The following is a 72,089-nucleotide window of genomic DNA, read 5'->3' as shown; positions in this document are numbered from 1 at the left end:
TTCCACCATTTGACCAACTGAGGCCAAGCTTTTAGTGATCGAAGGCACATACAGCACATCTGACATAGACTTTGTCTGACCATTATGCATGACCAATGGTACACTTCCAACATGTGTAATGACATGCTGGGTATCATCACCTGTTTCCACATAGCCTTTGACATCCATTGGCTTCATGTGCTCAAACCATTCTCCATGGCATGTCATATGATTTGATGCTCCTGAGTCCATATACCATGTATCATCATTCTCAGCATTTGTTGTCATAGAACCCACAACATGCTTCATGGCAAACAAATGATTTGCAGTTCCATCATTGCTACTTGATGCATAGTTGCCACCATGTTGTGCATAGTTTCCACCATAATGACCACCACGTTGTGCTCTTCCCCCTCTCAAATCATTCTGTTTGCGAAAGCAATCTCTCGCCATATGACCATATTTGCCACAATAATGGCATTCCACATCTTGCATAGAATTTTGTTGGCCTTGCCAACGTCCTCTTCCACGGGGGTTACCTCTGCCTCGCTGAGGTGCATAACCACGACCACCTCGAGCACTATAAGAAGGCTGAAAATTCTGTTGTGGAGGTCTATCCTGCCATCCACGACCATTACCACCACGTCCACGTGATGCGAATCTCCCCCTGCCTCTAAAACCTCTCTGCGAGTAGAAAGCCTGATTTCTGCCATCATCATGGCTAGAAGATGCATCCAGAAATGAATCACTGAGCTTGATTTCCTCAACCAACAAGAGGGAAACCAACTCATCGAAGTCGGGTAAACCTGTACTCCTCACTGAGATAGATGTATCAAATGATTTGTATTCCTTGCCAAGACCACGCAAGGTAATATCCACCAAATCATCATCAGGCATGGGGGCATTTATTGTGGCCAATGCATCTGCAAACTTCTTGATTTCTTGCACATAATCATGTATGCTCCTTTTATTCCTTTTCACATTGTGTATCTGCTGTCGCAATTGAGACTTGCGAGCACTCGTATCTGTATCAAACATCTTGACCAAAGTATCCCATGCATCTTTGGGATTCTCAGCATCCTGAATGTGTATGAGCATAGCATCAGATATACATATAGACAAATAATGCAGCACTTTGAATGCTCTCTCTGACCACTGCTTATGAGCAATAAGCTGCTGCTGTGTAGGTTGCCGAGGTAGCTCAGGCTCTGGCTCAGCACCTGTAATGAGATTCCAAAATCCTTTCCCTTTCAAGAAACTCTTTATCCTGTACTTCCATGCCTGGAAGTTCTTCCTATCCAGCTTTTCACCAACAATCTGAACTGGATTATCCGACATGTTTGCTCAATGCATACACCTTCCGCACACTTCAAATCTGTAAATGAGCCTTCCTCAGCTCAACCACACTCCAATTAATGTTCCAGATACTCCAAGATAGCCAACAAACTCCAAATTTGATGTAGAAAATCAACCTGTAATGATCCAAGATGAACTGACTCACGCAGTGCGGGATACCCTGAACTGACACGCCTTCCAAGGCTCCAAATCGCAATGTAATGGTGCAATCAAGTATAGGAAACTTGCATTGACACCTAATGAACCTCAATGTTGAGTATCAACTCCATTTGACATGTGTAATTATCAATTTTTGAAAACCCCTTTCTCTGTTTTTGGAAAAACCAGAAAAACCAGAAAAACCAGTAATGATTTGGCTCTAATTCCTTCAATATTTCACCAAATTGAGCAACCAGGCATTCATTGGCTTAGCAATAGTGTCCATCAACTCCATGTAAGAGGAATTTGTCCAATTGTAAAACACCAAAGATTAATTGCTCGATTAAAATGCTCTGTTTCTCTGCAACCAGTGGACAGCCTGTTTTAATCAGCTCATTCCCAGCTCAATTAAGCATCATTGGCCAAACAAATCACATAGCCCTCTTCTCCAAGGTGTAAAGCATCCAATTGCTAAGAGAGTTGTGGAAGTAATCAAGCACATAAGTGAAATTTGACCTCCTCGTGGTGAAAAAACCAGAAAATACTCTGTTTTCTCCTGTCTGGCTGCGCCGCCTGCTGTAGGGCTCTTTGGGAGTGGTTGTAATGCTCAATGATGAGGTAATCAAGTCCCCAACACTCCTAGGTATGTGTGCAATCCACCAAAGCTTTGATTTTCACCAAAAATAGGCTCCAAATGCATCAATTTTTGACATTCTTCTCTCTGTTTTGTGAGAGCTCAAAAAACCAGTAATTTCTCTCAATTAAATGCATGTAAATTGCTCCAAAAACACAGTAGGGCTTGCATAAGAGTTGCCATTACATCTCTCATTGTCAGATACATGTTTGCTTTGCCAGAATCACACATATTTCCACCATACATCAATGTTCCCAAGCTTTAATGGAAAGCTTCAAAAACCAGAATTTTGCCTTGCTTTGATTTGCTCTAAAATGCTTTGCTTTTGCCTGTTTCACCTGCAATCCGCTCAAGGATGTTTAGAAGACCTTACCCGTTAGGCCTAGCTTTCAGATCTGATAAGATTCGGCGTGCTCCAAGCTTCACAGCTCCAATGGCAGCTTCACAGCTTCTTTTTCACAGCTTCTTCTTCTCCCTCTTCACTCACTCACTCATAAACCCTAATAAACAGCACAAGGCTCTGATACCATGTTGAAAGATCGGTAAAGGAGGAGGAGACACAGACACAGGAGCAAACCCTAATATATATTCCAAACCCTAACCATAGAGGGAAGCCATGTCCACTCTCACACAAAGCATAATGCACTAATCCATAATCCACACAACACACAATGAGTTGTGTCCACATTCTACTAACCCTAGCTAATGTCCACACACTATGACCAGCTGGACACGCGGTCATTTATGTCTCACACATGTTCCTACCTAATCTGCCAGCACATAGCATAGCTGGCTCACACTGACATCGAGCTTGAATATCTCAACAAGAGTAAGATAGCATTGAAAGAAAACAACTAAAAAGCCCTTAATCCTAAGTGAGAGTCCAATTTTGCACCGAGATTAAGATTTAATAGGCTTTTGATAGTTGGTATAAAATTACTAGTATTAAGTGCTTCTAGAGTTCAATGGGCCATTTAAATACTTGGAATCTAGCTACTCAAGTCATAAACTCAAATCCACAATCTAAGCACACTTTACACTCATTCAAGATCATGAATCACTCATCACAACCAACATACATTAGAATATGGAATGCACACACATAATGGAATATTTCACCTCCTTCTCAATACACTCAAGCATGCATAGAATGAGTCTCTCTCTCTCTCACACACACACACTTTTGCCAAGTAGATATGACTTGAAGTTTGAAAACTAATATCAGAGCACACTTTGGCTTAGAAATGCCCAGATCTTGACTCTTAAGTATATGGTTGTAACTTCAAGTGACTTGACTCTTTGATTAGAAATGAGATTAAGTTGAACTCTTGCTTGCTATTTAGTAGACCTCCATGGCTAGTTGACTTGTGTAATCAGCATTATTGCATTGTGTACATAGTGAAATGGATATAGATAAGAAAATGCTAATAAGATTTATTGTATTTGCAATGTCTACCATATTCATCATTTTTTCTATTTTGCCTTGCCCATGTGAGAAGTTTTTGTCAAGCTTTGGTTTATGTGTCGTACTAGGATTTGTGCTACCTTTTGAGTGGATTTTGGTGAAGGAGTAAGCCTATGCTACTCCATGTAAATCACCTCTAATCTCATGCCATAAAGCTCATCACATGAGCATCCATGTAACATGCATCCTACATGCACATACACCTATTACATGATGTCACACACCGATGATGCATGCCATGATGTAATCACCCTCAAGTACCTACATAAGGCCACTCCATCTCTCATTTTCAAAAATCAAGCTTGTATGCATTTCTAGTTATCAGTTCAAGTTTACTAGTCTTTTGTTAGTGTGTGTCATTCTCTCTCTACCATGAATGCAACTCTAGAAGATCCACCATAAATTTACCCCAACAACTAGTATCAAAGCTCTAGGTTAGTTGCATTTAGTCTAGGTGCATAGATTTTACCCCTTAGGGAATATCTCTCGTTAGTTGTTGGCACCTCCACTCAATAAGGGCCAAAGGTAGGTAGGTTTGACTTTTGGGGCAGGTGGGCAAGTGGGCAAGTGGAGTGTGTGGTTGTTGGAAGCAAGAGAGTAGAGAGAGAAGGAAAGTTGGCGTGCGCTTCATTTTGAGGCTTGTAGGTGTGTGTGTGTAGCACTTCATGCTCTCCTCATTGTATGCCCAACTCATGTGTACACTATCAGCTCATCTTCTTCCCCAATTCTAAGCTTCCCCCATAGCCAAAATCTTGAATCAAAACAGCCCACAAAATCAGCCCACTACCTTCACCATTCAAGCTTACATTGCACCTCAACTCATCTTTATTAAGCTCTATCTTCTTCTTCAGCCCTTCATCATCATTTCTACCATCATTAGGCTCAAATTTCAAGCTCAATCTAGCCCAAAAACATTCATAAAATCAGCCTCAAACTTGCCATTGCTAATCTCTTGAGCTCAAGCATTAATCTCCCTCTAATAATGTCCTAATCAAGCAACCAAAACAAGTCCAATTTCAACCCACAAACATTCGAGTTCTTGACAGCCTCAACCCGCATCATCAAGCGTTTTCATACAACGAAAGCATCATTCTCTTCACATTATCTTACTCCTCTTTGCATCTAAAATCATTCACATTATGGGTAAGGAGAGCTTAGATAAGTTCACGGGTACCAGGTTTCATACTTGGCAAACCAAAGTGAAGGGATACCTCATGAAGTAGAATCTTTGGGAACTAGTGAAATCATTGAGACAGGGAGAAGTCCTAGCTAGTAGAACCACTTCTTCCACACAAAACCAAGCCAAGTATGAGCAAGCCCTAGGTGTTATCATCAATGCATTAGATGATGAGCAAGCCCTAGGTGTTATCATCAATGCATTAGATGATGATCATATTCTTTACATAGATGATGCCGCTTCATCCTATCATGCATGGACTACTATTGAGAGACTCTTTGTGGTGCTAAAGCCAAGAACTCAAAGATCTCACTCAAGATGCAAGTTTATGGCTAAACTTTGCAAGAAAATGAAGAACTCTCAAGCCTCATCAATAGACTCAAGAGTTTATGTACACAATTAGTGTACATACAAGCTCCCATTGATGAAGAAGATAAGGTGGCCATTCTCTTCAAGCTCTTCCTGAAAGCTATGGACAAATCGTGACAGTACTCAAGGAGAAGGACCCAATACCATCTCTCAAAGACGTCATCAATTCTCTACAAGAAGAAGAAAGGAAGCTCAAGAACCATTCTACACCAACAAGGGATATGGCATTGGCAAGCACTTCAAACAGCATAGCATGCACTTCCTCAAAGCGATGGTGTATCCATTGTGGTAAGAATAATCATCTTTCCAAGGATTGCTACAATGCAAAGCCTTGTGCTTATTGTGGCCATACCAATCATCTTACTCACAATTGTTACAACAAGAACAAACCAAAGGAACCTCCTAATAATCATAACACTAATCATTCTTAATGCTATGAGTCAGACAATGACATCATTTAACACATGAAGTCACTCTCACCCTACCTACATGGAGACTTCACATATGTACTCCTATTCAAATGGGGGATCTTGTAATAAACTTTTGTGTCAAAACTACTCTACCTGGTATCAGCAAACACCAATCACTTGGCATTTTCATCACTAGGTTTCATTACCCTAGCATTATCATTGTCCTCCCAAGCATAGGCTTAAAGGGGGGTTGAGGGAGAAAGCCTATGCTACTCCATATGTAAATCACCTCTAATCTCATGTGCCATAAAGCTCATCACATGAGCATCCATGTAACATGCATCCTACATGCACATACACCTACCGCATGATGTCACACCGATGATGCAAGCCATGATGTAATCACCCTCAAGCGCCTACGTAAGGCCACTCCATCTTTAATTTTCAATAATCAAGCTTGTATGCATTTCTAGTTATTATCAATTCAAGTTTACTAGTCTTTTGTTAGTGTGTGTCATTCTCTCTACCATCATGAATGCAATTCTAGAAGATCCACTGTAAATTTACCCTAACATTTGGAAACCATTAGGTTGAATTTCATTTAGTATTGATCTTTGCTTGGTCTTGATAAAAGTTTTTCTATGCTTTGGTCTCCATACCTAGTGTGCACTAGGAGATGCTTACTTTCTTGGCAATTGGGTTAACCTTTTTTGTTGATATTTCTTCTTGGAGTTTATTGGTACTTGCTTGAATGTTGGAGGGTTTCTAGATTTTTGGATTGAGATTTGTTCAAGAGAATCCTTTGGCTTGTTTTCTTTCATTGTATCTTTTTGCCCTTGTAATCTCCCCAAGCATGAATGAAGCTTATGACATCTAGACGATCATGTGATTAAGTCCAAACAAGAAGCACATAAGAGCATTTAGTAGATTGTCATAATTTGCATTTAGAGATCCCACCTAAAGTTCTTTCATATCAAACTCATCGAGGTACTCTAGAAAGCAGAAGCAAGGAAAGTCATATAGGAATTTTGTACATTGATCATCCTTTGCATTTTTGAAAAGCCCATCGCAGGGGCATTTTGTGGATTGCAGTAATCATAATCTACATTTTTGTTGTAAATCCCATCATAGTGTGGTCATTAACTACATTTATGAAAATCCTATTATAGTGATCATCATCATTTGAAAGGCCCTCTAATGCATTGAACTCACCCTAAGAGGTGCAATGCAAGAAAGCAAATCAATCACCTAATGCCTCTTAAAGAAATTCTTTCATAGATATTTTTTTTTGCTATAGCACACAATTATAGCTTCCCAACAACTCAGAGAGGCTATGTACATTCTTGTAGAAAAATCATTGTGAATTATATATTTTTGTATGATGTCAATGTCTATGCTCTCTCTCTCTCTCTCTCTCTCTCTCTCTCTCTCTCTCTCTCTCTCTCTCTCTCTCTCTCTCACACACACACACACACACATGTTTTTGTATGGTGTCAATGGCTATGCTCTCTCTCTCTCTCTCTCTCTCTCTCTCTCTCTCTCTCTCTCTCTCTCTCTCTCTCTCTCACACACACACACACACACCTTGACTCTCCAATGGCTCTCTCTTTCTCTCTCACACACGCCCCTTAATTCCAAGGCTACCACAATATGCATATGAAGAGACAAAAACAAGTTTAAATGGTTCAAAAGAAGAGCATCAATTGACTTGAGTAGTGGAAGTATTTTTTTCGGTTATATAGTTATTTGAAACTTAAAATTGATATAAAGGGAAAAAAAAGGGACTAGTAGTCCTTTGAAATTATTTTTAAGGAAGGCACCCAAGGAAACCTTCCTCATTTATCTCAATTTTGGTGATTACACATGATTATTTAAGTTATTAATTCAATTCAATTGAAGTGGCACCAAATTAACACTCTTTTGATTTTCTCTCTCAATTGAACTATAGTGAAATAAAAATGAGTAGACAAAGGTGAGGGTGTATTTGTGCACTAGCCCCATTGCTCTGTTTTCTTTGCCTTCACTTTTTTACTTGTGTTCTCTCTCTCTCTCTCTCTCTCTCTCTCTCTCTCTCTCTCTCTCTCTCTCTCTCTCTCTCTCTCTCTCTCATAGCTTTCCTTTATATGGCTTTTTTTTTTGTGCATGCATGTAACATGCAAATCAAGAATGAGTCAACAAGGAGAAGCTCTAGTAGTAGGCACATAATGTAGTTGGAAGGGAAGGTCTTCTCTTTCATCACTACGATTGCACTCCAATGTGTTATGGAGTTCGTGTATGGCACATTTTAATTTGCAATGATTTTAAGTGTTGTGGACTTTGTGTATGGCACATTTTAATTTGCAATGATTTTAAGTGTTGTGGACTTTGTGTATGGCACATAAGTGGCAATTGTAACATTTTGGAATGCCATGTCATTGACACGTTTAGCTATATGAATACCCTTAAACAATTAAAATCCCATCACTTACATAAGTTTGCATTCAAATTCACATATTTATCCTAAGGATCCCCCATCATGTAATTATTTCCTTGTTAAATTAAACACTTTCAAATGGGCATGCACAATAATCAAGATCAAATTATGAGAAAGGTTTGCATGAAAACTAATATCCTAGGTAGGTCTCAAACTCAACCTCCTCTATTTGAATAGTGGCATCCATATTGCTATAGAACCCAACACACACCTAAGCTCCAAATATCTAGCTCCTATTGTCTAATATGATACATATGATCATGTAAACCAAATAAAATGTACCACTAGCAATTTCTTGGTTGCTTTGATGTTGCAAATTTTGAAGTAAATTAGGGCCAGTGCATTTGAAGTGCCAATTCAGGTTAAGGATAGCCTAGAGCCCCTAGAGGATAGCCTTACAACCATTCTTCCCATTCCTTTGGCCTTGTTTTTGTACCAAAGATGTCTAAAGGTACAAAAGCCAGCCTTTACCCATAGAGAATGTCCCTAAATCCATTCCCCCCATCCCTTTGGCCACTACAAAAGCTCATATTAATATTAGACATTTGAGAGAGTGTATCATGAGGGGAAGGAGAGTCTTTGACAAAAACCATATACACAAAAAGAGAAGATTTTATTGACTTTTGTATAGTATCACCCACACTAGATACTATACAAATAGTATTGACTTTTGTATAGTATCACTAGATACAATAGGTATGGTGCTTCCCTTCTTCCCAGTGCTAATACTGATAGCTTTACCTCTATGATGAAAAGTGATAACCCTATTAGGATAAGTGAGTTGTATAATGGCACCCCTAAGATAACATCTTGATGCAATAAAGGAGATACATAAAATTCCTCTTGATCAACATATTGGATGTGTAACCTAAACTTCCCAATCAATGGAGTGATAGGGACTTGTTGCCCTTTAAAGGCCATTTGCATTCAGTGTAGGTCCCATTTCTTCAATCTTGATGCCTTGTTTTTGCGCTAGCTCCACTGAAATCAAATTATGGGATGAGCCAGGATCAGAGTATAAAGGTATCTTGATCCCTAACTTTCCCCCATGCATAGCATAGTTGATTAGCATCTTTGGGCATGGTTGATGGGAAACTTACTTGTAAAGCTTGAGGAGGACCCCCTTGGTAGCCTTTGTTGACAAGCACGATAAGAATACCCTTGCTCTCCACACTTATACCCTTGAAAAACCGGTTCTCCTTCTTATACTTTTCAAGCTCCTCGGGTGAGAGCTTGTTTTTCCCCTTTTATACCCCTTTCTTTTTCTTCTTTATGTTGCTCTTGGAATCTTGAGGAGGCCACTCATTGTTGGGAGTCCTTTCACCCTTCTCATACAACTTGATAGTCATCTTGTTGAGACAAAAAATCTTCTTACCCACCAATGAGTGATGGATGACTTTGGAGATGGTTTTTGGATTTTGTGCATAAACTTATCCAGACACATCTTCATGGAGCCCAACCAAGTACTACTACTTTTTCTCAAAAAAGTTTATCTTCTCGAAGAAGTGGCTTTGAGATGCAAATCCCAAAACTTGTCTATATAATGTTGCATAGTCTCTCCCATTTCAAGCTTGAGAACATGTGATGGCATCAACACATCATCCTTGGCTTGATCGTTTAGGACTTGCTTCATGATAGCAACACTACATCTCACCAAGTGTTGGGCTTCAATCCTTGAGCGCGAAGACTTGCCCACCATTTTTTGTAGATGGTGGACCAAGTACATAGCTACATGGTGTAGCTTTGATTGTTAGGTGAAGTGCTCCCTACCAAATGCCACATCAAATTGTTGAATAAAGGTTAGCACTTTATCCGTATTGCCATATGTGCCATCAAATGTGATAAAATTTTTCCACCCTCTTTGAACTTTTGAAGCTTGTGAGCAAGCTCTCTTCCAAGCATAGTAACTCCTTTTGTGCCTTCGTGGTGTACAAGTAAAAGCACTTGACCTTCCTTGTGGAGAGCTTCCTTCATCATATTTTGAGGGTGAAGAGCTTGGTGAAGGTGAAGGAGACCTTCTACTTCATCGATGGAAATGGCTTTTTTCACTTCTTCCAATTTTGGATGAGGAGGACCCATCACTGGAAGGAGATCTTTGTCGTTTACTATGAGTGCAGTTATTAGGAGAGCAATGGGAATGTCATTCTTGAGGAGCACTTGATGGAGATTTCCCCTCCTATTCCAAAGGCATTCTAACATGCTCACTCCCTTATGAAGAATTAACTTCTCCAGGAGGAGACCTTTGTAAGAACCATGCCATGAGCAAACATCAAAGCTTGAATGTGGGCCTTAAAGATGGATTATGTTGTGCATCATGCAAGCTTTGTTCTAGATTTCTTAAAGCATGGGTTCCTTGTGTTGAAGCTTCATCTTCCTTAAAGTTTACTTGGTGCCAAATGTTTGTTGTGTAGAACAGAAGAGATGTGATTCCTTCACAAAAATCACTTCCTTTTATGTGAATGCTTAGATCGTAACTTAATTATCTTGATAGTAGTGCTATATATATATATATATATATATATATATATATATATATATATATATATGTATGTATGTATGTATGTATGTATGTATGTATGTATGTATATATATGTATGTATGTATATATATATATGTATATATGTATATATATATATATGTATATATGTATATATATATATGTGTGTGTGTGTGTGTGTGTGTGTGTGTGTGTGTGTGTGTGTATATGTATGTATGTATGTATGTATGTATGTATGTATGTATATCTAGCACTTAAGTACCACATGTAAAGATAAAAAACTTATTCAACTATTTGTCACTGTAGTTGCAAATTCTTAAGGAGAGATATGGAAGATATGCTTGACATGTTGATTTTCAAGAGAAATACTGTTATGAGTAGAAATGAGGTACGTTTCATTAGCATAAGATGGAAGAAACTTTAGACATTGTCGTATTATTATTAGTTTACAAAAAACAATGCAACATCATGATCTTTATGGGCAAGGTATTGCATACCTAGCTAGGTGTGGTTCTTGCCAACCCCAGGAGGGTGGTCGGCAACTCGTTTACCCCTGTGAGGTATAGGTGGGTGGTGGTGCATTATCAAACATAGATATTCACACACAAACTCTTACTCACACACAAGCTCTTGAACTTGCACACACATGCGCACACTCACGCATGTGCTTAAGGTAATGGGCATTAGTTAAGGGGCTCAAAATCCCACAGGTGACTTTTTTGACATTTCCTCTAGTTTCCCACAAGAAACTTTTTTGGCACTTCCTCATTGGTCAAACTTTGCACTAAAATTATTTCATTTCTCAACCAAGTACTTAAAGTGTAATTAATGGTGGATGTTTTCAAAATGAATCATAATTAAACAATCTCTAATATTTCGTTAAGGTGATATAAGTAGAATCTGAATGGAAATATGATTTCAATTATATATTTGTAAGTTAGATGTGTTGAAGGTTATCACCAACTAAAGGGTAAAAATATGGTTAAAACAGCTCCATTACACTATCATAGTGAATGCCTTCAAATAGTAGTCTATAGACTCCAATACTATTTGAATGCCTTCAAATAGTAGTCTATAGACTCCAATACTATAATGTAGGATCCTATGAATCAATTTCTTGAGAATCCCAACCTTGCTACACTCATCGATGGTGACCCCATTTCTCTTTGTTATGCCTATAAACCTCTGCAAATGTAGCTAATTGACTTTCCAATTGTTCAAGTTCTACTTGATTGTTGAAAGCTTGAGGAAGTCGACCTCTTGGAGCTTCTAAAAACCCAACCATCCTTTGGATAATTCCTATATAGCGAATTACCAAAGGGTCCACCCTCTATCAAATTACCATAAATTAAGTCAATTTTAGATGATTGAAAACATTATTCTAACTAGGTAAGCAAATCTCACAAGAAGTATTAAGCATTTTCCCTTCTAGGAAAAAAGAAGAAAATGAGAGTTTCTTTGAGATGCTTGTTTTGCCCATGGTATGGTAAAGTATTCAAGTGTTTCTGATAATGTTGTATGCTTCAAGTAATTCCTTGAAAAACCAAGGCAACCCTATAATCAAAACTTAGACAAATCAATTTTTGCCACATGTAATTTTTTTTCAACACTCTAGAGGTCCCACAAGGGAGGGTGTTTACCCTTACAATTATTATCCCATGAAGCATGGTCGTGCAAGGCCACACACCCTTGGGCAAGAGCCACACATAGGTGTTTCCCATGCCACCTATTGATGTACAACAACACATTGGGAACAACAGAGGGATCTTGGAGCAACAAGCTAGGATCCTCCTCCTTGGGTGATACACCTCAGGTGGAGGAGGATGCACTAACAAGAGCCCTAACAATGCGGGTACTAGATTAGCACAAGGTGTTCATTCTTGAGTGAATCCTATATGGCTTGAACCCATACCTTGGGGTTTATGAGACCAAAGCCTTTCTTCTTGATTAGCTCTCTAGGGACTAGCTTATGCATTATTGTTGATGCCCTTCAATGCTATAAAGCTCATGATTGGTGGTTTTCTTTGAAAAAAGAGCAACCCTATTTTTAAATTTTGAAAGGGCCGCAAGTGTGTTTTTATGTATTTTGTATAGGGCTTTGATTAAATATAAACATGATGGGTAAATGTGTCTTAACTTGGAAGAATTTTTTGCTTTCAAATCAAAATCACCTAAATACTCAATTGACAATATTAATACTAGTTTGGTAAAAGGACACTAAGTCTCCTTGAATACTTTTACATCCCCTTAACTCACTACCTTGCTAGATTTTTTTTAAGACATTGAGAAACTATTTTAGGTATCTTGATATCAATCTAGGCACCTTATGAGCCAAAAAAAAGAGGAGATTTTTCAGGGTTGTAAAATACTAGCTCAATTTTGACATTCATCAAAACTTTGGGAGTCAAATAAGTAACAAATTTTCATGCATTTTTCTAAATGTTTACATAAAATGGCCATAAATATTTCTCAAATTCACATTTCAAATCCTTGATTTTGAATTATATCATTAAAATCAAAATGAAATACTTCTGGAGTATAATATTTACAAAATATACAACCTAGAATGGAAAAAATAAAATTTGGCAATGCTGATTTACAAAGAGAAAATTTGGCCTAAAGTGATTTTCGGACATATAAATCAATTTTAAACCCCTATTGTATATTGTATATGTATTCTATAAGTTGTAATGATTCAATGGAGGTCTTTTGAGCACCTTATAATATGTATAATACAAAAATTTAGCCTCTTTTTCATTTTTGGCTTTGTAAAAAATTATGCACATTTCAAAATGATGGAATAAAGTGATATTACAAGCTAACCCAATGGCCTAGAATACATCTCTAATGTGGGGGTAGTTGTAAACAACTTATACCTATATTATTGAATGGCCTAGAATACATCTCTAATGTGGGGGTAGTTGTAAACAACTTATACCTATATCATTGAATGAAAACCTAAAAAATGTGCAAAAGAAACATAATGGAACGCAAATAAAAGGCTTGCATAGAGCGTAATGAATATAAACATTTTTTCTCAGTAAGCTTCAACCAACTTGTCCCCCCCAACCTTTGTAATGTGTGTTGAGATTCAAGCTCGTTGTTGTCAGTGTGTGCCAGCTATGCTATGTGCTGGCATGTTAGGTAGGAACATGTGTGAGACATAAATGACCACGTCCAGCTGGTCATAGCATGTGGACATTAGCTAGGGTTAGATGTGTGTGGACACAACTCATAGTGTGTTGTGTGTATTATGGATTATGGCTTTATGCATTGTGTGAGAAGGGAGATGGTTTCCTTCTATGGTTAGGGTTTGCAATATACATTAGGGTTTGCTCCTGTGTGTGTGTCTCCTCTCCTCTACCTATCTTTTAACATGGTATCAGAGCCTTGTGCTGTCTATTAGGGTTTATGAGTGAGTGAGAGAAGAGGGAGTTTGCAATATACATTAGGGTTTGCTCCTGTGTGTGTGTCTCCTCTCCTCTACCTATCTTTTAACATGGTATCAGAGCCTTGTGCTGTCTATTAGGGTTTATGAGTGAGTGAGAGAAGAAGCTGTGAAGAAAAGCTGTGAAGCTTGCCATTGGAGCTATGAAGCTTGGAGCACACCGATTACTATCAGATCTGAGAGCTTGGCCTATCGGGTAAGGTATTCTAAACATCCTTGAGAAGATTGCAGGTGATTCAGGCAAAAACAAAGCAAACTAGGGCAACTCAAAGCAAAGAGAAATTCTGGTTTTTGAAAGCTTTCCATTAAAGCTTGGAAGCACTGATGTATGGTGGAAATACATGTAAATCTGGCAAAAACATATGTATCTGATAAGGAGGAATGTATTGGCAACTCGTATGCAAGCCCTAATGTGATTTTGGAGCAATTTGGAAGCATTTGAATGAGTGAAAAATTCTGGTTTTTGAGCTCTCACAAAACAGAGTAAAGCAACTCAAAATTTGATGCATTTGGAGCATGTTTTTGGCAAAAATCAAGGCATTGACTGGTTACACACTTGCCTAGGTGTGTTGAGCACTTGATTACCTCATCAATTACCAACTCAAACACTCCCAAAGCCCTAAGGAGCAGGCGGTGCAGATTGCACAGAGAAACAGGGCAGAAATTTGATACTTTTGATATGAGGAGGTCGATTACAACTTCTGTGCTTGATATATTTCAAAATTGCTTTAGCAATTGGTTGCTACACATACTTGAGAAGGAGGCTACATGGTTGGTTTGATCAATTATGCCTAATTGAGCTGGGAATGAGCTGATTAAAAAGCCTATCTACTGGTTTGCAGAGAAACAGAGTGATTTTAATCGAACAATTACTCATTGGTCTTAAACAATTGGACTAATTCCTCTTACATGGAGTTAGTGGACATCATTGGTAAGGTAATGAATGCCTGGTTGCTCAATTTGGACAAGGATTGAAGAAATTAGTGCAAAATTACTACTGGTTTTTCTGGTTTTTTCCAAAACAGAGAAAGGGGTCTTACAAAATTGATCTGTACACATGTCAGATGGTGTTGATATTCAACATTGAGGTTGTTTAGGTGTCAATGCAAGTTACCCATACTTGATTGAACCACTACATTGTGATTTGGAGCCTTGGAAAGCGCATCAAAATAGGGTATCTCGGATTGCGTGAGCCAGTTCATTTTGGATGCATACAGGTTGATTTTCTACATCAAAATTGACGTTCATTGTATACTTTGGAGTATCTGGAATACTCATTGGAGTGTGGTTGAGCTGAGGAAGGCTCATTTACAGATTTGAATGTGTGCGGAAGGTGCACATTGAGCAAACATGTCGGATAATCCAGTACAGATTGTTGGTGAAAAGCTGGATAGGAAGAACTTCCAGGCATGGAAGTACAGGATAAAAAGTTTCTTGAAGGAAAAAGGTTTTTGGAATCTCATTACAGGTGCTGAGCCAGAGCCGGAGCTACCCCAACAACCTACACAGCAGCAGGTTATAGCTCATAAGCAATGGTCAGAAAGAGCATTCAAAGTGTTGCTGCATTATCTGTCTATATGTATTTCTGATGCTATGCTCATACACATACATGATGCTGAGAATCCCAAAGATGCATGGGATACTTTGGTAAAGATGTTTGATACAGACAGGAGTGCTCGTCTCGCAAGTCTCAGTTGTTGCAACAGCAGATTCATAATGTGAAAAGGAATAGAAGGAGTATCCATGACTATGTGCAAGAAATAAAGAAGTTTGCAGATGCATTGGCAACAATAAATGCCCCCATGCCTGATGATGATTTGGTGGACATTACCTTGCATGGTCTTGGCAAGGAATATAAAGCCTCAGTTGGTCAAATGGTGGAACAGGGATTACAGGTTCATTTCAACGAGTATGGTTGCTTCGTTGAGGATTTCAAACATGGATGCTGGAATTCCTGAGTTAAAATCAGCCATGTTCTCTAAAAGCAGAAATGTGGTATAGGACATGTTGAGATATCGAGCTCGTCTAGTGAGGCGGTGGACACTAATGACCCGCCTGGGGGATAGGCCCCACACTTACACCACTGGCATGGTTGGTGAGATCTTGGGTGATATGCGGCCAGTGGGATGACAGGCTGTGTGACAGCCATTCTAGAGACTGGCATAGTTATAGCGCCAGCTCATTTAGTCGGGTTCACACTATAGAGAACCCGTGTATGTATTGGTTGAGTACCTTTCATATTATGTGTACTCTTATCTTGTATATGGTGTGTTGAGTGTTGAGTAGAGAAGATGAAGATTTTCAGCCTCTCACCTTGTGTGTTCTCTATTAGGGTTTTGTGAGTGTGTGTGTGCTTGCAAGAGCTCAAGCTCTCTTCCTCCCTGCATCTTTTCATGGTATCAGAGCCTGGTTCGTGCTAAGGGCTGAGCTGCAAGCAAGGGAACCACAGAAAGCGGTACGAGGGTAAGAGCTGCAACTACTCTTCCCTATTTGTGTTGGTGACTACACCCTTGTCGGGAGCTCTACGGGAGGCACCAGCAACGATCTCTGATTGAGGAGCTTTCTTCGCGGGAGTAAAGCTATAGGGCAACTATTTTGTCCTATCGGACGTAATTTTTTGGGCCGAAAACGCGTTTCGGACGCGTCTGGACCTCTGTTTTTCAGAAAGCAGCAGGTGATTTCGAGCATTACAGGTAAGTCATCGATTCTCTGCAGAACTCTGTTTTAAGAACTGTAGGAAGACAGATTGATTGTGCAGACACTGTGGGTGCTGCAAAGAGGTCTACAGTTGCCATTGGGTGTATGTATGCACATTGAGGTCACTGGTTGTTGTGACATTTGAGAGTACTACAGTACCACTGCAAGAAATACAGCAGTTTGTGTAGGACAAACCAGAGTGCTGTTTCTGGTAAAATTGTGTGTTTACCAAGATGTCAAATTATGGGATAACTCAGATTCTGGCTGAGAAGCTAGATAAGAATAACTTCCATGCTTGGAGGTTCAGGTTGACGAATTCCCTGATGGGAAAGGGCTATTGGGACTACATAGAAGGTGAGCATGAAGAGGCACCAGAGATACCGGCGGACATAAATCCGACTGCTGCAGATGTGAAAGAGTTTAAAGACTGGAACCAGGGAGCCAGGAAAGTTATGTATGGGCTCTCCATTAGTATACAGGACACTATGATTGGGCACATTCAGGATGCCAAGTCCCCCAAGGAGGCGTGGGACACCTTGGTAAAGCTCTATGAAACAAATAACAAGGCACGTAAGATACAGTTGAAGAATGAACTTCATACTGTGGAGAAAAAGAGCATGTCTGTGAATGACTATGCGTTGAAGATAAAGGGTATTGTGGAATCCCTTGCATCTATTGGTGTGTCAGTAGATGATGATGACAAGGTGGAAGTCTATCTACGTGGTCTCGGGCCACAATACAAGGCGTTCAAGACATCTATTCAGACTCGGGAAAACATTCCCAACTTTACAGATTTGGTGTCTATGCTGATTATCGAAGAGAAGAGCTTGGGTGAAGACCAACAGTCTTCACAAAGCAAAAACAGTTCAAAGCAACAGGCCTTCTACACGAGTTCAAGAAGAGGACGAGGTAGAGGAGGCCGTGGACGCGGTCAAGGAGGTGGCCGAACAGGTAATCAGAATTATGGCCAGCAGCAGCAGCAACAACAGTCCCAGAATCAACAACAACAACAACAACACGCAGGTGGAAGAGGCAAATTCAGAGGTAGGGGGAGTCAAAGAGGACGTGGAAATTGGCAAAGGCAATATAATGATGCACGTGAATGCTATTATTGTGGTAAGCCTGGACATGTGCAGGGCAGAATGTTATAAGAAGCAGGCTGACATGCAAAATGGGAAAGTGCAGCAAAACAACTATGCATCCTCAAGCAGAAATAATGAGGATAATGAAAGGTTGTTTGTTATGCAGCATGTCGTGAATGCCATGTCTGAAAATGTTGACGCAGCACAAAAAGATGATGTATGGTATGTGGATTCAGGTGCTTCGAACCACATGACAAGTCATGGGGAGTGGTTCAAGGAGATGAAAAACCCGGAAAGACCAGGTTTTGTGGAAACAGGGGATGACACTGCTCATCCAATTGCCCATGTTGGAGATGTGCCATTGTCTATGCAGGATGGCAAAGTGAAGTACCTTGCAGATGTACTTCACATTCCGAACATAACAAAGAATCTGGTTTCAGTTGGCCAGATGATTGAGCAGGGTTTGTAGGTTCGGTTTAACCCTGATGGGTGTTATGTTGAAGATTTTAAAGACAAGTGCAGGCTGGTTGCAAAAGGCAACAGAGTGGGTAGAATGTTTACGTTGAATGTAGACATGCCTGAAATGAGTGCTGCGATGTTTGCAAATGGTTCAGGAATTGTTACAGACACAGACATTTGGCATAAAAGGATTGGACATGTGAATGTGCAGAGATTAAAGTCTATGCAGACTAAAGGAATTGTGACAGGGCTGCCAAAATTTAAAGTGGAAGGTATGCAGAAAATATGTGAAGCATGCCAATTTGGGAAGCAAACTAAGCATGTGTTTCCACGTAATAGATATGTGAGCAGAAATGCACTAGATGTTGTGCATTCAAATGTATGGGGTCCTACGAAGACCATATCTATGGGAGGTTGCAGGTACTATGTGACATTCATCGATGACCACACAAGGAAAGTGTGGGTATATTTCATGAAGGAGAAGAGTGAGGTGTTCACTCACTTTCAGAATTTTAGAGTTTTGGTTGAAAAGCAAACAGGGAAATATGTAAAGTGCCTAAGGTCAGATGGAGAGGGAGAGTACTTCTCCAATGAGTTCTCTGAATTTTTGAAGAAGAATGGTATTCGGAGACAGTTTACATGCAGATACACTCCGTATAGCAAAATGGAGTTGCTGAGCGGAAAAACAGGCACATTGCTGAGATTGCGCGAGCATTGATGGAAGAGAAGAATATGCCGCATAGCTATTGGGCTGAGGCTGTTTCTACAGCAGTATACATCATGAACGGGACTCCAACTGCAGCCATACATGATGTAACTCCAGAGGAGAGGTTTATTGGCAGAAAATCAGATTTGTCTCATCTGAAAGTCTTTGGATGCATTGCATATGTGCATGTGCCAGATGAGCTGAGAACTAAGCTGGATCCGAAAGCTGAAAAATGTGTGTTTATTGGATATTCCCTTGAGCAAAAGGGATACAGGTGTTATAACCCTGCTACACGTGAGTTGAGGGTAAGCAGGGATGTTGTCTTTGATGAGATGAGCAGCTGGTATGCTGCTGAAAAAGAAGCTGTTGGGGCTGATGTGAGTGGAAGTGTGGTTGCACAGAATGCAGGTCAGTAATCACAGTCTTTGAGTGGACCAGGAGAGTCCTCATCTAGTGTGTCTGTTGATAGACCATGCGGTGGCAGGCTGCGTCATAATACCAGTCCTGCAAATGTGATTAGTACATCACGTAAAGGAAAAGAGAAAGTGGTTGAGCCCCTTGGTATGCCTGACATTTCTGCAGGGCATTCTCATGTTGATGGAGAGTCTAGTGGCTCAGATATGAGCCTTGATGAGGAGCTTGGGATCCCAGCTATGAGAACACCTGGTGTAAAGAAGGCTATGGAAGCCATGAATGAAAAGCTGCGAAGATCTGGGAGAGTGAAAAATCCTGTGCAGAGATTTACCTATGATGGTTATGTGGCACATCACTATGCATATATGGCAAAGGTTGTGCACGTTGTTGAGCCCACATGCATTGATGAGGCTGTTGGAAATGTGTGTTGGGAGAAAGCTATGGATGAGGAGATGGATGCACTATATGGAAATGAAACTTGGGATTTAGTGCAATTGCCTGAAGGCAAGAAAGCCATTGGATGCAAGTGGGTGTACAAAGTTAAACATAACAGTATGGAAGCATAAATAGGTACAAGGCTAGATTGGTAGCCAAAGGATATGCGCAGACATATGGCATTGATTATGAGGAAACTTTCAGCCCAGTTGCCAAGATGGCAACGGTGAGAGTTGTGATAGCAGTGGCTACGTCAAAGCAATGGTCTTTACATCAAATGGATGTAAAGAATGCATTCTTGCATGGGGATTTACAAGAAGAGGTATATGTTGCAGCCACCTGGTTATGAGGATGTGAGTCACCCCGAGCATGTTTGCAGGTTGAAGAAAGCCTTGTATGGCTTAAAGCAAGCACCAAGAGCATAGTCTGACAAGATTTCTGAATATCTTGTCACTATTGGCTTTCATGTAGCCAATGCAGATTTCTCGCTGTATGTGAGACATGGTGATAGAGGAGTTATGCTTGTTGTCATCTATGTAGATGACTTGATCATTACGGGGGACCATGATGCAGAGATCTTTGATGTAAAGATCTTTCTTAGACAGAAGTTTGAGATGAAGGATCTGGGGGAGCTCAGATATTTCTTGGGCATTGAGGTGATTAGGTCGCCACATGGTATTGGATTACTGCAGAGACAGTATGGCTTGGACATGTTGTCCAAGTATGGTATGACAGGCTGTAAGCCTATTTCCGTACCATTGGATCAGAATGGCAAGTTGAGTGTAGATTCAAGAGAGATCTTGGAGGATCCTACTATGTATAGGCGCATAGTAGGAAGCTTGATCTACATGACGATCACCAGACCAGATTTGAGCTATGCTGTTGGGTTGGTGAGTCAGTTTATGCAGGTTCCACGGAAATCGCATTTGGATGCAGTGAGACGCATATTGAGGTATGTGAGGTCTACTTTGCATTGTGGACTATTCTATGAGACTGGGACAGAGATATGTGTACATGGGTACACAGATGCTGATTGGGCTGGTAGTATCTCAGATAGGAGATCTACTAGTGGATTCATGTTTTCTTTGGGGAGTGCTGCTGTGACTTGGAGCAGCAAGAAGCAGCCTACGGTTTCCCTATCCAGTACAGAGGCCGAGTACAGAGGAGCTGCTATGGCAGCATGTGAGGTAGCTTGGTTGAGAAAGCTACTTGCAGATTTGGGTCTATCAGTGGATAGACAAGTTGTCATTTTCTGTGACAACATTAGCAGTATACAGTTGGCCAGGAACCCAGTCTTTCATGCTCGCACGAAGCATATAGAGGTCCACTACCATTTCGTCAGAGAGAAGGTCTTGGCAGGAGACCTTGACCTTGTTTATGTCAGCACAGAGGATCAGGTAGCTGACATCTTCACCAAAGCATTGGGTACAGAGAAGCTCCGCAGATTCAGGGCTTCGCTTGGTGTACATGAGATGGAGTTGAGCTCGAGGGGGAGTGTTGAGATATTGAGCTCGTCTAGTGAGGCGGTGGACCGGCCCCACACTTACACCACTGGCATGGTTGGTGAGATCTTGGGTGATATACGGCCAGTGGGATGACAGGCTGTGTGACAGCCATTCTAGAGACTGGCATATTTATAGCGCCAGCTCATTTAGTCGGACTCACACTATAGAGAACCCGTGTATGTATTGGTTGAGTACCTTTCATATTATGTGTACTCTTATCTTGTATATGGTGTGTTGAGTGTTGAGTAGAGAAGATGAAGATTTTCAGCCTCTCACCTTGTGTGTTCTCTATTAGGGTTTTGTGAGTGTGTGTGTGCTTGCAAGAGCTCAAGCTCTCTTCCTCCCTGCATCTTTTCAGGACATTGATATGTGGCATAAGAGGATTGGACATGTCAATATACAAAGGTTAAAGAACATGCAGACAAGAGGCATTGTCAGTGGGCTGCCAAGATTCAAGTATGATGGGAATATGCATGTTTGTGAAGCCTGTCGGTTTGGAAAGCAGGCAAGGTTGCGGTTTCCTAGAGAAGGAAACATGAGTAGCAGGCCACTTGAGATAGTACATAGTGATGTATGGGGTCCTGCACAAAACCCATCTATCAAAGGCAGTTTATACTATGTGACATTCATTGATGATTTCAGTAGGATGACATGAATATGCTTTCTCAGAGAGAAAAGTGAAGTGTTGGAAAAGTTTATGGATTTCAAAGCCTTTGCAGAGAAGCAATATGGCTCATGGATTAAATGTTTGAGGACAGATGGAGGTGGTGAATACACCTCAAAAGCTTTTGAGCATTTCTTGAGAAAGCATGGAATAAGAAGACAATTGACTTGCAGGTATACACCTCACCAAAATGGTTTGGCTGAGAGAAAGAATAGAGTCATTTGTGAAGTGGCCAGGGCAATGCTCAATGAAAAGAGCATGCCATATTATTATTGGGCAGAAGCATGTGCTACTGTAGTGTATATACTGAATAAAACACCCACAGCAGCCATACATGGAAGTACGCCAAAGATGCGGTTTACAGGTTATAGGCCAGACATTGGACACCTCAAAGTTTTTGGATGCATAGCTTATGTACATGTGCCTGATGAAAGAAGGAGGAAGTTGGATCCTAAGGCAAAAAAATGTGTATTTGTTGGATATGCACAGGATCGCAAGGCATACAAATGTTACAATCCACAAACTAGACAAGTGGTCATCTCACGAGATGTGGTGTTTGATGAGCTTGCTAGTTGGTACAAAGCAAAGGATGAGGGTGTCATTGAGTCACTTGAAGCTGATGTGCTTGTGAACTTGCCACAAGCAAGTTCTAGTTCTACTTCTATGTCTGGGCCAGCAGAAGCTGAGAGTAGTACTGTACGTCCATGGTCAGGACGTTTGAGGCATGAGAGTGTGAGCACTGGGAGTAGTGCTAGGGAGTAGTGCTATGGATAAGGAAAGAAGAAAGTCGAAGGAATTAGAATTACAGGTTATGAGTCATCTAGTTCAGAGAGTTTGGATGAGGAGCTTGGCATACTTGTTTTACGCACACCTGGTGCAAGGCAGGCCTAGATATGTGCCACCACATGCTAGAGTGACAGGTGTTCAGAGTGATCCGCATGCATTGTGGAGATCCCAAAGGGTCAGATATCCCGTTGACAGGTTGACATATAGAGATTTTGCTATGCATTATGCATATATGACATCTTTGGTGAAGCATGTGGAACCTACATGCTATACAGAAGCTATTGGACAGCATGTATGGGAGAAAGCAATGGATGTTGAGATGGACACATTGGTTCATAATGACACATGGGACTTGGTTGCATTACCAAAGGACAAAAATGTCATTGGTTGTAAATGGGTTTACAAAGTGAAATGCAAGTCTGATGGTTCCATTGAGCGATATAAAGCAAGATTGGTAGCTAAGGGTTATGCACAAACCCAAGGATTGGACTATGATTGGACATTTAGTCCAGTGGCAAAGATGGGAACAGTGAGAGCAATCATTGCTATGGCTGCAGCAAATGGTTGGGAAATGCATCAAATGGATGTCAAAAATGCATTTCTACATGGTGATCTACAAGAGGAAGTATATATGGCACAGCCAGAAGGGTATGTACACCCAAGATATCCCACTCATGTATGCAGATTGAAAAAGGCATTATATGGTTTGAAGCAAGCACCTCGTGCTTGGAGTGATAAGATGAGCAGATATCTTATCTCCCTTGGATTTCAGGTTTCTACGGCAGATTCTTCACTCTATGTGAAGAAGACAGATCATGGGATTGTTTTACTTGTCATATGTGGATGACTTGATTATCACAGGTGATCATGGTACAGATGTGATGCATGTCAAGAAAGAATTGAGTGGGCAATTTGACATGAAAGACTTGGGTGAGTTGAGATACTTTCTTGGAATTGAAGTGATCAAAGACCATACAGGTACATGGTTAGTGCAATGCCAATATGCATTGGATATGTTGGCAAAATATGGCATGACAGGGTGTAAGCCTATGAGTACACCTTTGGAGCAAAATGTGAAGTTGCGGGCTGATTATGGTGAGGAGTTGGATGATCCATCTATGTACAGAAAGATGGTTGGTAGTCTCATTTACATGACTATCACACGCCCGGATTTGAGTTATGCTGTGGGGCTAGTAAGCCAATCTATGCAGAGCCCCAGAAAACCACATTTGGATGCAGTGGTGCATTATGCGATATGTAAAGACCACTGCACATTATGGTCTTCTTTATGAGAGTGGTAAAGGCTTGGATATACATGGCTACACAGATGCTGATTGGGCAGGTAGCTCATATGACAGGAGGTGTACTAATGGTTATGCCTTTACACTTGGAAGTGCCGTGGTGAGTTGGAGTAGCAAGAAGCAACCTACAGTTGCTTTATCTAGTACAGAGGCTGAATATAGAGGTGCAGCCATTGCTACTTGTGAGGCAGTATGGTTAAAGAATCTCTTGGCAGATTTGGGTGAGCCTATTGATGGCAAAGTTGTCATTCATTGTGACAACATGAGCAGTATACAGTTGGCCAAGAATCCAGTGTTTCATGCGCGGACTAAACACATAGAGGTCCATTCTCACTTTGTCAGAGAGAAGGTGCTGGATGGTACAGTTGATCTACAGTATGTGAAGACTGATGAGCAAGTGGCAGACATCTTTACAAAGCCACTTAGCAGGGAGAAGTTTGAGTAATTCCGTACTATGTTGGGAGTACATGGGATGAGCTTGAGGGGGAGTGTTGAGAGCCTTGATATCCCAAGCTCATCTACATCTTCATCTATGGCAGTACATCATGAGCTTGAGAGGGGCTGTTGAGATTCAAGCTCGTTGTCAATGTGTGCCAGCTATGCTATGTGCTGGCATGTTAGGTAGAAACATGTGTGACATAAATGGCCGCGTCCAGCTGGTCATAGCGTGTGGACATTAGCTAGGGTTAGATGTGTGTGGACACAACTCATAGTGTGTTGTGTGTATTATGGATTATGGCTTTATGCATTGTGTGAGAAGGGAGATGGTTTCCCTCTATGGTTAGGGTTTGCAATATACATTAAGGTTTGCTCCTGTGTGTGTGTCTCCTCTCCTCTACCTATCTTTTAACAATGTGCATGTCTCATGAATGTTATGAAAGCTTGTGAAAATAAGCCATGAATACTCAACCCAAAAATAATGTAAAATTACATAATCAAATAATAGTTCCTTTACTCTCTTGGTGTGCATGATCTTTGCTCTTAGATGTGTATTTTTCCTTTGTTGGCTCCAAACTTGATCATGTTTGTTGTGAGGCTCTGTCTCTGTGGTTGGCCACATGGCCTACTATTTTCTAATCCTAGATATGAGAGAAGTGAGATCTTCACCATTTTCTTGTTTGTGAGGCTATGATCAAGTGGCCATGAGGCCTTCTCTTATATTTTTCTAGATATGAAACTAGGACGAGTATCCCCATGTAGCCTTGGAAGGCTTCAATTCAATTTTCCACACAGAACTAAGAGATCAAAGAACTACACAACCAAGAGCAAAGATCACATGCAACCACAAGAATAAGTTCATGTATGCATGCACACCTACACACCTATAGTTTTTGGTCCTCACCAAGTATATATGCACACATTGTGGATAAGTTCCCATGGCACACATTGTGGATAAGTTCCCATGGCATCTCAGTTTTGTATTCTCTTAATTTTTTCACATATGCATGTGCACATGTACACACATATAGTTTTTGGTCCTCGCCAAGTATATATGCACACTTTTTGGATATAGGAAAATGAAGGAAAAAAGAAGTTGAGAGAGAAAAAAGGAGGAATCTCTCTCTCTCTCTCTCTCTCTCTCTCTCTCTCTCTCTCTCTCTCTCTCTCTCTCTCTCTCTCTCTCTCAGCTATGGCAGTTTGACAGTTCAGTATTTTGGCTGTAACTTGAGCTAGGAGCATCAAAATGCTAAGTCGTTTTGACCAGCAGAGCTGGATTTAGGCTTCACAAATTGTAGAAGAAAGGGGATTTTATTATCATTGCAAGTGGTTTAAAATATAGAAATAGAAAGACTATTTTTCTGCACATAGTTTGCCCTAAAGAGTCTACTTGACTTAAGACTTATCGCTCTAGTGTTTGAGAATTTATGTGGTGTGAGCACAAATATATACATAATTTTTCCTCATGTATGCAAGATTGTGGACAATATTGCTAAAGTCTTATGATGTCTCTTGATTGGTTGAGCTTGTAGACTTAGCTTCGTGTTCAAACGAGACTCTGCTGAAATTTTCTAAGCAATACAATGTCCACTACCACTTGCAAGGGGCCTTCTTCATCAATGAAATCCAAAAACATGATGGAAAATGATCGCAAATCCCCAAAGGTTTTTGATATAAAAACATTTTCATCATCAACAACAAGGGAAGCTACGATTATGGCTTGCTTGGTCTCATTGTTGCAAGAGATCATTAACAAGCAAGCTGAAGAGTTGCACACTCTTGTAATGGAGTATGGCACTTTAAAAGTTCTCATGGCTAAGAATGAACACCGTAAAAAGATGCTTGAAATGCAAATGAATCGCTTGATGCAAATTGTGAATGAAGTTCAATAATGTAAGTGCTGTCTTGTGGACATGAATGCTTTGAAAGAGCACTTGAGCAAAGTTAAGCATGACTATGCATTGAAAGAGGAAAAGTTGGACACAATGCGACATGATGTAAGTGAGATGAGGAAAACAACCAAGTCATGGGATAATGTATATAATGGAACTACGGTTTTCGATTCCTCTATCATGCAAGCTACAAATCAAGCAAAGAATGTGGAAAATGTGGATGTAAAAGAATTACAGGAACAAGAAAGACGTTCCAATGAATCACAATTGTTGACAGAAACACCTTCATCTCTTTGAATTGGTATTAAAAAGTTTTTCGAGACCCATTTTGACATGTTTGGAATCACGGTTTATGGTGCTCATAGAGTTGGTAAACTAGGAGTTCCTCGCTCGGGAGAAAGGCCTATTGTATGCACTATGGCTGATGAAACAATGCACAAGATTATCCTTCAAAATATTTGGGCCTACCTGAAAGGAATGGGATATTTTGTGTGTGAAGACCATACCATTATGCAACAAAATGCTCGTCGCAAATCATATGAGGATAGAAGCAAAAATCTCAAGGAGCTATCTCATGAAGAAAAGACACCCAACCACAATGGAAATAAGGCCATCCAACAAATAGGGAAATGTGACCTATGAGACCAACTCATGATTGTGAATATGCTTTTGGAGTTGTAATGGATATCCATGGGATGCGGGACTTGGCATTGATGAGCTAACCAATCGTTCAGATTTAATACTTGTTGAAACATGGGAGCGTGATGCCCAACAAATTAAAAAAATACAATGTGCATCCTTTGATGTGGGCAAAGAATCTATGATAACGAAGAGGACAAGGAGGTGTCGCATGTATGATTAAAAAAGGATTAGAAGATAATGTTTTCTATCATAAAAGATGACAAGCATAAACATTACATATGGCTGAAAATAATGACACCAAATGGCACACCTACTTTTGTGGCAGGTTTCTACATTCCTCACCATGACTATAAGTTCTATGCATGCTTGGATAGAGATCAGCCTTTTGTTAAGATCTAGAGGAAGACATTGCTTACTTCAAGAACTAAGGTGAGGTTATTATATTTGGTGATATGAATGCACATACAAGAACTTTACAACAACATGACATACAACAATTTGACATACCACATGTTTCAAGTAGGCTAGAGATGTATACATGTATAGGTAAACTTCTAGTGATGAAAAAGAGCTGGATCAATATGGCAAGTTACTTCTACACATGTGTAATAGTTCTAGAATGCTCATTGCAAATGGAGTGTCTCTATGGAATGGAACAGATAGCTTTACATGTAGAAAACACAATGGAGATAGTGTGGTTGACTATATGTTACTTTCGGAAGCTATCGTGGATTGCATTTTTACACTTGGTCAGTGGAATCCTGAAGCAGATCATAGGACTTTATAAAGTATTGATCTCAAATGTAGGGAGAGACCCAAATATTTAAACTTCAATCATGTGTGGGACACTTATCTTTGTGTATAGACTTCAAACAAACACCCATGTGTGCTAATATGGTTGACCAAATGCTATGAACAACCAAGCTCCAACATGATGCAACATTAGAATGCAAGTGGGGAGTCTTCAAGCAAGTGATTTGCTCTTGTGCAAAGGAATGCTTTGCCATGAAGCACATGTCTTACAAAGACATCAAATATAGCTCAAAAAAGAAGTGATTTGATAAGGAATGCAAAGAAGCCTGAAAGTGCTTAAAAAGATTAGATACAAACAAAGATAAAGAAGGATATGAAAAGCATTTACATGCATACAAAGCACTTCTTCAAAAAAAAAAAGACGGGAAGTCAAGCAAAAGTTTTTTCAAGTTCAAGAGAAAGGACATGCATATGGTAAATTTTGGAGAAACATAAAGGGAATGCGTGTTGAGAGTTTTGGTGACTTGAGTCTGATGGACATGTATATGCATTGTAAGAAACTATATGAGCAACCAAATGTGGGGAAAATGCCATGCCATGGTTCTCTTTCATGTATTCCTTCCTTTTTGACCACCAAGGATGTATGCAGAGGGCTTGAGAAATTGGCCACTCATCGCAAGGTAGGAGATCTTCAAGGTATAAAGCCCGAAATGCTTAAATGGACAAGGGAGGAAACACATTGTTGGATACATGATATGTTTAACCTTGCACTTCAACATAGTATGCCTCATGATTAGAGTACAAATTGGATCAAACCCATACATAAAGCGGGAAATGTGAACAATGTAAACAACTATCGGATTGTAATGGTTCTTTCTCTTATGGCAAAGTTGTTTGAATGTGTCATGGAAATCAAGCTAAGTAAATGGGTTGAAGAGAATGGCAAATGTGCAAACGGTCAAGCGGGCTTCCTTAAACATCATAGCACCATTGATCATCTTGTCACTCTTTAAGTTCTCATGGAGGAAAGCCATTTGAAAGGTAAAGGATTGTATTGTTGCTTTGTCAACTTCAAGAAAGCTTTTGACATGGTTCCCTCTAGGAGAATCTTTGAAGACGTATGATGGAGCTCCAAGTGCCAAGTGAATATATGCATGCAATTTCACATATCTACGAGAGGTGTTATGTCGAGTGTGCATGGGAGAGGAAATTTTTGATTTTTTCATAAGCACTATTGGTGTCAAGAAAGGATGCCCACTTTTGCCAACCCTCGGGTTTAGGGGATGAGAATGGGGGGAGAGAGAGAGAGAGGAAAAGGTAAAGGGGTTCTAGGGGATGAGAATGGTGGATAGAGAGAGAAGGAGATTCCTCCTTTTTCTCTCTCTCAATTTGTTTTCTATTTTTTAATTTTTTCTCCTTTCTCTTTTATCTAATGGGTGTGCATATATAGTTTTTGATGCTAATGAAAAACTATAGGTGTGTAAGTGTCCATACATACATAATAATGAAGAGAATGCAAACTCGAGATGCCAGTGGGACTTTATGGGGAAAATCTAAGGGGTGGGTGCTTATCCGCCGGTGTAAGATGAGCTGGTATAACTATTGGGAAGACCTAAGGGGGTTGTCTCTAAAATAGTGTGTGCACATGAAGATGAGAACCACTATCCCCCATATACCTAGGGCTCCCTAACCAAAAATGTATGTACAAGATTCTAGAACTAAGTGCAAGGATTTGAGTACCGGTGTGAAATGTGATGTGCATGAATGCAAGGCACAAAATTGATATTACAAAAAACCCTATCTCATACTAGCCCTCCCCCAAGATTTGGAGACATTCATGCTTCCAAAGCATCAAGTATGTTGAAGATGTCAGAGAGGTGAGGTGTGAATTCACCCATGTCCTAAACTTTGCTAGAGGTTTCTAGTCTACTATTGGTTGCTTCTTTTAGGAGGTTGAATGTGGGTGTAGTATCCATCCTTAGTAAGTAAGGTTTTAGCCTTCATCCACTTACTTAGATCTTATGAAGCTTCATCGATAACTCTTGTAATAGAGTTGATAGCTCCCATTCTTATACTTGTGGTATCTCACATTCATATACTTGTGGTAGATGAGAAATGTCCCCTCTTAGAAAGGAAAAAAATTTGTGTTTTGTTTATTGTCTAGTCAATTGTCATAGAATAGAACCAACATTCCCTCCTTTATCTTTTTGTCCTTCAAATGTTTATTGAACTCGTCCCTCTTCTAGTTGGCTTGGTAGATGTAATGACTTATTGCCTCATCCTCCATAGTTTCCTCTAGCTTGTGTAGATCCACCATGCATTTTTCCAATCACTTCCAAAGGCTCTTGCCATGCTCTTAGTAAGACTTGTAGGTAGGAATTTCCATGTCTATTGGCAAAAGTGCCTCTTGACCATACATAAAATGGAAAAGCGTGAATTGCATAGAAACTTTGAATGACATGTGGTATGCCCACAAAACCATCATCAGATGATTATCCCACTCCTTAGGATTCTCTTGTACATCTTGAGATGATCTTTCCCAAGATCTTGTTTGCCTTTGCCAATAACCCATTGCACTAGGGCTAGTAGGGATTGGAATCCTTACGGTTCATTTAGACTCTCCAAGAGGTCTTGAGTGACTTGTCCTGAAAATCTTAACCCCCCTAATATGAGAGGATCTCTAGGGGTGTTCCAAACCTATAGCATATGTTCCACCTCTTTAGCCATGATCCCTCTAGTTCTAGATGAACTATTCCACCTCTTTAGCCATGATCCCTCTAGTTCTAGATGCTTTTACTCATGGGTCATGTAATCTACTACAACCCAAATGAACACCTTACTTGAGCTTGTCCTTGGAAGGGGACCCATAGCATCTATGCCTTGTTTCTCGAAAGGCTATAAGAGAACATTGACATTCTTGCCTCGAAATAAGTAAGCCTCTTGTCCTCATACACTAGGCATGCCTTGCAACTTGTGTACAAATGTTGTATGTTCCTATGAAAGTTGGGCCATGTTTACTATGCTAAATAAATCTTCCTCCTAGTGATATACTACACAAAGTGTTCTCCACAAACATGATGACAAGACTAAAGAATATGAGTGATCTCCACCCTATTAGGCACCCTCATCAAGAGTAATTTTTTACCCTTATGATAAAGATCATCACCAATGAGTTGATAGGAGACTACCTTGGCCACCAATCGATTCTTTTGAATTTTATCAAGGTGATTGGGACACTCATTAGTGATAGAAAACTATTGTATGTCTTGCAAGTCCTCCCCTATGCCTTGCATCTTCGGCTCTTGGAACTTGACTACTCCTAGCATCACCTTTTCTAGGTGTTGATTTGCTAGGATATCCACCTCCTTATTGAGTTTTCATGGTATGTATTGAACTTGAATCTCTTCAAATCTTGCCAAAATATTCTTCACATGCTTAAGCCATCATAAAAGATTTTCACTTTTGCAATCCTAGATTCCTTTAACGTGTTTAATGTTGAGGAGGGTGTTGCCCTTCACCATATCCTCTCTATATGCCTCATTCTACGCATAACTCAAGCCCCATTTTCAAGGCTACATCCTCTCCTTCATTGTTCAAAATGATTGCAAAATTCTTCCCTCCTTAAAGAACCTCCTCATTTGGGCCTTGGAGAAGAATGCCTCCTCCTACCATACCTAGATTTTGCCTGCAACAAGCACCATCAAAGAACAATGTGAAAGTAGTTTCTAATGGTGTAGATAGGTCTTTCTTAATCTCTCCCTCACTTCCTTCCACTAGTGATTTTTTTTTCCAGAACACATCCTCTAGGCTATCTTAAGTGCTTTCCTCTACATAAAAACAATAATAGAACTCTTATAGCTGTACACCCACTTGGATATCCTACTAGAGAGGTGCATGTGTTGTACAACAAACAAAAAATAGTGCTCAATTGTGTGAACAAAAAGTAGTCTTGCTAAAAGATAGGGCTTGAATTTTCTAATAACAAAGATTAGTACAAACATCATTCATCATTAATGACAAAGATTAGTACAAACATCATTTGTTAACAAAACAAAGATTAGTACAAATAGTCTTATTAAAAGATAAGGCCTGAATTTTCCAACAATAGAGATTCAAACAAAAAACATTTTTCTACATCTGTGTAGCCTTTTTTGACCTTTCCCATAATCTTGCTAGCAGAGTAGGCCGGCCTCATAAAGGAGTTTTGTTTTTTTTTAGAGTAGTAGTAGTGCCCCAAATGCCTTAGTCCTTCCACTTGGAAAAACATAAAAATTCTAGTCCCATTGTGGGGGGTTAGCAATGTGCTAAGAGAGCACATTGCTAACAGTGCTAAAAGAGCACTCTTGAGTTTTTGAAAATCCTTTTGGTGCTCAAGAGTCTACTCAAAGCTATCCAAATGTACTAAATTTGGCAATGCAAACACCAATTGTGCTAAAAGATCAATAAAAAATGCCAAATACCTTACCTTTTGTAGAAACATCACCAATTTCTTATCGTGGTGGGAGGTGTCTGTGGGGTGGGAGGTGGTAGGGCCACAAGGTCAACCACTTTTGATGGATCTACTTCATTTCCTTAAATTGAAATTACATGTCCAAGTAGGGTTACATTCTTTTGTGCCACTTGCTTTTCTAGGTTGAGTTGCTCTCCAAGTGAGTGTAGTATCTAAAGGCCCTTGTTGACCTCTAAGCAATGCACATCTCTTCTACTATAAATACAAAAGTCATCAAGACAAACCCATATAGAAGAACCAAAGAAAGGCTGGAAGAAAAGGGATACAAAATGAGAAAATATGGTTGGTGCATTTGTGAGCCCAAATGGCATAATCCTGTAGACAAAGCAACCCCAAGATGTCATAAAAATATGGTCTTCTTTTGAATCTTCCTTAGCTATTCAAATCTAAAAATACCTTGAATATCCATCAAATAATATGTACCTCTCATGCCCGACTAGTACATCATTTGAGAATCTCATCTTAAAACAAGAGGGAAAAATGATCCCTTTTTGTGGCAATGTTTAACAGCTTATAATCTACACAAACTCTCTACTTACCATTCTTTTTGGATGTCACCACCATTGGATTGATCCACTCCAAATTGTCATTTGGATAAAAATAACCTTCCTTCAATAACTTGTTAATCTTAGCCAATGGTGCATTGCTTTGCACCAATCCCAACCTCCTCATCATCAACATCTGTGCTACAAGCTTGGTCACCGACATTTGTTCAATCCTATGCTCGATTTCCATAAACCCTATGATCTATGAATAGTTTTTTATGACCATGTTTGGGTACCTTTTCAACATGGCAAGATAGTCTATCTCTTCCCTCACTTGTCAAGTCATCTTCTAACATCTTCTCTAACCTACTTTATTGTTCTTCACTCCCTTCCTCACTCAAAAGTTAAACTTCACTACACTCCTTTGGGAAAAAAGTCACCCCCTTTGCATCCACAAAATTACTCTCCTTCTTACTTGAAGCCTCATCCTCACTCTCAATAGTGGAGTGCATGCTCATTGTCTCCTCATCCCACTATTGTCTTATATTTGACATCCAAATCCTTAATACCCTTCCTCATATCATCTATCACCCTCTAAGAACTAACCCCTAAATCCACCTCAAGATTAAACACCAAAACCCATGTTCCCCACTTCTAATTTTCACTCATGGAAATGAACCAAGGCCTTCCCAAAATGATTGGGTAGCCCTCCCCTTTGCTTTGGATCACATATATGTCTACCTTGACCTGAATGTCACATACCTTAATTCTCAATTCCTTGATCACTCTCAAACATCTAATGTTGACATTATTTGCCAATGTCACTCTAAATTGAAAAGGATATTTCACCTACAACCTCAATCGATGCATCATTCATTTGTTCATCACACACATGTGGGCTTACCTTCTATCCCTTAATCCATGCATTCAATATTGGGAACACATCCCCCTTCAAGCTTGCCTTGACCATGCCCCCACTGATTTTCCTATCCTTCTCTTGCTCTTCCTAGAGCTATAGCAAGCATCAACCACTACTTCCTAAGTAGAGTATAGTTCAAAGAGTTGTGCATAAGTTATATTGGGCTTCCTGATTTCTAAGTCTTCCACTCAGTCGTATGATTTGCGAATCTTCCCAAAGTGAAAAATCCTAAATGGTAATCTTCCTCCTAGGCTTCTTTACCTTCTTGTGTCTCTTACACTCATCTCTCCTTTCTTCCTACTAGAGGAGTCTTGACTTCTTTTCCCTACCTCTTTGTAATCCTGCATGGGCTCCTTGCCATGGTCTCCCCTTGAGTGCTTAAATATATTGGCATCACCTCAAAACCCCTAGACTTTTTGACTTCCCACTTTTCTAGTCTAATGATATTAACTATCCTATTCTTGGCAACCAAGCTAGCTATGGTGGCATAGGTGGTACTCCTACTACTACTGATGGGGCTAGGGGTGGAATTATCTCATCACCTTGATGAGCTTGAATAGCTTGATGAAACACGGTTAAGGGTAGTAGTAGTAGCTAGAATGTATGCACAAAAGAGAAAGCAAAAGCAGTTTCATGATGCTCACATCAAGAGTAAAGATCTCAAAAAAGGAGATTTAGTGCTAGTGTTTACATTGAAACAACACTCATCAAAGTTAAAGAAAAGAGGAATGGGACTTATGTCATATAAGACATTTCCACAAGTGGAGCTCTCAAATTAGCAACGCTTGATGGAGTACCCATGGCCAACTAGATGAGTGGATGTCGTGTTAAGAAATACAATGAACCATTAACCACTGAGATCCTGCAATGCCTTTGTGCATCAAAAGATAGAGAGCTACAATTAACCTGTCTGAATAGTCAAGCAGTAATAAGAGAAGGAAAAGCATGTGCATAGAGATGGAAGGGAAAGCAATTGTTAGGTAAACAAATGCGTGCTTACATTTCACAATAAACAAGCACACAAAGTGCCTTTACATAAACATTAGTTTGGTTTCACAATGTTTGTCTAGTGTTGCATTGATTGACACAGGTGCATACCTAAACTCGATATGCTATGAAATGTGGGAAAAACTAGGAAAATCAATGTTTCAAAGTTATACAAAGGGAATCCCGGAATCCCAGGTGTGTAGCAATTTCAAATGAAAATGTTTGTAAATGGATTAAACCTTGCCCATGAGTCCTATGTATTACAAAAATGTAGGATAATTGTAGAGATTATCTTAGGTCAAGCTTGACAAAGGACTTATGACTGCAGACCATTGTGGAAAAGGAGTTTTTCAAATGAAAATATTTGTAAATGGATTAAACCTTGCCCATGAGTTCTATGTATTACAGAAAGGTAGGATGATCACAGAGGTTATCTTAGGTCAAACCTGGCAAAGGACTTATGACTACAGAACATTGTGGAAAAGAGATGACATAGAGTTCACACTTGGTGAACTCTATGATAAAGCCATCTTTGGGCAAGGAGGTGCACATGCCAACAACGAATGTAAAACAACAATCAAAAAAACTTGCACCAAAGGATGCAATCAATCCCATGCACCTAAAGAAGAAGCTACAAATAGAGCAACCAACAAACACGAAAGGTACCTTGCTCAAGTGGATTCCAAAAGCCACATGCTCTAATAAGCGTGAAAATGTCACAAGAGCAAAAACAAAGACACATCCCAAAATGGATATAGACCAAGCACAAAAACATCAATGCACCACATGGGGAAACAATGAAGATGAGGTGTACTCAATGAAACAACAAATATGGGTACCCAAAACACTTCTAGATCCACAAGGACATCAACGAAAAATCTGGATTCCATGGAAGCTTAGTAAAATGTTGAAAGGTGCAACAGCTTACAAAAATGAAACAAAAAGATGATCTCCAAAGAAGATGAATAAATAGGGGATCAAGAGCTCCAAGAATAGCTCCATCAAACACAAAGTATGAAGCACATATGCTACAAACGAATGTTTGGATACCCAAGAGGCTTTTTGATGTGCAAAAAGATCAACAAAACATTTGGATCTCAAAGAAGCTTAACAGACAGGTGCCAAATGCACCACCACTCATTTAGAAGGCCAATTGTGCTAAAAAAAAAAAATCAAGTCCACACAAAAGTGGATTTGGCAAAAGAAGATCGCAACTAATGTGCCAAAGATGGCTATGATATTCGATTTTGCCTGCTGCCAGAGATCTACAAAAGCTAGCCATCCAAGTGTGGAAAAAAATGTTCAACCCCAAAGTACTATCGTAGACATATGCTATCAAGGGGTGACACAAAGAAAAGAAGAGATGGTACCAAATGTGATCAAGACATCTCACATGATGATAAGGGAGCGAGCGCTTCAACTGCCAATCAAACTCTTTGGACTGTCAAGTTTATACATCAAAAGTAATAGCAAGTTAAAGGTGAGAAAGAGTGCATCAACTTCGTTAGCGAAAGCCCTTGGACCACATTGCTCCAAGACCTCTTCTTGCACAACATGAATTATTAAGTTGCATTGACTGTGTTGCATATAGGGCCAAACTACACGGCCTTGCATAGGCATTTTTAACCACCCATGCACCTTAGCAATTTTGCTAATGCGCCTACTTTGTCCCTAGGACTTTGAACAAGTTGGGGAGGGCATTGCCATGTGGACAATTCAAGCTTCAAGTCATATGAAAAGTTGCATGAAATGGGCATTGTATTTGAACATTTTTCAAGAGTAATTTTGCATTTTCTTGTTGCGAAATTTTGGAATTTTTCAACTCTTGTGTGAGTATGCCCATGCATATGGTACAAGAATGGAGGCAACATAATGAGTGAACCCCTAGGTGTGAGTTGTTCATAATAATGCCAAATTTAGTAGTTCATAATAATAAATAAATCAAGTTTCGGGCTCTAAACCTCATCAAAAGATTCAAAACTTGATACCATCAATTTTTTTGTGTTTTATAGTTATTTAGGTAATCTTTGATGTTTTTCTATTTTTCAATTGAATTTTATAATTTTTGGTATTTTTCTTATTTTTTGCCTAATTTTCTTAAAAAAATAATCATGGAAAGCAAGGAAGCTCCAAAAATTATTCTAAGTGTAGAAGCCTGATCTACACAACATCAAGGTGAAGCAGTAGGGTGAACAAGAGGTCAATCCGACAACGCTCCAAAATTCACTTATTGTGCAGCGCTTTACAAACATCAAAATGGATCTAGCTGGGGCACCGGGCATCCAAACGACAAACCGTCTAAGCTGGGATGTAAGTATGAGGTCTAGGGAGTACGAATGTGTAAGAAAATCACATGCATTAGTCAGCCGAGTCGAGGGTACATGCACTTAGCTCTAGAATCCTCTCATTTGTGTAGTTGTGTGTGTGTGTGTGTGTGTGTGTGTGTGTGTGTGTGTGTGTGTGTGTGTGTGTGTGTGTGAGAGAGAGAGAGAGAGAGAGAGAGAGAGAGAGAGAGAGAGAGAGAGAAAGCCTTCATGACCTAGACCTACAAGATCATCCACACATTCATATGCACTCCCTAGCGATCCACTGCACACATTGGTCTTCTATAGGTATGTTCCAACACCTAGATAGAGTAGGCATATGCATGTAGGTTTAAAAACCCTAGAATCCCGATATAGGAAGAATCAAGCTACGGGAAAACTAACACACAAAAGAGTGTAACATAAATAAAAACTTGTCAAAATCAAATATTGAATGTGGAAACATGTTCTTTATGCTATGGGGAACATGTCAATACAATCAAAGTCTGCAAAGCTTCAACTAGCTAGAATCGCGATTCTAGCCAAGTGCTCTAAATTGAGGTCTAGCCATACCATCATGCTTGTCCAATCTCTAGAATCCATACATGTAGTTTGAGCCTAATTGGAATCATTTTGGCATGTCAAAGTGCAAAAATGATGCTTTGCCACAATAAGACACAAAAAGTGCTTCAACCATGTGCAATAGTGCTTCAAATCACATGAGGATGAGTAGGATGGGTAGGGGCATGACAGGAAACATGCACATGAAGTTAGCTATTGAAAAGCTCATACCTCCTAGAATCTTGATTCTACATTATCTACTAGATGTTGACCAGATTCACATCATTATATAGTGCACATGTTGTAGAAAAGCTAGGGTAAACCTAAATCATGAAAATGCACTAAGAATACAAATTTTGGCAAATTTTAGAGTGCAAAGAGATTTTTGAGATTCTAGCAGGGTTTTTGGAGTGCAAATGCTACAAGGATTGGGGATTATGCTCAACATAGTGCTACCAACTAGGCTCGCCAATTAGCTCTCAAAAAGGGCAAAAATGCTAGAATCGTGATTCTACACATCTCTGCATCTTGCACAAATTATGTCACTCCTACATTGTACTGCATTTGTCAAGTGCACTCCTAAAGTTTCATTGCAAATGGGTATTTGGATGAAAAGATATCAAGAATTTTGTGTTATGGTCAAAATCGCCATAAACGCCATTGACATGCATGCTTCCACGAGCTCGAACAATGAATCGGAGATAAATTTTCAAGGTTTTAAGCTTCGCTTATATCCTTCCATGTGTTTTCTACTTTTGTAGAAAGGATGGCATCCAACTCCCAAGCAAGGCAAGGTCCCCAAGAAAAGAGAAAGAACTGGAAGTGAAATCTTCATAGGGGAGTTCAAGACACCCTTAGGCCAGAAAGTGGGAATGCCTGTGATTCCAAAAAATTTCCAAAGAATGCCACCATAAAGATGTGATGGAAGTTTTTGAGAGAGTTGGCTTGCAAGCTTATTTCAAATCTTCCAAGCTGGGGGATTGACATAAAGAGAGAATATCAACTAATGACCACAATTGAAGAGAGGGTAGCCAGGTGCACATAGAAGACAAAGATGGCCAAATCAGTGTTATGGCAATCTTACTAAAGAAGTGATGTGGCTGATGTGCTAAGGCTCCCATGGGGAAATCAAAGTTTAATCACAAAACTCTCTGCACATGAAGGAAAGGCCACATTTCTTATGACTAGGAAATAGAACCAAATATTCAAAAACTTGGTCCAATGTAAAGTAGAGCTTCCATTGCATCTCTTCACTTAAAAATTCTAGTTTGGGCAGGCTGATAGATACACCTAGCCGCCACATCGCAGAGTGGCACATACATTTTCAAAGAGTGCCTTCAAAAGATAAACATAAGCGCCAACTGTGTGGGGCTAATATTGCATGATCTAAAGGTGCATGCTTCTTCAACAAAGATCAAGAACAAGTTGTTCTTCAATAGTGGGCATGTCCTCACAAGGCTAGCCTATTACGGCTTAGGGATGCTTAAGGACCTATCGGCACCTCATGATATGGAGGAGGAATGGGTTGCTTTATGCAAGCCCTCAACAAGAACCATCAAGCATCTAAAGGCTCAAGAAGAAAGTCCAGCTCAGGCTAAATAAAAGGTAGCCCAAGGTTCATTTTGAAGATGTAGACTAACCTAAAGAAGCTAAAGTTGAGAGTTCTTCTGAAGCACCATTATCAGATAGCTCAAGCTCTAAAGATTAAGGTGAAGAGCAAGAAGAAGACCCATTCAAAGAGCACCCTACACGTCCTAAGCACCAAGCTCGATGGGACCGCTATCTTGCTCTAAGAGGGAGCAAAGAACAAAGCATCAAAGAGATGTTGCAACAAGAACTTCTACTATTCAAGCCCCAAGGCCCCAGACCAAAGAAGATGCGGCAGTGGCATGAGCAAGGTTAGAGCACTTGCGTGAGTTATGTGAAATTGACATGCACACTGAGGCACTCACCAAAGTGACAAAAAAAAAAGATTCAAGAGGCATTGGGCTAAGCCACTGGCACATCAATTGCTCTGCCAATGAAAGGGCAAAAAAGGCTAGAGTAGGAGAAATGCAAAGGCAATCTAAGCGTGAAAGAGCTGAAGAGGATGTAGACCCTCAACTACCTGAAATAGTTTGCTTGAAAGAGCTGAAGAGGATGTAGACCCTCAACTACCTGAAACAGTTTGCTTGAAAGAGCTGAAGAGGAGGTAGACTCTCAACTATCTCAGCCGGTGCCTGAAGATACCATTCCAGAGATGGATCTTGTGCAAGACCCTCCGAATCAACAAGAAGAGACTACAAGAGTCCCTAAAGAAGAACCAAGGATGAAACTTGCACGATGTGAGGCAACCCCTCAAACATCCCAAAAGGATGTACCCACAGCAGAAGAGCAGCCTATATTTAAGACTATCACAAAGTATAATTAGGAATACAAGATAAATATAATAGATCTAAAAAGGGTCATAGAGAAATCCTCTGTATCCTTTATATGGATGATGAGAGATAGGCAGCCTATGTGCATCCCTTTGGCCCATGCATAGATATTGATGACTATGAAGAACCTCAAGAAGAAGTAACTAAACTAGCCCTAGAGAGTCAAACAATGGTGGAGCTAGAAGTGCCATGTGCTCATGTTGTTGAAGACATTGGGAAATCAGCACCGGACTCTAATGTGCTCAATGATGAAGAAGAGCTAGAGTAGCTCTCAGAGCTAAAGAAGAAGCAGCGATTTTAGCACAACACAAGCTACAAAAGTAGGAAGAAGAATCAGCTGCCACAACAAGTGTGCCGGAAACGAAAGCAGAGACAAGCCAAGGAAAGGACACTGAATATGATCCTATGCTCCTCCTTGCAAAGAGAATCTCGTGCTCCTCCCTACAAAGAGACTCATGGATGAATTGCAAAGCCTGATGCATGCAGTGGCAAGACATGCCCATGAATTCTCTTCCCTTCAAGAGATCTTACAGATGCAAAAAGAGATAGTGGCCAAACAAGCTGAGGAGCTGAAGAAGGAATACAAAAAGAATGAAAGACTCATTGTTCGTACATTGAAGGAAAAGGATGCTGAAGTCAACAAGCTCTTTGAAAAATTGAAAGGCCTTGAAGGTCATCAAATGACAGAGTTGAATGCCAAATTTGACAAGGCACAAATAGAGGTATGGGGGGCAGAGAAAGAAGCGCAGCAAAAGGCAAAGGGTTCAATCCAAGGAGTAACCATACAAATGACAAGATGAAGGATAAGCAAGTGCAAAACTTGCAACTTGTGCAATGAATTGCCAACAACAAATAGCTTGACCAAGCAAAATCCACTCTAAGAAGGTTCTTGGAAAATCTCATTGTAGGTACAAGACCGTCAGAGCCAAATGTCAATGATGAAAAGATCAAGACCTCAAAAGACAATTAGAAATGGAGAAGCTACAAAGAATTACACTTCTAGAAAGTTTCATGCAGAAGGAGGTAAATAAAGATAAGGAAATGGAACAACTAAAGGTTGAACTTGCAAAAACAAAAGCTACACTACAGGCAAAAGAAACTGTATGATCTCACAAACACTCTCTTTTCTAGCAAAAGCATCAACACACGCATACTAAGCATCAAACCACTTATCTGTACATGCATAAAATGCCCAATTAACATTGTTCGAAACCTCACAATGAGCTATAAATTTTTTGCACTCCAACCTCAAGTTGCCCCTTATGCATAAATCACGGAAAACCCCCTGATACTGACCCCCAACACAGATATATTCTTCACAAAAAACGAGCATAAATGACTTACACAAATGACTTACACTGTGTGCAATTTTGGACACCAACTATAGACAACTTTTGATTGCATATTTGTAGCACTTAGGAGTCCCAAATTTATTTCTCAAGTTGCTCTATGCGCTGCCACAAACGGGTTGCGATTCGGAGCTCGGAGCGGTGAGTTACACTTTGCACATTATGTGTGGCTTTTTCTCAGGTCATCGATGGCTATTACGATGGCTGATTTGTGTGGGGGTATTATGTGGAGTCATCGATGGTTATTATGTCATTGTTGTGTGCTCGTGATTCCTTGGATAAGGTCATCTACACATCTAATCACTATTGTGACTCCTTCCGCCCACACTTTTGAGAGAGAACGTCTCGTCGAAGAGAGAGAGAAACACTAATTGAGAACCATAGCTCTCAGTACCAAATGTGTGTGGGGTATTATGTGGAGTAATCGATGGTTATTATGTCATTGTTGTGTGCTCGTGATTCCTTGATGCAATTAGCTTGATGTGTGTGGGGTATTATGTGGCTATTTCTCAGGTCATCGATGGTTATTATATCATTGTTGTGTGCTCGTGATTCCTTGGATAAGGTCATCTACATCAGCGAAGTGGTGAGGGACCATCGCAGACTCAGCTAGCAACTCCTTCTGTTGATGATGAGTGGCAGCCCGACTACTGTGGCTCCTTCTGCCCACACTTTTGAGAGAGAACGTCTCGTCGAAGAGAGAGAGTGGAGAGAGAAACACTAATTGAGAACCATAGCTCTCAGTACCAAATGTGTGTGGGGTATTATGTGGAGTCATCGATGGTTATTATGTCATTGTTGTGTGCTCGTGATTCCTTGGATAAGGTGATCTGCACATCTAATCACTACTGTGGCTCCTTCCGCCCACACTTTTGAGAGAGAACGTCTCGTCGAAGAGAGAGAGTAGAGAGAGAAACACTAATTGAGAACCATAGCTCTCAGTACCAAATGTGAGAGAAGGGGTGCACGTACTTCAGTTGCCAAAAATGAAATGTGGAAAGATGTGGTGTTACTCCCCACCTAGCTTTTAACCCAAAGATGCCTTTTTTTAATGTGATTCTGGTCAGCAGTCGTTCCCACCACCAACGCTCACACAACCGTTGCACCTTTGCCATGGGTTGATCCCCGAGCTTGAACCCTTGCCCCGCCCGCCCCACCTCGGCCTTACATGGGCTCTTGTTCACACCACAAGCATGGTTCCAATCTAGGCAGCTTGCCTCGAACCTAGAAACATTAATGGACCATTTCTAACACAAACATTGTGCTCAAAGTGTGCTTGCATGTTCTAGACAACAAGTATCACATCGTGCACTAAAATTTCATCAATCCAAGATCAAACATGTCAAAGTTTCATAGGCTTTGTAAATGCTAAAAGTTTCTCTTCATCCTTCCTTGTGAGACGAGCAAGACATGCACGTAGAGCATTAAGATAATGATAACATCCTTTACCTTTTTCACGTAAACACACTTTGACCAACTCATCCACATATAGTGTAGAGAAAGTGAAAGCTTCGTGAGGTAGGGATGCCCACTTGCTGCCTTGCTACTTTATGCCATATCGATAGATGCCCTAGGGTGGCTTATCGAGGAAGAAATGAAAAAATGTACCCTAAAAAGGCATCCTCCTTTCGAATGGAGTCTCATAGATGTGCCTGCAACAATTTGCTCATGATGACACCTATGGACATATCAATAATAATGAGTCGTCAATACAATCATTCTGGAAATGCTTAAGGATTTTTTGTATAGCCTCTAGGTCTCAAATCAACCATGAAAAAACAAAAATCAAAATAGTCACAAAACCCTCTCCCTAATGGTTTTTGGACTAAGGATGTAAAATCATTCCCAGCAACAGTTCCATCTTGAGGCTTCTATGCATCCCTATGGGATGTGATATCTCCATCCAAAAAGATGGGCCTAGATACAAAGTAAGCTTAAGTCCAAATTTAAGTAATGGAGAGAGTGATGCCAACTATCCTTTGCAATAGGAAAGTGATGGTTCTCAAACATCTCCTAATTCCCTCGACCATTTTCTTCCTGTCTTGCTGGAGACCTTCCAATAAATCCCTAAATGATCTACACACTCTTTGCAGAAGCTTTCTATGGGTTGGCTACCCTTTTAGTTAAAAAGGTTACCAAAGTCAAAGAGCACAAAGGCTTGGACATCGCTAACATTATCGACATTGCCACTAAGATGGCATCCAAATGGATCCTCAAAAGCTGGTTGACCCCTTGGGAGAGCTAGGCCCTCCTCCTACAAAGAAACATGCCAATTTCTCCTTGGTGGATGCTAAATATTGGAGAAATCTTCTGAAAATAACCTCATCAAATAACCTCTAGAAGCCCTCTATTCAAAAGCCTCTAGCAAGCCTAGAATGCCCTAAAAGGAAACATCACAATCAGCAAGAACAAGTGGCAGGTAGAAGGGGCACATAACAATGTGGCCTCTTGACCCCATCCCTGCTTAGACCATCCAAGTATCCCTCTCCTTGTACAAGAAAGGTTTTTCGTTGTGGGGAGACCTTTAGAACTGCACTACACAAGGGTGGTACATAGCATTTGAGCTAGAACAAAGACTTAATCTCCCAAACTCGACAATTTGTCTATTGGTGCAAAGACACTCCCTATGGCCCTCTAAGGGAAGCTATCTTCTCCCCCCCACCTCAAGGGTGTCTCTTAGAGCCTTCACTTGGTCGAATGACTATCCCCTACTTCCCATCCCGAGGTCAATCAACAAACCCCTAGTCAAGCTTCATCCTAAATGGATGATCCTATGGGACTACAAGCAATGGTACTCTCAATTCACTGCAATTTGGGGAACGCACATGGATGGAGCCCAAGAAATCCATCCTATTATGGCTGATTCTTCACTCAGCAGTCTGGACTAATGCTAAACCAAAAAAAGTAGGTTTCAGCAATGGTTTTAGTGCCCTAGATGCTACCAAATGGAAGAAACACTGACCCACCTTGCAAGTCTCAAAAAAAAGGGCAAGTATATGGAGTGAATTATTATTGTGTATATGGCTGAAGAGAAATTCCTATATGTATTTAACTCTCCAAAAATCGACGTTCTAATTGACCTCAAGAATGCCTTAATTTTGCAAGAAAAAGGACCATTTAGGCAAAAATCCAAGCCTAGAACCAAAGTTGGCTACCAAAAAAGCCATTTGCTAAGCAATGCTCCAATAGGCGGACTCCTTCACCCCCGAAGGAATATCTGAATCCAAAATCACCTACTTTTGACTGCATAAGGCAGAATGCAATGCTTTTGAAGACTTTTTGACCAATGATATAGAAATCTCTACTCATATCTTTAGAGTTGTGGGCCTTCAGAACATTCTCTAATCCCTGGGTCTTATTTGTACCTTTATGTGAATGGTGAGTTTCTTAAATGTACTACTTAACTGGTTGGACTTCCTTGTAAAAATCCTTTTTGTACCATTTTCTCTCTCTTCCTTTCTTAGATAATATAATCTCTATGCCTTGATTGAAAAAAAAGAAAGAAAGAGAGAGAGAAAGTGATAACACCAAAGAATATAATCTCTATGCCTTGATTGAAAAAAAAGAAAGAGAGAGAGAAAGTGATAACACCAAAGATAGCACTGTTGACCTTTTTCACATGGCAAGTACCTCTTGCAAGTCATCCATATAGAATATTCAGATAGTGATAACAACACTAACCTTTTTCACATATAGAATGCTTTTCTTGAACCCTTGGTTGATCAAGTGTGGATATATTTTTCTCTCATTTTTCTTTACAGATGTTGTGGAGCTTTTGTGTGACCTACGAAAGCCTTTCTTAATACACATAATCTTATTTATTGACCAATTCCATGGTATGTAGCATGTACCTTCAGATCACTTAAAGCTCAATTGGCAGGGATATTGAAGATCGCCATGATAATTTTATCAATGTCATGTATGTGATAGTCACTAGGGTATAAAGGTCTGGTTGCCTACAAGAAAGCCCATGGGTGTGCAAACTATGGTTGGGAGGTGAGTTGAGAGCTTCATAATCTATCTTCTTCCATGTTTGTGCTTTTGCAGAGGCACTACAATGGTATCTAGGTCACTCTCTAATATCCAAGGAAAGCATACGTTTCTTCTTTTCATACCCTGAGCATTATTGAGCCCTATTGATCATTCCTCTAGGGTTAGGTGAAAAGAACTTGCCATTTTGTACCTCCTCTCATGTGGTTGTGACATGGTAGCTTCATCACAATTTTACTCATCTTGATGGTTGTAACAATAAAAAAATTTGTTTTATCTTGGTTGAGCTAATTTGATCACTACTATTTGAAGAATCTTTTTTTTCTGAGTTTTCTCATTACCATCCGAGTTAATATGAAATGATAGAATTTTTCTCACAGAGTATTTACTTATTCATTTATCAATTATTCATGGAAATCAAACATAGAATTAAAGAAAACTCTAATTTTGATATAAAAATCATTTATGCATAAAATCAAATTTGATGAAAGTAACACTTTTATAATTAAAAAAAATTCTTTTATGCATCACTTTATGCATAAATATCAATATTGGTGAAAGTAACACTTTTATAATAAAAAAAATCTTTTATGCATCACTTTATGCCTAAAAATCAATATTGGTGAAAGTAACACTTTTATATGGATAAAAATAAATTTTGATGAAAGTAACACTTTTATAATTAAAAAATTTATTTTATTCATCACTTTATGCATGAAAATCAATATTGGTGAAAGTAACACTTTTATAATAAAAAAAATTCTTTTATGCATCATTTTATGCATAAAAATCAATTTTGATGAAAGTAACACTTTTATAAAAAAATATTTTCAATATGCATCTTTCTATGCATAGAAATTAATTCTAAAGAAAAGAACGCTTTTATAATAAAAATATTTTCAATATGCATCTTTCTATGCATAGAAATTAATTCTAATGAAAATAATGCTTTCATAAAAATATTTTCCATATGCATCTTTCTATGCATAGAAATTAATTCTAATGAAAATAACGCTTGTTTATAATAAAAATATTTCCAATATACATCTTTCTATGCATAGAAATTAATTCTAATGAAAATGACGCTTTTATAATAAAAATATTTCCAATATGCATCTTTCTATGCATAGAATGAAAATAACACTTTTAGAATACACAAACAGAGGGGATTACTCTTTTCGAATAACATAAAGATAAAACTTATTTCTACAAAATTTAAGAAAATTTTGCCATGGACTTGGTATGAAGAAATGTTTGCTTTTATTTCCACGGGAGAAATGCCTGCCCACTTAACTACAGATCAGAGAAGACGGCTCGCTTTGCGGAGTCGATCATTTGAGGTTTGTGTTGGTGAATTATACTATCGCAATGTTGCGGATGTGCTGTTGTGGTGTGTACTGCCGCAAGATCACAAAGAAGCAGTCTTACGGGAGGTTCATTGCGGTGTTGCGGGTGGTCACTTTTCTGGCAAGCTTACCGCAAAGAAAGTCTTACAGAGCGGGTTATGGTGGCCTTCGGTGCATAAGGATGCTTAACAATTTGTCTTGCAATGCGATGTTTGTCAGAGGATGGGCCAGCCTTCGCAGCGGGATCGCATGCCTCTACATCACATTCTTCCATTAGAGCCATTTCAGAAATGGGGTTTAGGTTTTATTGGTCCAATTAAACCAGCAGCAGCCAAAACCCGCAATCGGTATATCCTTACTGATTACTGCACAAAGTGGGTAGAAGCTTGGGCTCTAAGGGATAATACTGCGAATTCTGTCACACACTGTCTTTTTAAGGATGCGTTTACCAAGTTTGGCTGTCCGGTGGAATTAGTCAGCCATCGGGGCGGTCATTTCATTAACAAGGTCATTAAGTGCATGGCAAGGTTTTATACGGTGCTTCATCGCAAGTCGTCCCCATACTACCCTCAAGCGAATGGCCAGGTGGAGTCTTCAAACAAGCAGATAGTTCGTATTTTAACCAAAGTGGTAAGTCTTCACCGCACGGATTGGGATGAGAAGCTGCCAGCAACACTCTGGGCTTACCGCACAGCATTAAAGTAGCAACAGGGTTAACACCCTTTAAGCCTTTGGTATGGAGGCAATCACTCTGGCGGAATTTGTGGTTCCCAGTTTGCGGCTTGCGATTGCAGATCGACTACTTCCAGAAGATTCTGTATATATCGGGGAGCCCACAGTATGATTTATATATATATTTTCCCAAAGACAATATGATGAAATAAGTCACATATGGAAGTAAATTTTTATGTATAAAATTCTATATATTGGCATGTTCAATTGAGCAATTCTATAAAATTCTCAATTAGTGCCAAGTAGTGCACCCACCCCTAATAACCCCCCATATTGTGTCTCTCATGAAGCCATGCTCACGCTAATTTGACAGATAATTTGCATAAGTATCACATTGAGGATTGATGAAGTTTGATGAAGAAGATGATGCTGAAGTCCTCTTTGACAGATACTAACCCACCCCTAAGTAGTGCATTCCACGACGTTACTTGTTGGTACTACCTGGCCATGCACTTAAACAATGTTGTAAATTACATGCTAAAGAAAAGAAGAAAAAGGAATATAATAAAGGTTCTAACAGTTCTACCCTAGATAACCAGAGTGCTATGAAAGAGGACTCTACAAATGTTATCCTTGAATACTTCTCACTTATGGTTGTTTACAGTTTTAATCCTAACTAGGATTCATGTCTCAGAGCAACTACTTCATATAGTTGGTATCTTGACAATGGTGATTCCAAGCACATTACTTCTCAAAGAAGTAATGTCGATAATATGGAATTTGTGCAAGATGGTCACACTATTATGTGTGCCAACAATGCCTCCTATCTAGTCAAAGGTATTGGTGAGATTTGCCTTACTGTTGCTACTAGTGTGAGGATCTTTATCTTTAAAATGTGTACTCTTTATTCCAGGTATAAATAAGGATTTGCTTTCAGTGCCCAATCTAGCAAGGGGGGTCTTAATGTTGATTTTTGAGAGAGGGATTGCGCATGTGTTGTCTTCATGTGTGTGTGTGTGTATGTGCGCGCGCGCGCACGCGCATACATGCTTGGACAGCTAAGAATGAAAGAGTTTTATCCATAATAGCATGGGGCTAAATGATACATATATTCATCACATTGCATCCACAACCTCATTGAAGGAAGCTTGGGATTCTCTAGATAAATTATTTGGGGCAAGGGCAAACAATAAAAAATAAAGTTAAAAGTCTAATTAATATATTTTATACTTTTTTATTTTTAAACTATTTTTTATTTAAAAAAAGTAAGGGGACTCTTTTTAAAAAATCAAGGAAAAAAGTAGGGTTTTTTTAATAATAAATGGATAAAATAAATATGAGGAGGAGGTGGTTTAGAGTAAATGTGTGTGTGTGTGTGTTTGTGCGTGCGCGCCTATGCATATATACACATGAGGTTGGGTGCACGTGCATGCGTGTATGTATGAAAGTGTGTGAGTGTATTTAGAGAGTGCAGATGGGTTTTTTATGTTTGTACATAGGGGTAGGTGTGTGCAAGCATTGTGTGTATGTGCATATGAATATGTTGGCATTTTTAGAGATGTGTGCACGTGCGGATGTCTTATGTGCGCATGGATAGAGGGGGGTGTGCACGTGCAAGTTTTTTTTGCTTTTTTTTGTGTTTCGGTTTTTAAATTTCGTTCTTGGTTTGTGTGTTTGTATAATTGATAAGGTGTGCTATGTCACCACATGTGTATAACTGGGGTTTAAGGTTTCTAGCTTACCCATGAGGGCTCAACGAGTAAAGGCAGACAATTGTTTGCCCATCCATGCCAAAGCTTTAATGCCACTATGTCATCAACTTTGCTGGCATGCTTGATTGAACATAGCACACAAGGGTGTGCACAAAACAGTGTCGTTGGGACCATGGTGATCATGTAGAGCTTTTATATTGCTTGGTGAAGCCAAGGGATTGTGTGCGCAGATCTCGTGGGTTTTTGGTATTGTGGATAGCTTTTTGTGTTTCGGTTTTTAAATTTCGTTCTTGGTTTGTGTGTTTGTATAATTGATAAGGTGTGCTATGTCACCACATGTGTATAACTGGGGTTTAAGGTTTCTAGCTTACCCATGAGGGCTCAACGAGTAAAGGCATTGCCCATCCATGCCAAAGCTTTAATGCCACTATGTCATCAACTTTGCTGGCATGCTTGATTGAACATAGCACACGAGGGTGTGCACAAAACAGTGTTGTTGGGACCATGGTGATCATGTAGAGCTTTTATATTGCTTGGTGAAGCCAAGGGATTGTGTGCGCAGATCTCGTGGGTTTTTGGTATTGTGGATAGCTTTTCTTTAATTTAAATTGACGGGGGTGCACGGCTCTCTTGGGCTTTTTGAATTGACGAGGGTGCGACCACTACAATGTCCATGAGCAATTCCGAATACTTTGATGGCTTTGTTGACACATAAGTTGAGGAAGATGCCATCATTACTATCCACTCTTGCTTAAACATTGGGAGTGACATTGAAGGTATAGCTTTAAATCATTACTCCATCTTTGATTTGACCTTTGATGGCATGAATTTATAGGCTTGTGACATAGTTTCCCTTAACCTTTGGTTCCAAATGTAGGGGTTCCCTTCATAGAAGCTTTGAGCTTCCATTAGCTTGATTGGGATCCATCGAAGAGTGGGGTGGCATTGGGTATTAGGAATGTCCTTTAACTCTCTTTGGTTTAGGGATTTGTGGACGATGAGGGTTTTGGGACCTAAATAGAAGTATTCCCCTTTTAAAGAAGCCTTGAGCTTCTAACACCTTGGCTTAGGGATTTGTGTTTGCGGATGGGGAGGTTTTGGGACCCAAATAAAAGGGTTCCTCTTATAGAAACATTAAGCTTCTAGCACCTTGACATGTATCAGTGAGGCTCAAATTGTGGATAAAACTCTTTTACATTCTTGCTTAGTAGATTTATTCTCATAGGTAGGTTTCTAGACAAATGGTGCCTGTAAGGTCTTTGTTTTGGCATCGTACCTACCTTGGCTAGCCATGGTACTATCCACTCCTTCTTAGTGACCTCCTCTAAGGTTTATTGAGGTTGACGTTTCGGAGGTGGTCTTCGTCTCTATCGATGAAGTTTTGGATCTCCATAATGGTTTGAGGGAGTGGCCATGCATTGAGGCAAGAATAGTGTTGAGTGGTAGAGTTTACTTGAGGGTGATGGCCTGTACTTGGATGATGAGGCTTGTGTTAAAGGGTTTAGAGTTTCCTTATCGGGTAACCATTTTGTGGGATAGCTTGAGTGTCATGGTTCGCTTTTGCTAGTTGACTTTGCAATCTCAGTAGTCTTCGTAATTCATACCCTTTCGAGGATGATGCACTCTTTCATTATACTTTCATTGTACCAATAGGAGTCATATAAAAATTGCAAGACACAGGTTTAGTTAAAATGAAAAACTCTACTACAAAACAATCAACGGTCGTGGATTGAGAATTATTTATTGTCTGCGATAATGGTAGTTGCAGATCTTGTGAGGGGTGGGTGGTGTAATGAGACTAATGAGGTCCATGTCTCCCCACATAAGCCCCGATGTCAACAAAGGCTGGCCATGCACCTAGGTGGTCATTTTGGGGAAACTATAGGTCAAGGCAAGCAAGTTCACCATGATAACCACCTCTATGAGTACCCCCGATGTCATCCAACGCTAGACATGTAACTAGGTGATCAGTATAGGGAAACTCTAGCTCAAGGTGAGTAGGTTACACCATTGTTTGGTTTCTGCCACATTGTGAAGGTTTCTTAAAGAGATATCTATGCTTGGGGGCCTACGACCTCTTTTGGTTTTTTTTTTTGTCAAGTAATTACCTCGAGGTGCCTTGAGGTGTGCCTTAGGTTTTTCATTGTCTACCTCTTGTTTCTCCTTCTTTTTATTGTGAATTTAAAAGTTGGTGAGAGGTCCATAGTAGCGTTTTAGCTTGTTGTGAATTTGATACTCGGTGAGAGGTCCATAGTAGCATTTTAGCTTGCTAAAATTGAAATAACCTTCCATCTCAACCCCATCCCCAGGGTCTCTATTTTTACTACACCTTGTGGAGCAATTTATGTGACTCTATAGGGACCTTGGCCTTAGTACTCCAGTTTGTGTTTGGTGTTCTTATTAACACTATACACAAGTTCCATATCTCCTACCTTCATGCATTTGTCCTTTAGTTAGTCATAAAACCATTGCTTGCATCATAGTTTTTTTAAAACTATATTAATATGTATGCAAATCACAATATTTGCTTGCTTAGTTGCTCTAAGGCAACTGACCTCTTCATGAGAGGGTTTCCCTTGAGATTGTGTAAGGCTTAGAACCAAGTTTTCCATTGGCATAATTGCATCAAGCCTGAGTATAAGCTGGAAAGTTGTGTTATTGGACAACAACCACCTTATATAGTAGGCAACAACAGTGAGGTAGGCCCATAGAGTAAAGTGAAGTTGAGCTTCTAATCACTTCTTGATGTCTCTACTATCTTGGTGAGAAAGGTGTATAAAGTCTTGTTTGTTCTCTTGGCTTAGCCGTTGGCTTATGGGCAACAAGGTGTTTATACACCACAAGGAACTCTTTGAGCAAGAATTCCACCACTTCATTTATAAAATATATACCATGACTGCTCTTTATTACTACTAGTCAACCAAAACGAGTAATCACATTCTCATAAAGGACTTGGTCATAATAAATCACGTTAACTTTGGTCACAACCCACTTCATTATCAGTGGTAATTATAATAAAGTGCGCCTGGGGGCAGCTGGGCTAATAGGACTCATGAAGTCTAAGCCCCATTTTTTAAATGGTTGTCACAAAGTTATAGGGGCTAGGGGCATATGATCCTTCTCTTGAACCATGGAGAAAACTTTAGCATTCTCACAGTATTTGATAATAAAAAAATTTTGCGTTTCTAAAGAGTAGGCCACCATAGTCCAGTTTGGAGAACCTTGCGGCTTGTCATGTCCCTGGCAAGTGTCCTCTGCCAAAATAGGCTTACTCACGGTGACAAAGTTATCTTCATGAACACATTTTTCATGATGCCACCTTGACCCTTCTTGTAAAGCATTCCTGTTTTTATCAATTGATAAGAGGAGGCATGTAGCTCTGTCCCTTTTGATGGGATAGTCAATTGGGAATCCTTAGCCAAGATCTGGTGGGTGATGTCTTCACTCCATTCCAATACATGGTCAATGTGGAGCTTTCCTGTTTTTATCAATTGATAAGAGGAGGCATGTAGCTCTGTCCCTTTTGATGGGATAGTCAATTGGGAATCCTTAGCCAAGATCTGGTGGGTGATGTCTTCACTCCATTCCAGTACATGGTCAATGTGGAGCATTGGGAAGATCGTCTTCCACTCCTAGAGAGGGTTTGGAATTTTAGAAAGGTGATTAGCATGGATATGGAGTGATCCCTTTCACACAGTGCTAGTGAAATCAAATTCCAAAAGAATGAGCAACAACCATGTGGTTATGCACCTCATGGTGCAAGGTTTATTCACCAAATAAAGCAGTGCTTTTGGTCAATAAAGAAAACAAACTTTGTATAACGTGTTCACTTCTTTATAGCATACACCATGGCTAAACCCACTCTCCCAGTGGTGGTATAATTGCATTCAATGTCATTAAGTTAGTAGGTAGAAAAGGTCACATGGAAGTCCATGTTGTGCTCCCAACTAGTGCTAGTGTGCTAACACACATCCAATAGCAAAAATTGAAGCATCCATATACACATGGAAAATTGGTTCCCATTTAGGGGATCTCAATATGGGTGTGAATGCTAATGATTTCTTTAGATTTTTATATATATTGTAATGCGTGGTGTATTGGTCAAGCTAAATGGCATGATGCAATAAGCATAGGTTCACCACTCCATAGCAAATGTTGTCTTATATTAATTAACTAGGTCTCGATTGTCACATGGTTGTAGCATGAGAAGTCACTTAAGAAGCTACAAGCTTTTGCTTCCAATGACTCTCTCCAACATGTGGTCTATGTAAAGCAAGGAAAAACGGTCCTAAAGTATAGAGGCATTAATGTTTTTGAGGTTAACACATACTTTACGCTTTCCATTCTTCTTGGGAATGATCACTATCAAAGACCACCACTAGTGTGCTCGTTTTTATAAACAATTCTTGCATCAATGAGCTTGTGTAGTTCTTCTTTGACCAGTTGTCCATATTAGAATTGATGTGGTAGGCTCTTTGAATTTGGCTTCCTTCTCTACCTTAGCCTTGACTTTGTTGAGCTTGCGTCTTGTGGCTTGATAGAGCTTTGTTTGCTCAAAGCTTGTGGACTCCTTGTCACCTTTATTAGCCACTATCTAGAGTAGGTCTTATATGCTTGTCCTGAGGGGTAATCTTATTTAGGTTAGCTAGTACGTCTCATATGTGATTTCATGGCCTTAACATAGTGAAGCTAATGAAGATCTATCTCCATGGGAAGAAGATACTTCTCAGGCTTTCAGTGTGGCTTTCTTCTTCTTGGTTAGGTGACTATGATAATGGGGAAGTGGCTTTTTCTATGGAGGAGTCATTGCTGAATCACTAGCTACCCTTGGTTCAAAGTCGCTATTTGCTCCCAAAAGGCATGCTTCACTAAGCATCCCTTTTGGGATGTTCAGACTGTTATGTTAGACTCCTATGCCTTGACCCATGGGACGAGTCTTCCATATTTTTAAGTTAATTTTCAAGGACCATTGTGTTAGACTCGTTGGTGAGAATGCCTTAATCAATAGGTTGATTCTTCTATGTTTTCAAGTCCATTTTCAAGGACTGGTTGGGTGATTATGCCTATAAGTATCATTCCCAACTATGTTAAGTTGTAAGACCCTACTCCAACCTAGATACAAAGGTTTCCAAGAAGGCCCACGTGTGACATGGCCATTAGAACTAAAAACCTAAACCCATAAGAACATTCTCTCAAATTTCCCTCTCTGAGACTTCCTGTGTTTAGGGCTTAAGGGCAAGCGTCCATGCTTCTTCCAACGCGATAGGCTGGTGGGTCTTTGGGCCAGCTGGAGATGGCTCTACTCAAGTACGTGGTGATGCTGCACAAGGATGTGCCCCGTGCTGCCAAGTTCTACGCCGACGGGCTAGGTCTCACCGTTCAAGTGTGTACCAACAGGTGGGCAGAGCTTCAATCTGGGCCGTTCAAGCTCGGCCTGATGCAATCTCCCAGGTAAAGTGCAAGTTGGTTCTATGAGATGCCAGTTACATGCTTAATGATCATGGTTGTGTGCGGGATTCCATGTACATGCTTGCACAGTGAGTTTGCACAGATCTTTAATCTGAGTTCTTATCACGACTGTACAAACGTTTATCTTACCTTCTTAAAATTCCATGGCCTTATGAAAAACATTTATTCTTTGACATACTGGCTCAATGCTCACAATTTTGAAGTTCTTGGCCTTGAATTAGACATTGAATGTCAGAAGCTTAGTTGTCAAAACGTCTCAGCATGATGAAAACGTGATCTTGTTGAGGTTGAGATCTGGCGTTGACCATTGGACACTCTTACCTCTTGCTTGGATTCTTCAACTGGCATACGCTTCTCCTAGCATACCGAATGAGGTTGATTAGGATTCGGAGAGATCCTAATGTGCATGGTGATCATTGCTAATGACTATGATTAAACACTTAATGATACTAGCACAATATGTGGACACTTAAAGGGGAAAAGTGAGAATGAGCCAAGAACCAAAAGTGTGTTTTCTCTATTAGTGGATGGGCCTTTTATAGGCACCAAAAGTACATAAAAGTGAGCACCCAAGAATATTCTTTAGGATGTCCCAAAACCTTAGAACCTTAGAACCTTTCGCACACTCTATTCATTGTGGATGATTATTTTCTTATTTCTAACACTCCTCCTCAAATAATTATCCATGTATGGAGTTACAAAGCAATATCTGGCTTTAGTTTCACCACCTTAGCGTTTGACATGTTTGGATTTACTTAACAATATTTGGCTTAGGTTTCACCAACCTAGTCAAGGTGAGGCTTTACAAAAGAGTAGAGATATTATGTGAATGGCTTTGGTTCAAGGAAGCCTTTTAGAAGGCTCATTCATAATTTTTGACGAGGTTGGCCTCTTCTTTGAAGATCGGTTCTTCTTCATTGCTTGCATTACTTATTAATGATGATCTCTTTTTGATGGAGCAATCCTTTTCTTCATGATTAGGCTTTACTCTTGGAAAACCCTTTGTTGATGCTTTTGTTGGAGCAAGACTTAATCTTCATTTGGCAAGTGTAGAGAACATTAACATCAAAACTATCCAAAATCATGGAATGAGACGACATTTTTTGATATGGGAAGGTCTTACCAACTAAGATTAACTTTAGTGGCAATGTATAATCTCTTACAACGGAGGTTTGATGCTTAATGATACACCTTAATGATGAGTAGTGTAAATCTCTCCTTATAAAGATAGACAAAAACCTAGTGTGATTTGGAGTGTGATTTGAAGCTTGAAATTTCAAATAAAACTCAAAGTGATTATAGTATTAATCACTTGCATGATGAGGGTGGGTTGAAACTAATGAAACGCTTCGTTCTTCTCAACCGGCGGGTACTTTGCTTCAAGATTTGGTGTGCCAACTCCTTATACATTCAATTGTTGATTATTTAAACGAATTTGATTGATTCAAATTGTAGGCACCGATACATTTTTGAAGCCGTTTTTGCTTGCAAAATGAATCATGGTCTCTATCAGTCCATGATAGTCCAACTACAAATTCCATAGAGATACTTTGCCACTTGTTCTCTGGAATCTTTAGTGGGTGGCTGTAGTATACTCCTAGCTCTAAGTCTTTCAGCTTTATTGAGCTGACAATGGGTACGCTTACGTACATAATCTTTCACATGGGATTTGACATGTGGCAATAAAAGAGTTGGCCAACCAAGCCATAAAGACCCAGACGACATATGTGCAAGCTATTGTTATATGCAAGATCTATGCAAGGAACTCTTACCACATGCACAAATGTGGTTGTAGATATAAGATGTCACCAATTGGCCGACCATTTGGTCCATCTCTAGATTTGTGTCTCGTTCACCTGAGGCCAAGCTTGTGTCTCATGTGAAGGGGCCAGTATTTTGCATAACATGGACGGGAGCCAGACTGGTGCCACCCGTGTATGACCTGGACTGTGTTCTATCCATGGGATTGTCACGCCATGGAAGAGCGAGTATTTGTGCCGTGTCTTGCCTATGGGACTGTCACTCCATAGGGAGGCTCGTGCTTGGATTTGTGTCTTACCTATGGGACTGTCACTCCATAAGAAGACCGGGATTTATGTTTTCTGTCGTGCCATCATTGTGCCCGACAGAAATGTATGAACGGGAGATATGTCCATGATATTGTTTGCACATGCATTCATGTTTTGCATGTTTGGAATTGTTTTCGCGTGACTTGTATTCTTGTGTTTGCTTGTTTGACGTGCCACTTACTGAGCGGGGACGCGTGCTAGTGAGTCGTGAAGTTTGCTCTGTCTTCTGACGAGTTTTGTTGCGTGTGAACAGGTGGTAAGTGTATTCCATTTGTTATTTTATGGCATTATTTCTAACTTTTGTTTTTATAAGGTTGCAGGTTCACACCCATTAATGAGTGGGCGGTCTCCCCAATACTTCATGGTGTCCTTTTCTAGGGTGGGCATCCACACTTGGGCCATGGTGGGGAGAGAAGCTCTCCCTTATCCGTGTGTGATGGTGGGTGCATGGGCATCGAACCACCCTCCCTTAGAAGCCTTTAAACTGGCCGCCCCCCATGCAAAGGGGGAGTCGGCCAGCTGTTCGTGGCTCGGCCACCTTTGCCCAGGCGACTCTCTCTCTACGCTTACCCACAGGTGACTGTTCCTGCTCTTGCTCCCAGGCGATCTTCTTCTTTACCTTGCAGGCGGTTGCGCACAGGTCTCACCTCTCTTGCCAGCAGGCTGTGCCCAGGCGCCACCCTCTCTTGCTTGCAGACGGCTGCGCACAGGTCTCACCTCTCTTGCCAGCAAGCGGCTGCGCCCAGGCGCCACCCTCTCGTGCTTGCAGACGGCTGCGCACAGGCCCTCCTTATTTTGCCCGCAGGCCCAGGTGTCCTTCTCTAGCCCCTATGTAGCTGCACTCAGGCGTCTTTGATACTTGTTCTCCCACTAGCGAGCTACATGCGACTCTCACTTGCGGGCTGGCAGCAACAGCAGTAATAGAGACTTCTCCTTTCATACATGGGTGTCTAGTACTTCCGAAGGCCATATCCATTATTTTACAAGGTAAGTGGATTAAGATTTGAGCAAAGGTCTTTGGTGTAAATCTTACAAGGGATACTCTCTGCTGCTAACACCTGTTCGGTTAACACCTGTTCGGTGCCGGGGAGTCCAAGCTTTTGGAGAACCACGGTCCATGGGGAGAGCCAAGCGTTAGTACGGGAGCGCCTATTTGTGCGTGGTCTTGGAACACCAGTGGGACGCGCTCTGCGGATTCCAGTGAAGGCACAGGACCATAAAGATTAGACTTCTTCAAGTGGATCGTTCTCCTTCGAACGTCTACTACAAGTCTCTTGTTTGGTAACTGTATTCATCTCAATTATACATGGACATCATCTGGTTCATTGAACCCATGGAGCATTGTATCACTTAAATACTCCCAATAATATATCATATATTGAGTGGGGGTCGGCCCGTTCCAGCCCCAGTGCTGGTGTCCATTGATCATCATTTCATTTCATTTTAAGTTTTCAGTTGTTATTGAGTTGTCCATTCATATTGTGATATTTAAGTTGTGCTATTTACGCGTGTGGGTGTCCAACGGAGTCTATTCCCACTTGACGGGATCAGTTTCACAAGATCACAAGCCTAATTTAGCTGCGAATGCAAAAACTCAAACCCTAGGTTTTTCCATGCATTTCTTGTAAACCCTTATGTAAAAGGTGCTACCTAGGAAGAATCTAGATGCTCTGATACCAATGTAACATGCCAACTTTGTGAAAGAGTATTTAATCATGATCAATGCTATGCAACAACGATTAACACTAATCACATGTGCAATGATGACACAAGACATAGGTACATTATTTTGCCAGTTTTCTCATGCTAAGCCTTAAAGGCCTATGCTTGTTGTGAAGTGACGTTTTCTTCCAGAAGCTCCGGCTCCTTCTTGTCACCTAGTATTCTTTTCCCATAAGGAAGTTTCTCATGCTGAACTTCCATGCTTGGAAGTTATTCTTGTCCAACTTCTTGCTCACAATCTGGGGTAGACTATCAAACATGATTACTTGCACAACAGCTTATCAAACAATGCTTGTAAAAACTTTTGCACTTACAACAGCAAACGTGTATTCTCCAACAGAGTCACCTCGCATGGTACTGTAAATTTGCTATACTGTAACTGTATATGGAACAATCACACAAACATACATCCACCAAAAACCTGCAAATCTCATAATCTTTACACATATTATCTTGCAACCAAATTTGTGCCACAACTTTGCACTAAACTAGAAATTGGGCATACACAGTTACAAGGCATACGATACAAGAGAATTAAGTGCACATGTGGGAATATTACAGAGGGGAAACAAAATCTTGATAGTTGTGTAGTTAAAAAAGGAGGCTCCTTTAAATGCTCATGGCTCCTCGCACACCTCATGGATTCTTTCACCTTTGTTGGCATAGTTTACTTCTACTATAAGGCTTTTAACCTTTGAACAAATGACCTACGCTTAATTCTTTTATATCCATAAATCCCATGTACATTAATTTATCTAATAATCCCCCCTTCAAATTGATGACCCCAACCCCTAGCAATAGCCCATGGGATGCTTTATGACTTGGCCACCCTTGTGGCAATGTACATGACCCCAACCTGGAACTCACTGTAGTTTGTAGGTTTACAAAATAAGTGGAATTCAAGAAGGCATATAATGTGTACAATGGATTAGGATGCATTGTGAATCTTCCAATGATCAGGTAATGCTAACCTAAAATCAACCTTATTGATCTACTTGATCACATTGAAGGGTCCATAATACCGGGTAGAAAGCTTAGTGCATGCTCTCACTTTTCGTGGCCTCTTGCAAAGTCTTGCTCTCTCAAATTTCAGCAATATCCAATCATTTTCTTTAATGTCCATGTACCTTATATGCTTGTCGGCAGCCTTTTTATACTTAACTTGAGACCTAGCAATGGCCGTCCGCAACTTTGTAAAGGCAACATCAAGATCTTGAGCATATTCATGCAAATATTTCATTCTTGATGCGAAGGATGGGTGGCAAGACTACATTGCCATACACAATCTCTAACTGGACCTTTCTCGTAGATGCATGTGCTGTGTTGTACGCAAATTCTACAAGCGGTAGATACTTCTTCCATGTAGTCTTTTGATCTTTTGATTTGCAACATAGCACTTGAGAAGATCTAAGACTGATGAATTTGCAGTCTCACTTTGGCCATCCGTTTGTCGATGATAAGCGGATGAAAAATCCAATTTAGTTCCCCATGTTATTGAGGAGAGCCCTCCAAAAGAGGCTCGTAGTCTTGGGATCTCTATCCACCACAATGGACCATGATGCTTGAAAACTTGTGCAAGAAAGACCTTCACCATATGTTCAGGTTTAATGGTCTTCTTGACAAGCAAGAAATGTGCTAGCTTGCTAAACTTGTCCACAATTGTCCATATAGCATCATGACCTTGTTGGGTCCTTGGCAACTCCATTATGAAATCCATAGCTATACTTTCCCATGGCAACAAGCAGATTTCATAGCTATACTTTCCCATGGCAACAAGCAAACTTGGAGCCTTTTGCCTTCAAATTTCACCTTTTGGTAGGTGATACATGTACGTACATATGCTTCTATGTCCTTGCACATGGCTGGCCAAAAGAAATAGCGTTCGATCATGCACGTAGGCAATATACCTTGTCACATGCACTCTGCACTCAGTGCATGGTGACAAGATGGCTCATCATCAGAAGTGCAACAGTTGTATAGTTTTAGAACCCAATAGGATGATATTTGTCGTACGTCGTGGCCCCATTGTACATCCTCAGTCCAGGATAAGTCAGGCACGAGCTACGTAGGTCATTCCTCAGCCTTAGCGGGTCAGTCAGTCAGTCAAGTCCTATAACCCACTTGGAGAGAATCATTCATGCATGTAGAGTCAGTAGAAGCCTTAGGGTTTGCATCAGAAAGCACTCTGCATCCTGCATAATATGCATTCATATGCCTGTGCATCATTTAGAACATCCCCGAAGCCTTAGGGAATTTACTGGGATTTATCTGGTATTTTTTCCATATTTATTAGTATTTATTTAGCATTATTTGCATTATTGGGCATTTATAAATATAAAACTTTATTAAATGACCAACCTCCAGTTAGTATAAATAGGCTTGCATAGAGCCTATTTTCTCATTCAGTCTTCATTGTGCTAAGAGCTCTCCTCCTCAGCCCTAGGAGCACCCCTTGCTTTCAGCCCTAGACTAATCCAGTCCTTGGAGCCCATAAGCTTGCTTCTCCAGCCCCTTGAGAAACCCTAGCTTCAGTCAGCCCTAGGCGCCTGCCTTCAGCATCCATTCAGCCCTGATTCAGTATCAATTCAGGCCCAGATTCAGCATCCAAATCAGCCTAGTTCAACGCCAGCAAATAGTACAGCAGCTTCTCTGCGTTTTCTGTCCAGCCGTACAGCAGCTTCTCTGCGTTTTTTGTCCAGCCGTACAGCAGCAGTCTGCAGCCTCTGTTTCTCATGCGTTTCAGTCCAACAGCATCTCTACAGGATTGCGTTTCTGTCCACAGCAGTTTCCAGCCCTGAATCTGCTGTTTGCATCAGTGTCCAGCCTTCTGTGCATCATCCATACATGTGGCAGTCATCTGGTGAAGGTAACACAGCATTCGTAAGTGTTTTTAGCATTCTAACATAGTGTAGAACATCTGGTGAAGGTAACACAGCATTCATGGGGGATGCCTAATTCGTGGCTCTTGCCCGATGGTACGTGGCCCTTGCCCGACCATGATAATTGGCTAATTGTTGTAAGGGGAAATCGGCTCCACCCACTTGAGTGGGCCCCGGGTGTGTACGAAAAAAAAAACATAGTGTAGAACAGTCCACCTTCTTCTTCTCTCAGCCTCAGGTGTGCAGCCCTTCCTCATGCCCTTGGGAAGAGTGCATAGGCTCGAGATCAAGTCATCGAGGTGTTTCTACAGCAGTGTACAGATCAACCACTCTCCGATCCTCCGAGATCTTGCGTTTGGCTTATCTACAGTCCACAGTCATTCTCTCTAAAGAAATAAAGCAAATACTATCTCGTTATCGGGATAGGGGGCCCTTCAGTGGGTAATTCGGGACCCAATCTGGTGTACAGTTCTCATCTATCTCTCTCTCATCTCTTTAAAGTTTGAAGTATTGAAATGGATTGCTAAACTCACGAAACTCAGGATACAAAAGACGGTGTGAGCATTTGTGTGACAGGATCTTCCAATACAAAGACTTCCGCTGCATATCACATTGGTATCAGATTCAGATTGTCCACACACATCGTATCCTAGCGTGGAGGCATCCTTGGATGGTTAGATGGAGAGAGTACTCATCAGCCGGAAGACGTCTCCCCCGAAGGAGACCTTGTTCTTCCGCCTACAGCAGACACCATAGCTCTTCTTAGAGCTCAGAACAAGCTGCTCATGGAGCGTCTCCAACTCATCCCATGCAAGCATACGGCCACAGCCGAGGACGTAGCCCGTCTGTTTCTCAAGCATTGGTATCCAATTTGTGGTTTGCCTAGCACCATAACATCGGATAGAGATTCCAAGTTTACCTCGCATTTTTGGAGGACATTATTTGAAAACTTTGGAACTAAGTTGCAGTTGTCTAGTGCATTCCATCCCCAGACAGATGGCCAGACAGAAATTTATAACCAGTTGGCCTTTGATGTTCTCAAGTCATACTGTCATGACCAGCAGTCCAAATGGGAGCACTATCTTCCATTGGTCCAAGCTATCTTGAACGACACTCATTCATCCAAGTGTCGGACGGACTCCATATGAAGCAGCCTTTGGTCGCCGTTTTTCTTCTCTTTTGACGAGAATGGTGTCTCCATCTTTAGAGGCTAATAAAACCACGGAAGCATTTTCCGAGATCATTGAGTCAGTTAAGGACCGCTTGACCAAAGCTCAGGAAGCATATAGCAGACAGGCAAATAAGTCTAGACGAGATGTCCACTTCAAAGAAGGGGATTGGGTCTATTTGCGTATCATGAAGCAGAGATTGAAACAAGTGGGCAAACGTTGTCCCAAGCTTTCATTCCGTAGTTTTGGCCCTTTTCCAATAGTTAAGAAGATAAGTGATGTCTCAATGAAGTTAAAGTTGCCTGCCAGTTGGACAATGCATGATGTTTTCCATGTTTCTTGGCTAAAAGCATATGTTGGTCCAGAAGTGTTTGATGTTTCAGATGAACAGCAGCCAGACGTGGTAGACGAGGCAGAAGTTATTGAGCTTGAGCAGATCCTTCTTCATTGATGGAAGCATGGTTCCGGTTGACGGATTCGTCAGTTCTATACGAAATTCCGAGATCGAGGCACCCACGAAGCCGTATGGCTCGATGAGGAGTTCTTCCAGGAGTACCCCCAGTTATTGGCGGACTACTTGGAAGCCATGAACCTGCCGCCAAGCTAATCAGGAGGGAATGTCACATGCACTCTGCACTCAGTGCATGGTGACAAGATGGCTCATCATCAAAAGTGCAACAGTTGTATAGTTTTAGAACCCAATAGGATGATATTTGTCGTACGCCGTGACCCCATTGTACATCCTCAGTCCAGGATAAGTCAGGCACGAGCTACGTAGGTCATTTCTCAGCCTTAGCGGGTCAGTCAGTCAGTCAAGCCCCTTAACCCACTTGGAGAGAATCATTCATGCATGTAGAGTCAGTAGAAGCCTTAGGGTTTACATCAGAAAGCACTCTGCATCCTGCATAATATGCATTCATATGCCTGTGCATCATTTAGAACATCCCCGAAGCCTTAGGGAATTTACTGGGATTTATCTGGTATTTTTTCCATATTTATTAGTATTTATTTAGCATTATTTGCATTATTGGGCATTTATAAATATAAAACTTTATTAAATGACCAACCTCCAGTTAGTATAAATAGGCTTGCATAGAGCCTATTTTCTCATTCAGTCTTCATTGTGCTAAGAGCTCTCCTCCTCAGCCCTAGGAGCACCCCTTGCTTTCAGCCCTAGACTAATCCTTGAGCATCCATTCAGCCCTGATTCAGCATCAATTCAGGCCCAGATTCAGCATCCAAATCAGCCCAGTTCAACGCCAGCAAACAGTACAGCAGTCCTGCGTTTTTGACCAGCCGTACAGCAGCTTCTCTGCGTTTTCTGTCCAGCCGTACAGCAGCAGTCTGCAGCCTCTGTTTCTCATGCGTTTCAGTCCAACAGCATCTCTACGGGATTGCGTTTCTGTCCACAGCAGTTTCCAGCCCTGAAGATTCAGTCTGCAGCAGTTTCCAGCCCTGAATCTGCTGTTTGCATCAGTGTCCAGCCTTCTGTGCATCATCCATACATGCAGCAGTCATCTGGTGAAGGTAACACAGCATTCGTAAGTGTTTTCAGCATTCTAACATAGTGTAGAACAGTCCACCTTCTTCTTCTCTCAGCCTCAGGTGTGCAGCCCTTCCTCATGCCCTTGGGAAGAGTGCATAGGCTCGAGATCAAGTCATCGAGGTGTTTCTACAGCAGTGTACAGATCAGCCACTCTCTGATCCTCCGAGATCTTGCGTTTGGCTTATCTACAGTCCACAGTCATTCTCTAAGAAATAAAGCAAATACTATCTCGTTATCGGGATAGGGGGCCCTTCAGTGGGTAATTCGGGACCCAATCTGGTGTACAGTTCTCATCTATCTCTCTCTCATCTCTTTAAAGTTTGAAGTATTGAAATGGATTGCTAAACTCACGAAACTCAGGATACAGAAGACGGTGTGAGCATTTGTGTGACAGGACCTTCCAATACAAAGACTTCCGTTGCATATCACATACCTTGATGACCAGCATAAGGAGGAGCATGGAGCTCGTCGATAACCTTTTGCCTCATGTTGGACATCCCACATAGGCAATTATCCTTCATGACCAAGCCCAAATACTAGCACATCAATGAGTACTTCTTAAAACACAAGTTTCTTTATAGATAGCTCTAAAATAAACACTTTGTAATGACATATATACATGTGGCTTACTTGATACATTTTGTTGCAAGCCCACCACATGGAAGATGGAGTATGGAATGAAGAATTCTTAGATTGACAGATTTTTGGAGAATTTGTACATGCAAATTTCACATTGTGAAGTTTTCGTCCATTTACATATAGACACAATATATAGACAAAAATCATTTACATATAGACAAAATATCATACTCAACAATTTTTCGCATAGAATTCCCTTCCTTGCATTGTAGTTGATTAATTGGTCAACTTTGTTCGATCTATACTTTTGGTACCCATTCAAGGTCTAGCTTTACCCATGACCTCAATCAGGGGAATCCACATTTAACCTTAAGATTTAATCTCATACTTTTCCCCATTCAAAGGGTTTGTATGTCCGACTAAGTCTTGTCCATTAGACTGTATTAGTTCAAATAATATTTGACTTTTAGTCCGAATAACTCTCATCGTTAAATTGTCCTTCATGGTCCTTTTGTAAACCTTAGAATAATTAACTGGTCTATAATCATTACTAACCCATTTTGTCTCTTTAAGACGATGCTTATACATAATGGTGTTACAAACTAAACCAATTTAAATCAACTATTTCTTTTATAAATCAAACACGACCCTCAACCCTTCCATGTTATTGTAACTTTGGATATAAATTTTTCTCATTCTTTTACTTTCTCTCTCTAGATTCTTCGCTAATTTTCTTTCTAAATACTTATTCTCCTTCTTCTCTATGTTCACTATTATCTTAATTATTTCTCAATATCAATCTTATGCAAGCGATTATACTAGTCTCTATACATCTAGTCATCATTTGTCTATATTTATAGCATCTCTCACTAGAATTTAGTAATGGATAGGCTCTCCTCAATTGATTAATCTTACTTTTCTTAATTTCATCACTTCATAGAAATATCCACCTGATGTAGGTTATTTAAATCACATTCTCCCTCTGACTTGGCATAATTTACTCATTTCTCTTTCTAGAAAAAGTCACCTCCATTGTTCAAAAAATTAAACAAATTTCAATCGTGAATGTTTAAGCCTATTAGTATTTAATTAGGGATCCTATTCACCATTTATATCCATAACTTGATTAGCCGAGCGCGCCAGGCTGGCAGAGTACAGTAGTGCGAGTCTCCCGCCATGTCTTGGGGTTGCCAATGGATCCTTAGTGCTAGGCTTCATTATGGCCGAGTCTGCCATGTATCTACGGAGCTCTGACAAAAACTTAGTACACAGACCTTTGTATAAATGTATGCTCTTATGTGTGTGTGTGGGTGGGTGGGTGGGTGTGTGCGTGGTGTGTGAATGGGAGCATATATTAATACCAAGTTCTACACCCACTATTGGGCACTGATGACGTTAATGGGGATGTCGTTGACGGTTGTATCCAGTCTATACTATGCATGATGGAGTTGATGGTTTATTTTCTTGTGGATGACTACCATGAGGTTATAAATTGCACTTTCTTATAAGGTGAATTTGGGCATCTTCATGGATTCATCTAGGTATATATAGATTTTTTGGAGAATTTATAAGATAGCTGTGTTTTCTTACTTCCTTGGATGCAGTGAATTTGAACCGGTAAAGAATTATTCTTCCTACCTCTCATTTGACGTCACAGATTTGGACAGTACAATTACGAGGCTTCTAAGCATGGGAGCTGAACTGGATGGCCCTATCAAGCATGAGATACATGGAAAGGTATAGAACTTCTTGTCAATCTTTGCCACTGCCATGTTTGATGGCTGAGAGAGAGAGAGAGAGAGAGAGAGAGAGATTTTATTAACATCTACTAAAGTCCCAGTGGGTCTGTGAGACCAAGAATGTGGTACATATGATCCATGTGTAAACTAAGGTCACAATACACGGAAATATAAAAAGACCTTCCTACCAAATGAAAACAGACCTGTGCAGTACTCTACGCAGGCCCTGCATGTACAATGCATCAATGAATCAGGGAGACCTCATCATGTGTCATCTTTCCTAGTGTCAGGGTACAAAGTGTCAAAGCTAGAGAGAGAGAGAGAGAGGTTATGAGCCCTTGATCATGAATATTCAAAGGTTTTGCTTCAAATCGTACATTTTTGGAATTACATTAGTTTCTGTAACTGCCTGGTTTAACTACTAAACTACACTCTTTATGATTGCTACTTATGTAGGTAGCTGCTGTTCGATGTTTGGATGGCCATATGTTGGGCCTGTATGAACCAGTGTGATGTGAGAGATGCTGTCTGATTGATGCCTTCAGGAATCCTTTGATCTTCAGGATGTGGCATGCCAAGAGAAGAATCCAATTGAGTGGGACACTGGACTGATGTGCTCAATTAAAGCAAATGCCAACTATTGCCTTCCAATTTTGTACTTTCCCATACTCGTGTTGATGCTTGAGGAACTTGACAGAAGTTCTTGAAATCATGAAACCCCCGGTGCATGCACATATAAGCATGTGCATGCGTCCATGGCGCAGGTCTGCGCTACTCATGTTTCTTCTCAACTCAATACTTCATGGGGTTTATACATGCTTGTGCAATGCGTGTTCACACATGCAAAGCAACATGTGTGCTGTTTTAAGTTTTTTGAAAATTCTAACTCAACGCCAGTATTAAATGGGGAAAGCACAAGTTCATTCATCCCATTGTTGTTTGGGCTGTTTTTAAGATGCAACCTGTTTGACTCTTCGTATCTTAAGTGGGATTTTAGGCTTGTAGGTCAGAGGGCCTGATTCTATTTTGTGGTTTTCTGTATGCATATTGTTCTTATCACTTCGACATTTGATCGCTTGGAATCACTCAAGGTGCTTGTCATTCCACTGTGTGATCAAAGCCTGTAGCATAAAGAGGTGACATCAAGGGGTATCTCTCAGGGTGATCAACTTACATGTTGCAAAATTCATATGCATATATAACCTCTTGCAAGGCACATGCATATTCTCTCTCTCCTGTACAGGTCGTAAAAACTCTCTTCTCTACTAGTGTAAATTAGCATACTCATTCTTATTAGTGTTCTCTAGTAAGCCATTCTTCCAGTTCATTACACATGCTTGGCATTTCTCTTGTTGAGCAGGTTCTTTGCCATGGTAATGTGTGCACACAACTTCTCATGGCAAGGGGTGTAGTTTTGTTCAGATCGTCGAATATTTTGCTTTTGACCAGAAGAGAGTCCAAGCACAAGTTTGACATAAGGTTGGATAAATATGTGAAATGTAAGGAGTGTGCTTGCTGGGAAACATGGGGTTAAGCGTAAGTCACTAAGAAGATGGGGTTGAATCCTATTGCTTGTATTGGAGCCAAGGGTTGAACCCCATTCCCTGTTTGCCCCTAATCTTAATATCTCGACCTCTATGCTTTATCTATCAATGATTAGTCCAGCTTAAAAGATCATTAGAAATATCTTGCACTAAAAAATCCTTGTAGTAAATATCTAATCTAAGAGAATCAATTCTCTTTATTAACATTTGTGCATTAATCACAAGCACTCCTAGATAAATAGAATTGTATTTAAGAAATGGAAAAGAAAAGAATAATATACCTTTCTTAGCATGTAGGATTTGAAGCAGCAGCAGCTTTTTCTCCTCTTGTGGTTTTATTCTTCCCCTCAGTTTAACCTTGCATGCATTCAATAGGTTGAAACTTGTAACGACCTCTTATGTATCTTCAAAGTCAAATTATTCAGCCGCTCGCTTTATGATATGTAATGTCTTTGTAAGCTCAATTTTTCTTAAAAATAGCTTTAAAAACATATGTATTTGAGTTGTTTGATTGATTTTAAGATATGAAGGGGTGTGCATAATTCACCGAGTAAAAATTACTTTTGCCTAATTTTTCGTTGTTGTGATGCCGTGAAAAACAATGCAAGGAGAGAGAAAGAATGCACCAGAAGAAACCCGATGGTTTTGGTGATGGGGGGGGGGGGGGGGGGGGGGGAGAAGGGGGGTCACTGCATGGTGCATGCCCCTAGAATACATCAAGTATAGGTGGTTTGAAGGAAAAGAGATGTCCAAGGAGTGGTTCCAAAGCCTTAGCTAAAGACTAGAATTCACTTGAAAAGGAAACAATACCTTTGATGGTGAGGAATAACACACTAGAGATGGGGTTACATAATTCACTGAGTAAATATTAATTTCACTTTCACTGGTTTTCATCTCATGTTTGAGTACACGTCTCTCAAAAAAGCTAATCATTGTTGTGATGCGAGGAAAAACAATGCAAGGAGAGAGAAAGAATGCACTAGAAGGTGCTTAGGCTACAAGATAGATAACTCAAATTTTGGGGGACTACTCAAGTAGAGAACCCTTGACTCAAACATCATGGGAAACCAAAAGGTATATAACAAAGGAAATCCTGAAGTTTAAGATTAACTTCCGCTTGAGCATATGTGAGCAGTGAAGATGTTTTTGCGACGTCATTGCCATGCTAAAGAGGCCTAACGTCCAAGCAAGATAGACGTGTTCAATGAAGCAGTAATGATCGGTGATGCACTTCTCATAGATGAAGAAGTTATTGAGGCAAAACACATGCATGAAAACAAGCATCAAAGTGGTTTTTATGAAAGGAACAAAAGCCAAATATCTTTCTTGGCCCTTCTTTATATCATGCCTAAGCACATCTAATATATCTATGGTCAAAGGCCTGGGTCGAGGCGTTGCAAGGAACGCCTCGAGTTGTGCAAGGAACGCAGCAGTCTGATCAATAGTCGGTGGGGTGAAGATGGTGGTCGTAGCATCAAAACGCAGACCTTGTTGAAGATGGTGGCTTAGATCAGAGAACAGCAGCAATAGCAAAAACACGAAAAGATTGACACAACAACAAGCAGCAGAGATGATGACATGCCCTCGTTCGCATGAGTGATAGCTCAACACAAGCAAAAAAACAAGAAAAACTCTAGGTAAAGATCATATCAAAAAAACTCTAGGTATATATCATAGGAGAAAAAAAACACAACCCGAGCTCTGATACTATGTTGGCATCCACAGGATCACACATGGAGCTATGGAGGATGAAATATTCACATCATAGTGGAGTGTGTGAAATAGAGAGAGAGAGAGCGAGCTCAAGTATGAGAGAGAGATTGCACAACTTGAATGGTACTCATTGTATATAGAGAGAATGACCCAAGTACATGCTTTTATTGGCACCAAGTTTTGACTCTAAATAAGAGGGTTTTCATACCATAAAAGCCATTAGACTCCAGACTAACTCCGAAATATCCAACAACATGAGTGAGAGGTTGAGCTGCGAGAAGGGTGGAACTTCTCTTGTGCTCGACAGCAACGTGGAGGTCAAGCTCTCACATGCTCCATCAACGACGCTTTCTACGAGGATCAAGATATCCGAGCATTCATGCGGTAAGTGATGTACCATAACCATGCATTATAGGTAATGCCATGGTATATTGGTTGCTTGATGGGCTCTTATGTGCTCTTAATAGTGGTTCAGCAATTTTCCCATGACATTGGTAGTACATCTACACCTTTCCTGTGGCATTAGAGACAACCAAATATGTGTGGTACCTTCACATGCCACACACAAGCAAACATATGTAACACATGAATACAATATTCCCAATAAATAGGCAGTATTGCAATCAAAACATATCATAATACCATTCCGAAGAAGAGTAAAACATTGCAAGCTTGACGAGACATCAAAGCTCTCTAGTAGAAACTCTGAACAAGTCAAATTCCTCTAACCATTGTAACATATCGTGGCAAGGTCTTTTTAAGAATCTTCCCGTCTTAAGGATCTTTCCAAATTCAATTAATCTTGTCTAAGGTCTTTTTCTTACAAAGATGATTTCCAACTTTAGGACATAAGCTTCCAAGTTTCATGGTCTAGCTACACTTCACATCAAAAATTCTTCCAAGAATCCTTAGTCCATTCTTGAGGGTCTTAAAACTACTTTCCTTTAAGGGTTTCTTAGTATATGTCTTTGTAATGAAGTAGGTTTGTGCACATGCACATGAAAAATGGGATCTAAGCACTTGAGCTTAAGGACATTTACATGTGTACTTTTAGAGACCTTGGGCTATATTAGGCATAGGGCTCATAGACATTGTACCCTTTTGATTATGTTGTCTTCTTGGTACTCATGCCCAAGCTTTCATGGCCTTGTACTACAGGATATTATAGATTTCTGTGTGCAAAGTTTTGAGATTGTTGTACAAAAATTTGATACATTTTCAAAAAAGTATGAATAAATTTGATACATTTTCAAGAAAATGTGTAAAATATCGATGCAAATTTCAAGATCATATACAGTTGATACAAATTTTCAAGGATTGGTACAAATCTACAATACAAAATAGAGCAATTTACAAATTATGCAAAGTTTATTGTGTTGAAATCAAATCTTGATGCAAAAATAAAACAATAAGTGATTCTTTTCTAATCTTGATACTTTCTTGTTGCAAAGAAGAAAGACAAAGATTGCAAGCCATTAGAGTAGTACAAATCTACAGACATATATAAATCTTGATGTATTAAAAGTAAAAGAAGCAAGAAAAGTGTTTAGAAAACATTGTTTGTGAGCACATATCCTGGATTACAACATTTTAACACATTTTCATCAAGAAATGTATAGTATATTGTTTTATTACAAATCCGAATATCAACACTATGCAAAAAGCATTTTGATGACTAGCTACTGCAAAAGTGTATGAGCTTAACAATTTCAAGTGCATCAAACAAGAATGCACAATGCTTGCGCATTCTAGCATTGTGCATTCAACTGATGAAGAACAAAACAGAGTAGATCGTGTGTTACACTGGTCCCTAGCATCATACAGCTCAACAAGCACACGGTCACCAACAACATGTTGCAAGCAAAAGACTTAATGACCAATTTGTGAGTGCAAAGAACTCTTGTAAATGCAAAACATTCAGTGCCAAGAACTCTAGTAAATGCAAAACATTCACATGGTTATCAAGGAAGAGAGGAGTTGAAGGGACATTGGAGCTTCTAGGAGCTAGCCATCTCATTTGGAGCTTCTAGGAGCTAGCCATCGCATTTGGAGCTTCTAGTATACCTCCTAGACGGTCTACATGGAAATTGATTCGGGTGGAGTTAAAGCCCTGCATGGAGTTAAAGTAGACCAAGTGCAATAACAACTCTATATACTACAATATTCACAGCAATTCAAGGTTCTTGATGCATTGAAACTCACATCAGATAGGTGTTTCTACTACAACACATATATCATCAAAGCTGATGCACATCAGTGCAGCTTGTTAGACATCGTTTGGGCTTCATCGTTGGTCTAGCCAACCTACTAGCATTTGGCCAGTAAACGTGGCTTAGAGGCTAGTGATGAGCGTGGCACAAAAGGCTCAAAGGCTCAACAAGCATGGCTCAGAGACTTAACAAGCATGGTCTTGGTGAAAGACTTAGAGGTAAGTCTTGCCTCAGGTGACAAAGACAACATGCATTGGCAAGACTTAGAGGTAAGTCTTGCCTGAGGTGACAAAGACAACATGCATTGGCATACCAAAACAACCCCCCTCGCCTAAAGCATAAGGTGTTACAAAATTCAATCCAACAAGATAGATAACTCAAATTTTGAGGGACTACTCAAGTAGAGCACCCTTGACTCAAACATGATGGGAAACGAAAAGGTATATAACAAAGGAAATCCTGAAGTTTAAGATTAACTT

The 72,089-nt window shown here is 40.2% G+C and overlaps 1 protein-coding gene and 1 pseudogene across 1 annotated transcript; both read left to right on the top strand.

Annotated features, from left to right (window-relative positions):
* Window positions 1-26,346: 26,346 nt before the first annotated feature.
* LOC147630372 (uncharacterized) lies at window positions 26,347-28,758 on the top strand (annotated as a pseudogene).
* A 25,342-nt stretch (window positions 28,759-54,100) lies between these two features.
* On the top strand, window positions 54,101-67,070 carry LOC147630371 (uncharacterized). Its single transcript, XM_086810239.1, has 3 exons — window positions 54,101-54,422; window positions 66,009-66,141; window positions 66,600-67,070. Exons 1-3 carry the CDS (start codon window positions 54,265-54,267, stop codon window positions 66,654-66,656), a joined length of 348 nt encoding a protein of 115 aa, XP_086666365.1. The 5' UTR covers window positions 54,101-54,264; the 3' UTR covers window positions 66,657-67,070.
* The last annotated feature ends 5,019 nt before the right edge of the window (window positions 67,071-72,089 follow it).

This window comes from Cibotium barometz, chromosome 16 (assembly GCF_041138505.1).
Source record: "Cibotium barometz isolate CiBa-2024 chromosome 16, ASM4113850v1, whole genome shotgun sequence".
NCBI lineage: Eukaryota > Viridiplantae > Streptophyta > Polypodiopsida > Cyatheales > Cibotiaceae > Cibotium > Cibotium barometz.
Note: the sequence above shows the minus strand (reverse complement) of the source record. Positions and strands in the feature narration are given on the sequence as shown.

What these genes read in the sequence shown, in the direction of transcription:
- LOC147630371 (XM_086810239.1), top strand. Translation starts at nt 54,265, where the DNA reads ATGGCTCTACTCAAGTACGTGGTGATGCTGCACAAGGATGTGCCCCGT. An exon ending in GGCCTGATGCAATCTCCCAG is followed by an intron (nt 54,423 to 66,008) that starts GTAAAGTGCAAG and finishes CCTTGGATGCAG; the next exon opens with TGAATTTGAACCGGTAAAGA. An exon ending in AGCATGAGATACATGGAAAG is followed by an intron (nt 66,142 to 66,599) that starts GTATAGAACTTC and finishes CTACTTATGTAG; the next exon opens with GTAGCTGCTGTTCGATGTTT.